At 42.2% G+C, this 69,073-nt stretch overlaps 5 protein-coding genes across 7 annotated transcripts; 2 read left to right on the top strand and 3 right to left on the bottom strand.

Annotated features, from left to right (window-relative positions):
• Window positions 1-389: 389 nt before the first annotated feature.
• On the bottom strand, window positions 390-22,648 carry LOC141784410 (uncharacterized). Its single transcript, XM_074662242.1, has 14 exons — window positions 22,475-22,648; window positions 9,253-9,682; window positions 8,958-9,125; window positions 8,777-8,838; window positions 7,800-7,902; window positions 7,277-7,362; window positions 6,778-6,878; window positions 4,465-4,535; window positions 4,097-4,204; window positions 3,940-4,010; window positions 3,733-3,850; window positions 3,477-3,641; window positions 3,126-3,221; window positions 390-3,049 (listed from the first exon to the last, which is right to left on the bottom strand). Exons 2-14 carry the CDS (start codon window positions 9,520-9,522, stop codon window positions 803-805), a joined length of 3,666 nt encoding a protein of 1,221 aa, XP_074518343.1. The 5' UTR covers window positions 9,523-9,682; window positions 22,475-22,648; the 3' UTR covers window positions 390-802.
• Window positions 22,649-24,669: 2,021 nt separating this feature from the next.
• Window positions 24,670-33,871, bottom strand: LOC141784532 (arfaptin-1-like). Its single transcript, XM_074662370.1, has 8 exons — window positions 33,667-33,871; window positions 30,113-30,207; window positions 29,295-29,394; window positions 28,926-29,044; window positions 28,611-28,832; window positions 27,934-28,091; window positions 27,599-27,773; window positions 24,670-27,511 (listed from the first exon to the last, which is right to left on the bottom strand). Exons 2-8 carry the CDS (start codon window positions 30,185-30,187, stop codon window positions 27,356-27,358), a joined length of 1,005 nt encoding a protein of 334 aa, XP_074518471.1. The 5' UTR covers window positions 30,188-30,207; window positions 33,667-33,871; the 3' UTR covers window positions 24,670-27,355.
• Window positions 33,872-34,757: 886 nt separating this feature from the next.
• Window positions 34,758-51,630, top strand: LOC141784358 (type II inositol 3,4-bisphosphate 4-phosphatase-like). 2 transcript variants are annotated; one of them, XM_074662180.1, is made up of 25 exons: window positions 34,758-34,837; window positions 35,253-35,429; window positions 35,686-35,826; window positions 35,922-36,122; window positions 37,338-37,385; window positions 37,479-37,573; window positions 37,690-37,809; window positions 41,657-41,736; window positions 43,599-43,692; window positions 43,912-43,981; window positions 44,160-44,307; window positions 44,405-44,535; window positions 46,124-46,231; window positions 46,321-46,429; window positions 46,917-47,082; window positions 47,169-47,378; window positions 47,744-47,891; window positions 47,973-48,175; window positions 48,927-49,050; window positions 49,126-49,252; window positions 49,331-49,471; window positions 49,621-49,718; window positions 49,844-49,941; window positions 50,718-50,872; window positions 51,399-51,630. In XM_074662180.1, the coding sequence occupies exons 2-25, from the start codon at window positions 35,300-35,302 to the stop codon at window positions 51,517-51,519; spliced, it is 3,066 nt and encodes a 1,021-aa protein (XP_074518281.1). In that variant the 5' UTR covers window positions 34,758-34,837; window positions 35,253-35,299; the 3' UTR covers window positions 51,520-51,630. The 2 variants fall into 2 exon arrangements, with proteins under 2 accessions (XP_074518281.1, XP_074518280.1); XM_074662179.1 differs by lacking the exon at window positions 51,399-51,630 and adding an exon at window positions 51,057-51,348.
• Window positions 51,631-52,679: 1,049 nt separating this feature from the next.
• rnf150b (ring finger protein 150b) lies at window positions 52,680-62,818 on the top strand. Its single transcript, XM_074699277.1, has 6 exons — window positions 52,680-53,660; window positions 56,554-56,804; window positions 56,895-57,049; window positions 57,456-57,552; window positions 57,717-57,978; window positions 58,315-62,818. The coding sequence occupies exons 1-6, from the start codon at window positions 53,204-53,206 to the stop codon at window positions 58,431-58,433; spliced, it is 1,341 nt and encodes a 446-aa protein (XP_074555378.1). The 5' UTR covers window positions 52,680-53,203; the 3' UTR covers window positions 58,434-62,818.
• A 199-nt stretch (window positions 62,819-63,017) lies between these two features.
• On the bottom strand, window positions 63,018-68,067 carry LOC141811280 (protein phosphatase methylesterase 1-like). Of its 2 annotated transcripts, none has more exons than XM_074699279.1 (14): window positions 67,917-68,067; window positions 67,391-67,580; window positions 67,240-67,297; window positions 66,814-66,865; window positions 66,512-66,666; window positions 66,347-66,437; window positions 65,985-66,050; window positions 65,756-65,879; window positions 65,542-65,659; window positions 65,414-65,458; window positions 64,338-64,402; window positions 64,081-64,148; window positions 63,969-63,994; window positions 63,018-63,889 (listed from the first exon to the last, which is right to left on the bottom strand). In XM_074699279.1, exons 1-14 carry the CDS (start codon window positions 67,943-67,945, stop codon window positions 63,876-63,878), a joined length of 1,101 nt encoding a protein of 366 aa, XP_074555380.1. In that variant the 5' UTR covers window positions 67,946-68,067; the 3' UTR covers window positions 63,018-63,875. The 2 variants fall into 2 exon arrangements, with proteins under 2 accessions (XP_074555380.1, XP_074555379.1); XM_074699278.1 differs by having other exon boundaries at window positions 65,747-65,879.
• Window positions 68,068-69,073: the final 1,006 nt, after the last annotated feature.

Below are 69,073 nucleotides of genomic sequence, written 5' to 3' on the forward strand. Positions count from 1 at the left end.
TTCAATTCAACTTTTTGTCCTGTTAACTTGGTGAGCAAAATTGAAGGAATCAAAGTTTCTTAACCTCCAACAACCAATTCAGTTAGTTTACCCTCTTATTGGGTTAACTAACATGACGGCCACAAGGTGGCACCAGAGGACAAACTGAACATTCTGATGGCGTCAAAAACTAGAACAAAAATTACTAAAACTATTTGAAACAATCAAAAGGAATGTGTAAATGCATAAAATTTTATTTTCATGAATAAATAAAGACCAGGCTGTTGAAGGAATACCACTTTAATTAGTATATAGTTTTTATATATCAAATATTAATACATACATACTTACATACATACATAAATATGGATACATAAACATACAAATATTTGAATATGAACAAACTTGGCACTGCAGACATTTCCCAGCAAGTCAAACATCAATGGTTTAAATCAGAGACACTCAAAAGTCTCTTCGTCTAAATTAATTTTTCATTAATTCATGATTCTTTGTGATTTATTAAGCAATCTAATATTTCAAAAATACAATAATTATAATATCAAAAATTAATTTAATTAGACCAGATGTACAGAGATTCTTAAGTTGGGTTAGTGAAATTAAAGGTGCAAAATCAGAAAGTAATTAAGACATAGATTAAAGTGTTTTATTGAAGGAAATATAAAAAGCACCTCGCTGGGATTTTTAGACACTAAGAGTTGTGCTCTGGAATGTTTCCTTTTATTCCTTCACTGGAAAATGTTTGTACTTCATGTCAGGGTTTACTCTCTTATGACCCCTCTGTCCTTCTGGGAGACATTTCCTGTTATCTCCAGGTTGGCCTTGTGGATTTGCTAGAGTCCTTAGAATAACTGGATTTGTCAGAAAACGTCCCACTGTCATTGCGCCTGTGTCCTCTGGGGGGACCTAGTGAGTCATGAGGGGATGAGCGAGGCATCCTGATGCTCTGAGACCTTGTCAGTGTGGATGAGGAGGACTTGGGGAGATCCGAGGGTCTGGGGGAGGTGGTGGAGATTCTTAATGAGCCTGTTCGGGTAAAAGGGGAAGAGGTGCCTGGTAGGGTGACCGTGGAGAAGGAGGGGGTCTTTGGGGAGGATTTGGGGGAGGCGTCTGTTCCAGGGTAGGGTGGGTGAGGAGGAGCTTGCGGCACGAGGGTGGTGTGAGTCCGTCTGAAGGAAGAAGAAGCGGTGTTTCGAGCAAAACTCGGAAGCGTTGACGATGAAGAGGCGCTGGATTTGTGCATGGGAGTAGCAGGGGCACTGACGCTTCCTCCTGCTCCTCCCCCACCTCCTTGTGCAAGTGCCCTAAGTGTGGAGCGACACATCTTCTCTTCAGGTTGGGGTTTGGGTTTTACGGGGGTCTTGCGGATGGAAGGCTTCCTCTGTAAGTCCTGGTTCTGCTTATTGTCCTTTGAGTCCTTGGGGTCTGTTGTCTTGTGGATGCTGGAGCGTTGGGATGACGGAGCAGTCGATGGCCTCGATGTGCTGTTGGAGACCTTCAGACTGGCGGGTGTTGCTGAGCCTTGCTGGGCTCCAGAGGGCTTCTCAGGATGCTTGCCCAGAGATGGGACCCCTCGGTTTGTTCTTGAGATAGGAACTACCCGCCTCATGCCCTGGTTCTCTGAGTTGTTCAGGGTTCGGACTGGCTTTTGCTTACTGGAGACAAAGCTGGTGTTGTGGGTTGCTGGTTTTATCCCAGCCGATCGAGTTTTGGAGGTAGGGGGGTTCTTGGAGGATGGTTTGGACAAAGGTTCCTGTTCTGTCTTTGCTTTTGATGAAGAGTCTTCTTTTTTATTAGCTGCATGAGTCCTCTTGTTGTCTGTTGGACTCCTAGGTTCTTCTTTCTGATTGGCTGGTTCCTTGGCGTCCTCAGAGGCATCTACGGTGAGATCAGGCAATTCATCTGCTGATGGGGACTCGGCTGGGCGCCATCTTGGGGAGGTGTCTTGTAGTGACGGATTGTCACAACGGGAAACCGGCACCGGCTGGCTGCTGATGGGCTCAGGCACTTGCTTCTCATTGGCCAGTTGAGGTTTTGAAGGCATGCCATTGGCTGAGGCGGAGGAAGCTTGTTGACTTCCTCCCTGATAGTCGCTCCTACGCTGATCCCTCTCAGATTCTGTGTGTGAGGCTGTGTTTGAGAGTTCGCTGGCTGCCTCACACACACTCGTCACACACCAAACAATCACCTTCTCCTCTTTCTGGTCCTCTTCCTCTCTCTGCAATGGGTTTGTTTCAGGGATTGGCACATCAGACTTTTCTGCCATCTGAGAGTTCCTCTGCATATTTTGGACTACAGACTTGTCCTCTACCTCTTCCTCCAAATCTGTTACGACCAGATCATCCTGCTGATGACTGCTGCAAGGCCTTTTGTCGTGATTGGTCACTTTGTTGAAAACTTTTAGTTCAGGCACCAGTGTGCATTTCTTAACAACCACAGACATGTTTGAGTCAAGCTTTCTTTCAGGGTCCTGATCATCTTTCCTGGTTTTGTGGTTAGTTTGTTGATCTGGAGGACTACCTTGCCTGCTCAAACTCAAGATGAGTCCATCTTTGTTGTTGTGGTCAGATCGCTGGGTTGCATCAGAGGTAGGTTCGACTTTCTCTTTCGTGGTTGTGTTGGTGTTGAATCCAGATGGCGTAGCATCATAGCTGAGGTAAGAGTTGGTTGCATGGTTTGTACTCAAAACGATCTGAGGAGGTGAGGAGGGGCTTTGCACTTGGGGCTGCTGGTGTAGGGGGAAGCTGGCCGTCCTGAGCCTCGGGGAAAGTCCAGGACTTCTTGTTTCAGGCGAGTTTGATAGAAAAGCTTTCTGCTCATTCTGCTCATGGGTTCCCATCTTCAAGAGCGCGCTCAGTTCCCGCTCTGCAGCAACAGACGGTGAGGTGGATGGAGAGTTTCGCGTGCGGCGTAAGCTTCCAGAGCGACCCAGAGTGTTGGGCGAGCGCGGGCGGGTCAGGAGCTCCACCAGCAGCCCAGCCTCGCTGTGTCTTGACATGGCGGCTGACATATCGGCTTCACTGCTGCAGCGTAACCCAAACGCTCCACCAACCTGAAACAGAACCGTACAGTTAGTGACGCAATTTGTTTGTGTCATGATGTTAGGATGTCAGGATGTGTCAACTTACCTCCTCACCACCAGCCCACGAGTGCCTCTTCTGCTCCTCCAACTCCTGGATGCGCCGGCGACGTGCCGCCTCTTTAGCCTCCCTCTCCTTGTTCTCCTTTAAGGAAGAAGGACACGGCTTTTTATAGCAGAGGTTTAAAAACTGGACGCACATTGGTTTCTAATCTTGATCGCCAAATCAAAAATGCAACCTTACTTTGGATCAACCTAGAATGAGCCGTAGAGACCCATATCTAAAAGCCAGAAGAGTTCTTGCAGAGATTCCTTGGGTGTAGAAGTCTGCCTCAAGTGGGCATTTGAGGAACTACAGGGTTTGGTTGTACTGCGACTGTGTAGACCGTTATTTCTTTACCTTGACGGCGTCAGAGAACCTGGAGCAGAAAGTGTTGAAGATGCTGAAGCAGTCGTCCAGTTTGAACGTCTCTCTGTCCTCACAGAAGAAATCGATCAGCTCACATCCTTCCCTCTTCAGCTTCTGCCGACTGTAGCGCAGCGAGCACAGAGACGACGTGGCCGACTGAAAACAAAAACAGACACACTCGAAATAAGTCTGGTACTGTTTGGCAATCTGCAAGTTTGGCTAGTGAGGATCTGAGCAATTTGTTTACCTGCAAGAAGTCGTCGAGTTGCTGCAGAAGCTCCGTGTCTCTCTGGACATTTTCTTCCACCGACTGCGTACGAGACGTCAGCCACTGCAGGTCAGAGTCCAGAGTTTCCAAAGAGATCCTACAAAGGAAGTTGAAGTCAGTCACCAACAGATACTTGGTAAGAGCAGCGTTTTTTTAGGGACCTAAGGTGAGGATATGCTGTCTGACCTGGCGGCAGGCTGGACGTGAGTTAGCTTTACGGGAAACTCCAACAGCCTGTCGTCCTTCTTCTGAGCTTCCTGTAAGAAAGAGACAAATTTATTTCCATATTAGCTTAAAACTTGACATCAGGTTGATATCACAATCAGCAGTTTGAGACGCTAACCAGAGCGACAAAGTGCAGCAGGTTCATGCCCGGTTTGTTGGCCTTCGTGTCGGCCAGAGACAGGAGGGACGACAGCTTGAAGCCCACGGCGTTCCCCGCGTAACCTCCCTGCGAGACACAAACACGACACAAACACATTTATCGAGGTATAGTCAGGCCGTCTAGGAAGTTTGTGAAGATGGGAGTTATGTTTGAAATTATACATCAGGAAGTGAAACATTGAGACCTCAGAGCGCTAGTGGGCAATAAAAAGGGAATTTAAGGAGGAAACTGCACGATGAGGGGTAACCAGAACAGTCTGTGGTCTCCTCTTCCCCCTCTCTTTGTTTATCCACTAATTATTCATGAATTCAGTGTTTTCCACTCACAGCGTTGAGGATGTTTCCGGCTTGCAGCACCAGGTGGAGAACAGCGTGTAGCTCCTCACAACACATTAACTCTGGAGGAGGAGGAGGAAGTCTTTATTTGCACCAGCGCACAAACAAACAGACAAATACAGCGCGATGGAAAAAAGATTAAAGGAGAAAATGAAGCTGGAGAAAAGAAAGGGATGAGGAAAGGGTTTAACATCCTGGAGATCCCTGAAGGCAACAGAGTGTGAGGGTTGTTAGCGGGAGCGTTCACATGTGCTGGGTTTGTTAGCAAATTCACACACACGCAGCTAAAAATAGACCGAGTGTTAGACTGTAGGGTGTGTGTGAGGGGAGGGGACGGTTTGACGGAGTGTGTTCTGCAGGTTGTTTGATGCTGAAGTCTTAATTTACACATATGGTGGAAAAAGGCTCCAGAGGACGAGCTGGAGCTGTTAATTATTTATCTCAGCGTTAGACATGTTGTATGGAGCAGTGAGAGTGCCAAATTACAAAAATAAATCTCTAAAAGAAAAAATAAATAAATGAATTTAGAAAATAAATTATATAAGATTCTAAAAAAGAATAAATAAATTATTAAAAAAATATCAGAATCTATAAATGAATTAAAAAATGAAGGAAAATGGATTAATAAATAAATTATATAAGACTCTATAAATAAAAAAAAAAAATCAGAATATATAAATGAATTAAAAAATGAAGGAAAAATGAATAAATAAATAAATTATATGAGATTCTATAAAATAATAAATAAATTAATAAAAAAAAATATTTCAGAATCTATAAATAAATAAAAAAAATGAAGGAAAAATTAATTAATAAATAAATTATATATTATCATTTACTTATTTATCTATTATTAATCACTTTTCTATTTATTTTTTTATTATTTTTCTTTATATTTCTTTTTCTATCAGCCTTTCCTTTGTGGATTCTTATATAATTTATTTATTTATTCATTTTTTATTTATTCTTTCATAGATTCTTATATAATTTATTCATTTATTTATTTATTCTTTTATAGATTTATTTTTGTGATTTGGCACTCTCACTACTCCATAATGTTTGGTTATCCAGCATCAATACGATGAACTTCAAACATCAGGCTCCGGTTATCTTTGTTTTTGTGGGGGCAGGAAGCTAAAATTTGGTTGCTAACTTCAATTCATAAAGCTAGCATGATGGCGCACCAGAATGGACAAGCAGTTACGCTAGGCTAGCCCTCAAACCCTGGTTGAAATCCAACCTGTGGCCAGTTCCCACATCACTTCCTTCTCTGCTCTATCCACTGTCTGAATAAAGGTGTCAAAACCCGGGGAAAAATAACACTAAAAAAATGGGAAGCCACCGAAGGAATGCTAGGTTAGCCTCATGCTTAAATCCTGGGCCTCATGTTTGGGTGCCATGGTTGAATTTTGACCCTTGGACCTTTACTCCAAGTCATCCTTTGCTTCTTCTCCCTGTTTCTTACACTTTGTATCGTCCTTTCTCAAAAAAGGCATTAAAACTAATCCTACAAAATGAGCAAGCTAGCTAAGGGGCTAACCATTTTTGCTTCATTAGCTATCAAGCCAACTGTCTGCTTTGTTAGCTGCTGAAAGGTGAGCTAGCAAAGTCAGGAGGGGCTGTACCTAATTTCTAAGGGTGGGAGAAAAAATTGTATCATAGTATCGTGATTTTTATTTTGTTCTTTTGACTCCAGATAAAGTCTGTAGACATCATCGTTAAACTTTTTCACTTGGTCTGGCGTTAAAAAAGAAAGCTAAAAATCACAAAAATTGAAAATATCAAGGAATTGCAATTGAAAACCAAATCTGCACCCCAAAAATCATAAAAGAATCAAATCGGAAGAAGAGCATTCTGTCCTACTAATCCTTTTTTTTTTAGCCACGATCATCATGACTAGCAACAAAGCTAACAAGGATGACTCTTTTTTCAGCTAGCAGCTAGCTAGCATGTCAGTTTGTTCCAACCATCACAACCTTCGCTAGCAATCAAACCAGTGGTCCAACACAGGAGATCACTCCCTGTGGCATTACTAACATAGCTAGCTAGCTGGCTAACTGACAATGCTAATGTACTGCTTGTTGACGTTTTTTAAATGTCTATGAATCCGGCTCATTGGCACAGAGGAAAAACTTTTCCTACACGTCAGAATTTAAAGAAACAGTAGTGTTGGGTTTCTTGTTTTGGTTGGTGATGACTGAAACAACACAGTGAATTGTTGATGCGAATAAAACAAGCTAACAGTCAGAGCCGAGCCAGCTGCTCCACACAGCGGGGCGTGCCGTTATCAGCTGATGATGCTACCTTTGGTGGCAGAGCGCAGGATCTTAATGTCTCCTTTCATGGCCTCACACGCTCCAGGAAACTCCTCTTTCAACAGCATGGACTCGATTCGCACCACGTAACTGCACAGAGAGAAAAAATGCTAATCATCAAAGTCTTTCTTTAGCTAGTCATCCTCTCCGCAGTGATATTTTCATCAAATGACAATGAAAACTTCTGATCAATCTCTCTGGAAATTCAACTGAACCAAAGTGCTCTCTGGGTGTTAGTCAGTGATTTTCCAACAGCTTTGTGTCCCATCAGTGTTTTTTCTCTCTGCACCATCTGCTGCTGACACCAACTCTCCAAGATGAGCTCCATTAGCTCTGGAAGAAAAACCTCCGCTCTGTTTCAAAGTCTTTGGATTTGGACTTTCTCTCACAAAGTGGCTGTTTGTGTTCAGAGTATCCAGATAAAAACAGCTATCTGCAAAATTATGATTGAAACTGGGGGCGTAGCTCAAAGATCGGTGTTCCCTCACCTGGGCAGCTGAATGAGCAGGTACACGAAGGAATCAGCCAATGAGAGCTTAGAGATGTCACCTTGGTACAGTTTCAGCTTCTCCACCTTTAAGAGAGAAAAACAGACGATGATTTCACTTTTCATGTTTACTGGAGTGTGTGTTTGTCTGTATATCAAACAGGGGACTTCAGCTCTGTTACTCGTCAACCAGCAGGGGGCAGTGTTCAGCTCCCATTTTGGTCAAGCTTTAAATCAAACTACGAGTATGACTTGCGTTTATTTACTTTTTTGCAGTGAACAGGAACTTAGCATTAGTGAACGCTGAGAACATGCTCAGCAGTGCCCCCTACAGGCTGCAGTGGGAACATCGACAAACTTAAATTAAATTCAAACATATTCTCAGGCTTTTTATGCCTTCATTAGAGAAGACAAGGATGAGTGGGGGGGATGAAGCTACAGGTTGGGTCAACCAAAACTACTTTTTGCGCCCCCTGTGGTCGACCTGTGAAACTGTTAGAAGGATACCCAGGCACACGTCTCACCTCGTCCGTCTCTGGCAGCAGCTTGAGCAGCTCTCTCAAAGGCTCCGCCCCAAAAGCTCCACTCCTGCCGTTGTGAATGTCGTCCACTATCGTCTGGTTGGACCTGAAACAGGGGATTTAACATTAAATTATTTTACATCACATTATTTCACGAGTTCATTTACGTACATTTGAATTTCAGCCCAGTTTAGCTAGCTCAGAGGATATTTGTAGCTGGTGTTTTATGACACACTGCAGCTCGCAGGTTGTGTTTCTGTTTCACACATGGCTGTCACTGTGTCTCCCCCACGCCTGTATGTCTCTCAGTGTTTGGAAAGCACTCAGTCTGAACATATTGATGCATCAACACCAACACATACAGGACATTTCATGTCTATGTGGTTGATTTGGGAACAGTGATGGTATCAGTGGGCCTCTTTGTGCTCCTTAAGATTTCTCTTCCAGTTCCTTGATGGAATTTTCCCTTTCCGTCTCTTTGTTTGTTGACTTTCTCTTTTAAGTTGTTTTGTTTTAACTAATTTATTACTTATTATAGATATTTTTCTTATTTTTCTTTTTTTTTTGGCCTGATTTTGTCAATCTACGGAGGTTATGTGTCTTCACTTTCCATCGTGGTTTCAGTTTGATGTTAATACCACTATTATCAGTATTACATCACAAGTGTTGAGGCTAACGCTAAATTACTTTATACTGTATATTACATTAGAACCAGGTTTACACAATGAGCCAGCATCCCCAGGTTTACCCATAATACCCCAGGATGAGGGCGAGGAGACATCACGCTATAACCTCTGGACACAGAGGAGATGGATTCATTCCTTCAACAGCAGACATGTGCAATGAGCTAACTTTGGTTAGCTTAGCACAAACCAAAGTTAGCTTATTAGGAAAATACACCATTTAAAGCTAAATTATTATTTTTTTTTCTTATTGGTTTAATCTGACAACATGAGGAGCCTCCAGGCGCAGAGATTTACCTCTTGAACTGTTTGAGGAAAATCCCGATGTTCATGCCCCGCTTTGGGTCCAGAACTGTGACCTGGTAGAGAGACCAGGGGGGTAAAAAGGTTAAAGCTCGGGTGGAAACTGTCCACAAACACACACCTTTAGCAAACAGAGGCACACGCCAACCTGCATGCCACACAAACACACACACACCTCCTCCTTCGCCTCCCTGAACGAGCTCCTGGTCTTCCCGCCCCTTGTGGGCGTGGCCTTGGAGTTTGATTGACAGTCCTGACCAAACAGCTCCTCAATGGTCTTGACGTCGATCTGGTACTGCTGCTGGACTCCACCTTGAGTCCACAGGTTGGGCCGTCCCTTTACCTGTGACACACACACACACACACACACACACACACACACACACACACACACACACACACACACACAGGTATTAAAGGTATGTAGTTTAATGAACCAAACGTGCATCTGGATTTCGACCTGGCTCTACCTGGTCCTCAGGTATCGTCTTCCAAAAGAAACTCCTCACTCTCTTCTTCTTCCTCAACCCTCCTGCAGGGTTCCCCAGCCCTGGCAGCAGGGGTGGCATTGGAGGAGGAGGAGGAAGAAGAGGAGGAGGAGGAGGAGGTGGAGGAGGGGGTCTGATCAGGTTGATATCAGAATGGGGAGGAGACGTCGGCTCAGCTACGGCCACGCCCTCCTCCTGCAGGGAGAAAGCCTCCTTCTCATTGGCCGGGGAGACACTGCCCATCACGTGCATCCCTGCAGCTGATTGGACGGGTGCAGAGAGGGGAGGCGGGGGTCCGGTGGTGGGAGGGCTGGTCACTGAGGTGAGGGATGACCATGGTCACAGGACGGGTGATGATGGGTCATCACTTCAGGGACATTGGAGGAGGTTGAAGGTCAAAGGTTGGAGGATGCTGTAGAGAAGTTAAAGAAGAGCTTCAGAAACTTGTCTGGCTGCTCCTTTAGAGCTCACTGATTGTCACATAAACACAAATAAAAGCTGATTTATTGTTTTTAAACTCAGAACAACAACAAAACTCTTTAATGTTTAGTGATTTCCAGACGATTGTTCCAGTCCCTCTGTTCTGAGTCGAGTAGCAAGTCATTTAGTCCAGTCTTTAAACGGCGGATAAAGTTGGATGTTGCTCCTTCTTTTTTGTCCATCTTAAGGTCAAATATCTTGCATTGTTGGAACTCCATCATGCATGATGAGGAGTGATTCATTTTTCTATTATTTTCAAGATCTACCAGGGAAGCTTCAAAGATCGACCAGTAGATCGCGATCCATGGGTTGGCGACCTCTGATGTAGAGGTTTGAGAATCTGCCCATGCTCAGTCTGAACATCCAGTATTGGTACTTTAGATCCATGTTTAGATAAAGGAAAGCAGAACACCCCTTCTTTAAAGTCATATACACTATCACTTCCAGGGAAAATGATGTATAAAAGCAATCAGGGCTGAAACTCCATCCAGAGAGATTTTAAAGGTGAATGTAATTTTTAGGGAGTGTGTTGTTGACCTTTTCTGAAGCAGCCTGTCAGAGTTAATGAAACGTTAATGAAACGTTCATGAAGTCCTGTTAATATTTACTCCCCTGTCAGCTGTTCCTGCGTTCTGCTCATAAGTCTTCTTTTCTTTTCTGCGTTTGTTTTCCAGGAACGAGCAAACAGCCTCGTACCTGGAGTTTCATGGAGCTCATTCACACCTGGAGGTGAAAACACCTGCTCTCCGTCTTCTCTGTGACGGGATAACACGCAGTGTGAATAAAGGAGTGTGATCCTTTTAATGATTGGGGCTAAAGCTGTGTTTCTGTGTTTCTGCTTCTTAATCCTCTGAAGGGGGAACAGGAAGTCCATATATGGCTCACGACGCTTAGCGACTGAATTCCTGCACTTCTTAATAATTTAACACACGATGCAAAGAGAATCCCTCGTGTGGAGTTCAGGATTCATGTTGACAAAGATACACGCTTCCTGCTGATGAATTAGTAATGTGTGTGTGTGTGTGTGTGTGTGTGTGTGTGTGTGTGTGTCTGTGTGTGTGTGAGGCTGTTATATAACTTAATCTCATGTCTCTGTGTGACTGCCCGATTTCTTCCGTCAAACTTCCAGCCTAATCATGCTAACAATGTGTGTGTGTGTGTGTGTGTGTGTGTGTGTGTGTGTGTGTGTGTGTGTTGATCCTTTCATTACTTGGGAAAAGCCACATTCATAACTCCATCTAAAATTTCAAAAACCTTTTTTATCAATGCTCTTCTTTGAATTTTCCCTCTACAAAAATTAGCTTTACAGGTTTCCTTTGTCAAAAACATTTCATGTTGTAAATTTATGTGTGAATAATCTCTGGATGTAAATAAATAAAAATAAGTAGAAATCCCTTGTCATGTGACGTTGATGTACTGTTTTGTTATGTGTTATTGACTGAAGTAGGCCACCTACTGTCTCGAAGTGGTTATAGCAATAATTTGAGTTGTTTGGAACCTTTTCTCTCCCTGTCTGAAAACATTCGCCTGTTGATATTTTGACATTTAGAGTTTGCTGTGTTGTTCACAGGGACTAACTGTGATATGTTTCTGCGATGAAAATCAAAATTCTGGTTTAAGAGATATTTTAATGTATGCTAACCGCTAGCATATGAATGTAATTTACCGTCTACGTTAGCATCAAGCTAGCATTATTTTTGTGGTTTTTATGGTTTTTAGTCCATTAGGAGATGTCTAACATGTTGAATGTATTGAATAGAAATCTCCTGTCACAGAGTGTTCAGTTCTTCAGTCAAACTTCAAACTGAAAATCCTGAATCAGAGTTTTCTTGGAAAACTGTTAGCATCGGCTAAGCTAAGATAGCTGTGTCAGACTAGTCAATGCAAGGTCCGGCAGCCTGCTGAGTGTAAAGAAAACACGTTCACTGCTTTATATTTCCTTCTCTTGATCCAATGAGGAATCCATAGAAGCTGATTTCGATAAGTAAACAAACCAGAAGAAAACAGAGCTGTTTAAGTGTAAAACATAAATGAAATTAGTCTTTTTTTCAGCCAAAATTAAAGGAACATGTTTGTGTTTGAGAAAAACTTTGAACACATTTCAAAGATTTGATGTTTGTGCTAAAAAGACAGAAAACATCAAATCAACAGAATTTACAGAGAGGTTTGGATTGTTTTCTGGATTGAAAGAGGAAGAGTGTGTGTGTGTGTGTGTGTGTGTGTGTGTGTGTGTGTGTTTGTGGATGTCGGGGCTGCCATACACTGCCGTGGCAACCGCTCAGAGTGCTGCTGGTCACTGTGGCAACAAACGGGGTTACAAACAATGACGGTTTGTTTACTTGGCAGACAACACAATCGGGGTCACTGCGTGTCTTTGTGTGTCATTGTGTGTGTGTGTGTGTGTGTGTGTCTTTGTGTGTGTATCTTTGTGTGAGTGGGTCAGTCTATAAATATTATATTTCCTCGTATAACTCATCTCCTGGTGTTTCTCTCCTCCACTTTCTCTCCGTCCCCCTCGCTTACGGCGTCTGTTCATCGCTAAAGGCTCAACAATGACTCACTCCATCGCACGCTTTGATCATCAAAGAACGGTGACATCAGCCAATCACGCGACTCGGAATGTAAAAATAGAATGCCGACCCGGTTCACACGGAGTTTTCTGATTGGTTAATGAGGTCACAGTTTGAGTTGGTGACTGAGGGTATTTTCACTCCTCCTACAACGGTTATCACAACTTCATTTACGGTTAACACTTTTCACCACGACTGGTGCACCACGACGAACCGATAGTGACGTCAAATCTGAGTTGACTACGTCCAGTTAGGATTTGAAAAATAACACAAGACCTGACAAGACTAAGTAGCGAATAATCGTTACGAAAAGTTCAGTTTTCAGATTGTTGATGAAAGGAAAAGCCACTTTGGATTTGGAGCTTGGAGTTGCTGAACGTCTTATGAGCAGGACTTGGACTTCAGGGGGCGTTTCAGACGATTGATCTCTTCAATTAGATTACAGATTAGCTAACTCTGACCGGAACCCCAGTTTTTCCAAAAGTCTTCTTTGAGTGTGAGGAAGCCGGTTTATTTTGAAAGTCTTCATTTGAACACTCCAGTGTCGGTTACTTTCAGGTGAAACTGCTGATTGGTCTCGTTGGTCTATTGAGTCTCCCCGTCACCTCCAGATGTCCCCACTTCCCTCTCTAAACTCCCCCTCTTGGTGGCGCAACAATGGCTAACAATGGGCTTGATACCAAATGCATGCTGGGAACTCTGCAGTGACTCTCTTGACAGAAACCACTGCATCATTTTGTTATTTGGCTCTTCTCAGCCGACCCAGTTAGGAGGTTTCCATACAGCTATCTCCTGCCTCTGCTCCACATTCCCACAGCGCCGGCCCTGACCTCGATACGGAGTCCAGAGCGACGTTGGAGATGAAGGGACGACTGGTGGCAGAGGAGGCGGTAGATGGAGTGAATGAATAACTGACAGTGACAGGGCATGAAGAACCTCTGATCCACCATGAAAACTCCCTCCTCTCCACGCTTTGTCCTCCTCTAATGATTCTCTGACAAACTGTCCGCCCGCAGGCCGCTTCACACGTCAGCGTTCAGACGTTAGCGCGGAGACGCTGTCATCTGAGGGGCTCCCTCATGGAGGAACAATCAGAGAACAGAGTGTTGGTAGATAATAAACACGGAGCTGCTTCAACAGGACGCTCGTGGTTAGAACGAAGTGCCAGGTCAAATATTACCTCGCCGGTTACACTTTAAGACTCAGATCTTCACTTTGGTAGAAAAGCTGTCAATAGAAAAACCTTTAAAAGTGTCTGTTAGAAGCTGTTTTTCACTGTTTTTACTGTGAATTAAGTCGGAATGGATTGCATAAACGCTGGAGAAAAAATTCAAGATATTTCACCTGAAGTGCCGTCAACACTTAGACGCTGTTTACTGGACACCAATTTGCAAATCATCCCTTCGAAATTTTTGACCTGTTACATCTGTAATGGCTTTTATTTTGAAGGCAGGGTTTGCCCTGTACCTGTAGAAAACCAGGTATAAACTTGAAGCTTTGTTGGGTACATTTAAGCAATGTTCATTGAAAAGAAGAACCACTGTATGGCCTGGCTAGTGGTTAGGGTGTGCGCCCAAACAAGTAAGCTCTCAAGTGGGGGGTCCATGTTGGAATCCAGTCCCAAAGGTTCCAAACCAGAATGTAAACAGGGTACCAGATTTCATGTCTTAGGGGGTTTTGTCTGATTTTTATGATACACCCAGGCTGCCCCCAAAAAGTCAATCTCTTTCGATAGATCAGGACAGAAGGTTCAACGACCTCAGCCCAGCTCTACAGGTGGACTCCTTACCACCGCACTTTAAGTTGACCTTGGAAACCAGCTCAAGTTCCCGGTCAACTTCATAACCACTTCTCTCCACCCAGATATGGTGCCAACATCAAAGTCCACCAAGCAAATGGTTCCTGTAGAACTGACTGACCCATGGGAAGATCAAATTGATGAGGCCATCGAGCGTAAGAGGGCCACATACGCAGAGTTCATCACAGGGTGCCGGAGCAACAGATGGAAAGCCCGGTGTGAGCCAGTCGAGATCGGGTGCTGAGGCACTACTTAAAACCAAGAACTCCTTGGAGTGAAAGTACTGCAATCTATGAGAGCCATCAAGAACATTGTAGAGGCTGCAGAGGTGGATCTGTAGGGGGGACACCTGGAACGACACACCAAGCCAGGGACTGACCCCAAACACCCTATGACCACGTGTCCTTTACTGATAATATGGCTTAGTGTCACTGAAAGGCGTATTCAGCATTTTATTGTCATGCTGAATAGCTAAGACTTTTTTTTTCTTGTAGTCACACTAGCCCAGGGGTGGCCAACCAGTCAGAGACCAAGGGCCACAAAAATTACCGTGATACTACAAAGAGCCACATCAAAAACGCACTTCCTCTCACACATTAACGAAATGGCATAAAATTTTAAAGCGATATTTACTGCGTTCGTAAGTGAGTTTCAATTCGTACTTGGAGCCGTGTCAAAGACAATTTTTTTTTTTTTACTGCAGACGACATACAGTTCCATCTATTTAGATAGCTATGATCACATTAGCGATGTAGAGAAAAGAAACTGAAACTTAAGTATCAATCTCATCACCCAAGTATTGATCAATACTGATCACAACATTGGCATCAATATATAAATATTTTAGATTGATTGGCACACCACTACTCATAACAATATAATATCTTTTTTTAAAATGCATGGATCAAAGAGCCGCATGTGGCTCGCGAGCTGCAGGTTGGCCACCCCTGCACTAGCTGCTAGCCTGACAGCTGGCGGTTGACGCTAGTTTTGTACTTTTCAATACTTACGGTGTGCATTTCTTGTTTTCTGATTTGTTTATTATTCATATTATTTGGATGAACACTATAACTTTTGACAGCCCAAATGTCAAAAAAGTGAAGCCAGGAAAACTTCTGTTCTTGAAACATTTGTTGTTTTTGAAACTCTAAAATACCCGACTCAGAACCAGGACTTAAAAAAGGAAATGTTACCTAACCAAAGTCTAAGTACTCGGTCAAGATCAGATACAAACTTGACCCAGATTTTAGCTAAAACATTAAACCAAAGAATCCCAAAACAAACACACACTTATTTAATTGAACGTTTACCTGATGATCTGGAGTCGATCGTTGACATAAGAGACCAACGCTCCTGCCAGTGTACAGCCACACACACTCACACACACTCACACACACTCACACAAAAGTCACTGCAAACCTGTTTGAGAAATAATAGACGGACAAATATTGACACTACAAATTCATATGACCTCTCCTCCGTCTCAGACACACACACACACACACACACACACACACACTCACACACACACACACAGATGCCCGGGGACAGGAGAGGACACACAACCCTTCACTGAACACACAACATGACCTCACTCTTACAGGACCCACACGTAACGACTCTGTGCCACTCTGGAAACACTGATAGGGCTTCTGCAGAAAGGGTTTCTGGGATCCCCGACCCGCTGCAGAAACCAGCAGCACCGCCATCGACCCACTGCTGACGGCCCCGCCACTCACGGTAATGCTTTTTCCAAACGCCAGCAGATGATGTTTCTGCAGTGACTGGACGGAAAGAAATCTGTCGATGGCGTTTTAATGTGAAACCGGAGAGAGTTTCTGATCCGAGTAAACAGAAAAGCGCTGGTTTGCTGATTTAAAGAGGACGGGTGAGACTCTCAGACCTGCCCGTCTAATCCTGGTGGTTGACACTGAGGTTGAGCTCAGATAGTTTCCAGGCTGACACTGAAGTCTCTCAAAGGTTTGGAGAGTCTGAGAGTCAAGCACAGACCGAGGATGGATACTTACTGACTGAACTGTTTGAACTCCTGGAGTCCAGAATCTTCTTTGGACGCGAACGCTCGTCAAGCATCAGAAGTCCTTTACACACAGCACACGACCCCTAAAGTCTGTTTCTGAGCAGATACAGGGCTTCAAAATGACTGAATTTAATTTATACCAGGAATTGTTGAAACTATTCATTTTTCGAGCAATTAGGGCCTGTCTCCACTAACCTCAGTTCACAGAAAGAAATGTGGTGTAGCTCCAAAGGTAAAATTATTTACAACTGTGAGCGCCGCTACAAAAACACACCTGATGTTGATGAAATTTTTGCACTTGCGACACTGAGTTTTCTGCAGAAAAAGACACGCTGAAAGTCAAGTTATGTCATTTTTGTGGCACAATTTCCATATCCAGTTTTTAAGTTAGTGGAAACAGGCCCTTAGCGGTTAAAATAAAATGCTGCCAGTCTAACAAGAAGGGCATTGCTAATGATGCCTTACAAAAGTTGAAAATGAAAAAAAGAAAAAAAATGGCAAAGATTTGACCAATTTGAAGCCCCAAATTCGTTCCAGTGGAAACAGGCCCTAAGTGGTGAAAAAATAAATGCATATTTTTGCCAGCCTACCAAGAAGGGTATTGCTGCTTTACAAAAGTTTTGACAACTCTTTATCTTAGCCTTAAAATATAATACCAATCAAGAATTAACAACAAGACAGCCAATTTGAGGTCCCAAATTCTTCCCCAAAAAATGTTAGTGGACACAGGCCCTAAGTCTTTCACCTTGCAACAGTTGCAACAACATTTCAACTTAGCCTTTATTTATATAAATCTAATTTTAAAACCAGTGAATCTTCAGCCTATTTTAAATCCCAAATTTGTCCCCCCCAAAAAAAGCTGTCAGTGGACACAGGCCCTTACATGTTCAGTCAATGTCAAGTGTACAGCACAGTTTGCTCCTTTGATGACTTGACTTCTTAGTACAAACAGTTGGTGACAATAGGACAAAGTTGTTGATGCTGTTTGTGTAGAATTAGTTTCTATCTAAATTGTGGGATTTAAAATTGAAAACCCAGAGAGTCACAGTGAAGTTTAGTAAAGTAACTGCCATCAGCATCTCCACTGTTCCTGTATCTCTGAAAGCTAAAGCAGAGAAACCGCTCCAGACAGCAGCGTGTGAGTCCCAGCAGGCTGTACGTTTATTTATTCTCTGCCTCTCTGCTGTGATTTCTGTCGTGGTGCGGGCGTGCTGCTTGTTGCTCAGCAGTCTGACAGATTAGCTCCCACACTTTCTGCAGCACTGACAGATTTCCTAACGCCTCAGTTTGAGGATTACAGGCTGAGAGAAAACAGTCGAGCTGAAAGTGAGGGGCTCAGACTGGAGGAGGGGGCTGAGACTGGTGCTCCAGTCAGGAAACCCTGAGGAAGGGAAGGGAACCCTTTAAAGATAAACGGACCAAACAGACCTAAACTGTCAAATCAGGAACTTTACAATCTTAAAATATTCACAATTCATCCTCAGACTGAGCAAAACCTGCAACCGTCTCCAGATCTACCAAACACTCTGTGTCCAAACCACTCAAAGTGTCTTTGTATCTGCAGTGAAACCACCAACAGGTTAACCAGGAAACCATCCAAACTGGTCCTGAGGCGGTCCGGAGAACTATCAGAGTCGTAGGTGTTGGATAAAACAGACTGAGCACAAACACTCAGCCTCCATGGAAACCCAAATAAAACTCCCCGAGGAGGAGAAGGCCTCCGTCTTATTTACCCGACCAACACCAGTAAACACATGTGACTGTACCAGAGCAGGACCCCCCACACTGAAGTGCTTTTTAAACAACATTAGCATGAAAACAACATCACTGCTGGCTGAGTTTTCAGCTCCACTGTGCCAAAATAAGTGTTAACAGTAGAGAAATCCCCGTTTAATCTCTTTCACTGCTCACTGAGCGACTGACGCCTCCTTTCTCCTACAGGGGAAGCAACAGGGAGATTAAGTTTACTGCTGTGTTTTACAGTCTGGGAGGGTCAACAGGACAGAAAGGAGCGGGCTGAGCACCGCTGGTCTGAGGGGTTACCATGGACGAGGAGAGACGAGAGGGAACCAAACGTCTCCCAGGATCTAAAAATGTCAGCAGGCAGGAGCTCTGAGCGGGTCAGGGGTCGGGATCAACAGGTCGCACTGCTGGAAAACACTGCTGTGGTCCTGGCTGTGACTCCACAGATGAAGTACCTGAAGTGCCTTTCGCAAAATGACACGTCATTAAAAAATCTCCAACATGTAGATCAACGACTGTTAGCAGGGAAAAACAAGCACAAGATTTCAGAACCTGAGCTGTGTTATCAGGGCGTCTTATCAAAACATACTGCTCTTGAATATCGTCAAATATCTGACACGAGCGGAAAGAGAAACTGTAGGAGGCGGGGCAGGACAAGCCCTGAGTGTATAAAGAGAGGAAAACTGTCTGAGGAGAGGTTTGACAAAACAAGAAAAGGAGTTCCCAAAAGATCCAGAGTTTAGTTGCGTTGGTATAGTCCAATTTTTATAGGCGTTGGGGAAAAATGGCATTAGGATTTCCTTTGTATTCAGCAATGTGCATTTTCCGCGCAGATGTGTAGCTCTGTCTAGAACCATCTATCATTGCCAACCTGACTCCAACCTGTACATTAGTCGAACTCAGCCTCCTATAGCAGCGATAGCAACAAGATATGGAAGGATCAAGTTACCTCTGATGCAGAAGTACTAAAAACTGCAGTTCCTTAAGTGTCCACTTGAGGCTGACTCGGGAAGTACCCTAAACCACTCTTACACCATTTTAACAAGTCTATTTTTAGAGCCCAAATCAACATGTTTACAATAGTAATGCACCAATCCAGCTTTTCTGGTCACAATACCGATACCTATACCTGGGCTCTGGGTATCGACCGATACGGATCCTGATCTAATACCAGAGTTAAATTGTAACAGCACGACCCTTCTCGAGTCGGCGTTAACACTTAAGGGGGAAAACTTTAAGGAAACGGATAAATTCTGCCAACAAAGCGTATTTTAGTTGCCACAGGTAATAAATGTTAAACAAATGAAACCAATGAACTCTCAAGAGACTGTGTCCAAATCAAAAAAAGTTTATCTTTTAATCAAACCGAACAAAAGCCTCTACTGCGCACCCGGCGCGCAATGGCAATCAAACACAAATATTCACTCAAACAAAGCCCCAAACAGTCTTTTCCCACTCCAAATAAAGAAAAATTCCCCTTTAACAAAAAATACCACGCTTGTCCTTTTCCAAGTCCTTTTAAATCGTCTTTCACGCAGTTTTTTGGTCCACTTTCCAAAAGGAAACAGCAGTAAATCCTCCAAGTAATCCACACAGGAAAAAAAACCCAAACCCCCCAAAAACGTGATCGATCAACCAAAAACACTGGTATTTCAGGAAAAGTGCAAAAATGAAACAATCTCACCAAACTTTGAACAAACTTAAATCCATAGAAACGTCTTTCCGTTCATAGCGCACTCTTGGTCCCAGGAAGCGATAATCCGAGGGGATCCGTAGGGATGTATCGGCACACTCCAGTAACAACCCTAGGGGACGTTTATTATAAGTTTTCAACTTTGCACGGACAGCTTATTATTTTTTATGGTTTTGCAGGCCCTTTCTACAGGCACGCCTGTTTCATCACCTTTTTCCTCGAGATCTCCTCTCCGCCCCTTCCCTTACGCCACGTCCTCCTTTTATAATTTTGTCCTTTATTTTCTTTTCTTTTCAACCATAAACCACTCATAAAACGTTGCAACAGTTACACCATCCTATCTTACATTTTTTCTAACAGGGATTTATTTTCATCGTACTGAAAACCTTTTATTAATTTCACTAATCGTCCTTTCATTCAATATAATACTTCCCACATTTTAATCAAACTTTCGTTTTTGTTGACACTGTCACACAAAATAATAACCAGCATGCCCTACTGTGGGATAAGACTGGTGATGTTTTGAGTAAAAGACAAAAATGAGTACATATGGAATTACTGAAGTTCATATTTATCTAAAGTTTACGTATTTAAATGTTTAACAGCAGTTTGATTCAAAAAATGCTACAGAATTTACAGAAATGGCTTTTTGACGATAAAATTTTATACCTTGTTGACTCAATCATAGTTTAGCCTTAGGGCGCTTTCACATCCTTAGTTTAAAACTTTGTTCACTGTATGTGGTGGAGGTTTTATTTTTATAATCAGTATTTTAGGTGATATTGAGTTTACACAGTTAGCATCTCAATATGGCCTCAACGAACCGCTTTAAAACTCTGAATCAGAAACAGATGGGTGACATCACTAGGCGTGCGTCTGAATGTTATTCAGTCCATGGGTTGGTTCTACCAGTTGTAACCTGCTGGTTGTATCTAATCTGGTGTCAAACTGAGGACTACCTTCAATCAAACCAGCTTTTAAATAAGTTTATTTACGTTAAAGAACACACCTGATTTTCTCTAACAGTCTTTATCAACCAGTGTGCGTCACTATGAATCCAACAAGCTTTGTGCACATAAGCAGAAGCTTGCTTCTTTGAGCGCTATCAAGCTAACAAAATAATAGATTTAATAGACACATTGCTAACTGTGACACAAGCAAACGATCGTTTACATGATCACCAAAAGGAGAAAACTGAGTCTGAGTCCAAACACAAAGCAGCTTGTTGGATTCTACGTCAGCCGAATTAAACACAACGCCGAGACTGAAGAGAGGTCAAAGTTCAGCCTGCACAGTTTAAGCTCGTGTCCCAGTTAGCAGCACCAGATTAAATTAGCCGATTTTTAAATGGAGTCTGGTGTGATCGTGGCTGCTTGTGAACGCAATAAGAAAGAACAAAACTTTAAAGTAAGAGAGGACACTCTGTACAAAACAAAGAGGAAGGTTTAATCCCCAGCAGCTGACCTGCCCTTCGCAAGTGCCCCTGAGCAATGCACCCCCCCTAGTATGAAGAGATTAATATTACTAAAGCAGTAAATCTCATTAAAACCTCATTAATTCAAAGGTTTCCGTTTCTTATTGTGACATCAAGGATCAAAGTTGTGGTCGTACTGTTTTTACTTTCTCAATGATCAGACTTTGTCTTCTTTCACCTGCATGTAGGTGAGTTTAAGTTGTATGTTGACACACGTAATCCAAGTTCCAACACCCCCAGGGCAGAAAAATAGTCATTTAGGAAAACATCCTTTCTCTCAGCAGACATGTTGAGCCAAAGTCTATGTGAACTTCATCTTAAACACAAAAACACTCACAAACGTTCAAGTTATATCAAATCAACTGGACACAACACACTCTTGATGGTACAAAACTATAAAAAAAATCGAATAATTAAGATTTGTGATGTTGTATATCAGTGGGGTTACATTTTTTAAGCTGAAACCTTTCACAACAAACAATTCATCACCACAAATACGCTAAAAGTTCACACCTTACGCTGATGATATCCCTATTTCATGACCATATCTCTCTATGGGTACAGTATTGGTCTAAAAAGGGTAAAAACACAGTAAAATCTTAATAATATCAAAATGATTAAACACTAACAGTGTTAAGATTCAGAATTTAGTTAGAAAGGAGTAATATAAGCACATATAAGGACTGCTTTTTAACACTAAACTCAATAAATTTGAGGTTCTGCGATTAAAAATTGACATTAAAAAAACAACAACATTGGCATTATTCAGTCTCTAGTCCAAATTATCGAATAATTTATAAATACAATTTTCAATTTTATCAAAAATACTGCACAAAAAGTTTATCTGAATTTTATTTACTGAGTCTATAAAGCATTACAAAGTTAAAAAGAGTCAATAACAGGCACTATTAACTCACAACCTGAACATTATATGGCTCCTAAAACAAAGAGTGACTGGGTAAATATTTAGATTATATTCATCATCATTGTGCCAATAGATAAAGTTAATGTGGAAAAGAATAGCCGGATATAAAAGGGAGGAACTTTCTGGAACAGCCGTTGTAAATGAATAAGAAATATAATCTTTAGACCAAAATCTACACCTACATCTAGGATTTCACACTTTAAACTCGGGTAAACATAAAGTAGACGAAGCCGAAATAATGTAAATATTAATTAACTTAGATTAAACTCTTCACAATGTGTTTAAAATCAGTTTTGTAGGCTTCTGAATTGAATTTGTGAAAATTTGAACGTGGTTTGGTTTGCCAGGTGTGTAGACGCGTTTAACGGTTTGAAAACTAGCAGAGCAGATCTGAGCCTCACGGTACCGAACCAGCACTGACTGTGAGATCAACAGGGTACAACAACACGGGTACATTGGTTGTGAATTTCCGCTAAAACTTACCGGGTTTGACGACTCCAAACGGCGCGGACGCTCCTGAGCAGAACCTCAGTCTGAAAACGTCCAATTTTCACCGAACCAGCTCCAACGCAGAATCCCGCTTTTTGGCTCCGGTCGGCACATCCACACCAGCAGCGCGCGCTGAGAAGCTCGAGCCGCTCTGACTCACCGGCGCGTGCGAGTATGTGCGGGTAGGAGAGAGGGAGAGAGAGAGGTGGATACCCCCGGCGGTGTGCGCATGCGTGATCACTCAATCAGGTGGATTTAGTCTATGGGTAGAAGGGAAAGCGCTTTCTGTTCCTCCGTATCACCCTCCTGCTAGGATGTGAGCCTGGATACACACTTATACACACACTTATTTGACTAGGTGTGTGTTTGACTTGAGAGGCAAATTACTCTCTCTTTCTGTGTGTGTGTGTGTGTGTGTGTGTGTGTGTGTGTGTGTGTGTGTGTGTGTGTGTGCGGCCTAGATAAGCTCTACCAGCCCCTCCCTTGGCAAAAAAAAAGAAGAAAAACGTCAGGCTTTCCTCCACACACACACACACACACACACACACACACACACACACACACACACACACACACACACACACAGTTTTCATTTTATCCTACTTTAAAAAAAGCCAACATTCCCAACAAGCTAATAATTATCAACACGCTACAGTGAGCTATAACACTCACTAAACACAAGGTGGCATTACCTTATGACATCACATGACATAAAGTATCATTCTGTGACACCACGACACACCATTTCACATTACGTTGACATTTTATGTGAAGCGTTGTTATGTCACATTATGCTATGCTAGGTTACGTATAGGTAGCTTACATTATTTTACTTTGGGTTGCATAACATTAAGTTATGTTGTGTTGAGTTGGGATGCTAACTTTGTGTTTTAGTGCAATTCAATGGGATTCCAGCAATTCCAAATGACTGGATGCAATTCAATGCGACGTGACTGGATGTGATGCGTTGCATTACACGGTGGCTTGTAGGTGTCAGATGACATGCAAAAGCGGCAACACAAATGCAAACGAGACGACAAGGTTGCAGACGCCAAAGTACAGCCACAACAGAAGTAAAAGAGGTCAGTTATCCAAACAGATACAGAAAAGTTGAGATAGTAAATCATTGTTTCCTCTATTAGAATAGAATAGAACTTTGTCATTGTAAATAGTACATTGTAACAAAGCTGAAGTCACAGCAGCAATCAATAAAGCAAAAACAATGACACCTAAGAACCAGCACGTCATCCTCACCTCCTTCTCCTCACCTTCTGGGGAAACATCCGGCCTAGCACCAGTTAGCACTGACATTCTAAAGGCTGCTAACAGCTGATTTTACATGTAAACAATGCAGCCATGGTTACATGTAGGATCTCCAGACAAACACAGGAGAAAAAGTGGTAAAAATATCACTGAAGACAAAACCAGTTTGGTGTCCATGACCGACAAATGAGCCGTACAAAGTAACGATCCACTCCAAATACAAAGATTACGAAAAAAATTACAAGAAACGGACAAAGAAGAGAGAGCTGCTGTAAAAGGCAGCCATAGCCAACAGGGCGGCGCCCAGCAACTAACCTCAGCTTTGATAGATATAGCTGTCATGCTAACGGTATGGCATGACTGATTCATAAAGCTTAATGTAAGACGACACATTAGCAAGAGAAATATAAGTTATAATGAAGAATAGCTGTATTTATCCCAGCTGAGTTAAAAAAGAAAATCATTTACTTATGCCAATACGATGCGTGACTTTTATTTTGTCGCAGAGCCGAGGGGTGCGCCCCATGTTGTGTTGACGCGAACAGCCCTCTACAAAGCACGTTGTGTTTTCTCTCTAGTTGACGTCTTTGTTGTGAGAAACTGTGAAAATGAGCCGGATCACACAGACACACTCAGAGACACACTCAGAGACACAAACAGCAGATCAGGTTTGTGTGTGGGGGTTGCCTGGTGAATAATTGCCTCTCTTCAAAGCAATCAGAGCAACAGAACCACAAACAGACCAGAGTCCTGTTCTGAAAACCCTGTTTAAAGGACAGAGTCTGAGGAGAGGAACCTGGAGACAGAAGAATATTTACCCCAAACAAAACAAAATGTATTCACAACTTTAAATAACAAACAAAAAACAGCTCAGGCTGATGTGAAAAAAAGTCTTTTTTATTTATTTATTTATTTAAACAGTCACATTTAGCGCTCCATAGTTTTATTTGGCATCACAAACATTTTCAACAAGATTAAAATATTTTGGTATTTATTTACAGTTTGGTCCCTTTTCGCCACTGAAGACTCAAACAGAAAACAACAAACTTTTAGTCAGCTGATTACTGAAAATGTTTGATTGTATTTCTTCACTGCTGTGTTTCAGTCGGTTTCATTTTCCAGGATTGATATTTACGTTTTTTAAAGACAAACAGAAAAGTCATCATCAGTCAATGTAAATGTGATTTCATAATGTAAAGGTTTCAGGAAGTTATTGCACCAAAAGCATCCAGAAGTACATTTACACAAACAACAGAAAAATCAAACATTTTTACAGAACAGTTTGAGTCGAGTATTTCCCAAAATTTACCAGATTTAAACCAAAATCTTTTTGACTCGAACTGAACAAAAGTTCAACTTAAAAGATTCACAAAATCTTTGCTGTTGCAACAAATAGCGAGATATCATCAAGGTGTGCTTTTTTAAATATTTGGTCAGACAAATGTTTGACAGGATAAAAGGAGAAATGCAGAAAACAAGGTCATAAATCTATTCAGCTTTCAGAACAGTAATAAAGAAGTTTGGTAGGAAACCATTCAGCAAAGTGTAGGTAGTGTTTACAAAGATCGTTTAAGAGGCGAAGTTGAATAACAGCTTGAAATTGATCATAAAAAAGACTTTTGTAAGCTGACATTACAGTATTTTATTTTACATAACATAACATAACAAAACGTTAAAGGGGGTTTCATAAGGTTTAGATACTTCACATTATGTTTCATTACGTTTTGCCACATTAAGTTACATAAAGTCCCATCACGTTACCTAACACAGTTACCAAACTTAACATTACCATGTTCAATTATATTATGTCTCATTATGTTTCATTACAAAACGTAACGTTACACAACATTCCAGTACGGTGAGTTGTGTTCCGTTACGTTCCATTGTGTTTGTGTTACATTAAATTATGATACGTAACATTATGTCACAATACGTTATAATATGTTACAATACACTACATTACATTACAGAACATTGAGTTGCATGACGTATCGTTGAGTTTTGTTACTTTCTGTCATGATATGTTACGCCTAGTTGTGCTGCATAACGTTGTATTATGTTACATAATGTTACGTTTTGTTACAATTGATACATTACGTTACGCTTTTATTATGTTTTGTTACATTATGTCGCATTTTGTTAAATTGCATTATGTTTTGTCATGTTTTGTTATAATTTGGTACTTTTGAGTTGTTTTGTTAAGTTTTTTTATGTTCTGTTACATTACTTTAAGTTTTGTCTTTTTTTGTTAGTTTCATTACGTTTTGTGACGCTTTGTTACGTTTTGTTATGTTTGTTATGTTTTGTTACGTTTTGTTACATCATGGGAAGTTTTTGTATGTTTTTTCACGTTTTATGACGTTTTGTTTCGTTAAGTTTAACTTTGTAACCTTTTGTTTTTGTTTTATGTCTTTTTATGCTTTGTTAAGTGTTGTTAAGGTTTGTCATGTTTTGCCACATTTTTTTTGTTTTGTTATGTTGTAGTACATCAAGTTGAGTTGTATTGTGTGTGAAGCCTCTGAAACATGGAAACAGAAGAATATTTACCACAATTCAAACTAAATTTGTTTAAAGCCATGATTAATGAGTATACAGTGGAGAATTATTTAAAGAACTTGTCTTTACAGATTGGCTTTTACCTCTGTTTAGGAATCTCAATATTCTGGCTGCTGAAGTGAGAAAGTGGGTCCATTGAGCCAGAATCAGGGCACACGCAGAAGGCATCGTTTACATTAGTCATTAAAACAATGATAAATAAAGTCATTAACTTTATTCCTGCTTATTGCTCCCAAAAACTTTATAAAATCAGATTTTCTTCCCTTTGGTTTCATCAAGTGCAGATGTTAGGCAGTATTTTAATTCCCTTTACCTTTCACTTTAAATATTTGTAGGAAATTCTTTAAAAGAACTGTTTTTGGTTGATTTCTTTGGTTTTTCTAATAAGTTTTTCTTTTCACCAGGTGAAAACAATCTGTGGTGTTGGACTCAGGTGACGTCGGTCTTTTGGTTGTTACCATCTCACAGGGATACCTTCAGCTGAGTTCAGTAAAAACTAGACCACGGATCCACCGAACCCTCAGTCTTTGGGCTGTGAAGCTGTTTTTGAGCAGCGGTGTTGAGGCACTTTGTCGCTATGAGTTTCTGACTGCAGAGGATTTTTAAAGTTCAAAGAAAGGCTTAGTGCCTCACAAAGGATTAGATGGATTTACTCCCCAACGCAGTGAGACAGAGGCAGGAAAACCAGGACCGTGTCTCTGTTAAACAGGTCACAAGTGCTGTAAGGCTTTAATGTATGAGTAATAAAGAAAAAGAGTTCATTCCTCAGAGCTCTTTGTCCTAAAGTGGAAACTGAGGAGCTCAGAACAATGAACTTTACAGACTTACTCTGCACTTTTTCCTGCTGGAGGAATCTGGAAATAACCCTCTTCGAATGATTTCTAATCAGTTTTCCATTTATGAGGCAAACTCTAAGGTTTCTCTGATCTTCTTGGAAGCTAGAAACGCCTCCAAAGTTGCATAAATAACCTTTCTTATCTTAACCTATCTTATTTTCCCATCACAGCGTCCATTTCTCCCCAGAATCCTCAGATCTGACCAGTTTGAGCTGTTGTGTCAACTCTCCTCCAGCCACGAGGGGGCGCTGGCACTGCTGTTGCTGAGGTGTTTTTCTGCGTCCTGGATGTTTTGCTCCAGGAAGCTGTGACAGGACAAACTGTGAGCGGCAACGGCGCTGTGGAGCAGCAGCAGCTGGTTGTGGAGGACTTTCACCTGCGGAGGGAAACGACAGGTTTACTGATGGATCAAGGACTATGTGTTCCCACGTCTACTGAAGACCGGGTAGTCTCCGGCTCTCACCTTGTTCTCCTCCAGCAGCTTCACTTTGACGCTCAGGTCGTCTCGGATTTTCTGGAATCGTTCCTTCTGGCCTTGAAACTCCTGCTGGGCCGCCTCCAGTTTGGGCAGCGTGTTGGTGTCTCGTGGTCCCATGTTCAGCTCCTCAAGGTCGACTCGGTACGCATCATACTCGATCCTGGAGAGTAGGAAGTTCACTCCATCATCAAAAACCCTGGTTGTTTCTACTCCTACGTTTATGTCCTACATTTCCCAGAGTGCCCTGCAGCATTGTAACCCAAGCTGTATTCAGGACACCATGGACTGAATGATCAAAAGCATCATTGATGTCCACCCACCTGGCTGCCTCGTACTTCTTGGCGTTGATCATCGTGTCCTCGATGGTTTTGTTGACCAGGGTGTTCATGTCCGATGTGAAGGAGTTGATTGCCGCCGTTAGAGTCTCGCCGCTCTTGGACAGAAACCTCTGAGCCTCTGCGTTCAGACCGTACTCCACCTGAAAGAGGAGGGGAGGAGCACACCTTGGCTGTCAACGATGACCCAATCCAAGCTAGCTGCATGGATTCCTGAACAGCTTACCAAATTTTACGTTGTTGAGTTGACTGGGGCAACAATCATATGGGTTTTTAGGTTAGGCTACTCCATGTAGTTTATTAATTTATAGCCATTTAATGATGCTAATTAACACAGTTTTCTATCTGTTTATTACGTATCCAGGTCATCTTTTGCCGACGAATGCAGAGGCGGAAAAACACCAAACTTGGCGAGCACTCCAGAAGAACCTGTGCCATTGCTAAGCCCCATGGTTTTGGAGATAACCTGTAATGATCAGATGATGTTTACACATCTGCTGTTGCTGGTTCCTGTTCTGAGGTTCAGTGTCACACCAAACCGGGCCTCGTACAGACCTGTGTTACCAAAGAAGTCTAAGGTGGAGTGGCTGCCCTAAACTAACAAATAAGCACTCCGCAGGGAGAGCTGTAGAGCCACCGTCAAAATTACTCTAAAGACTTACGTGAAGAACTGGCGACTTGACTTTAAGCTCACTGAAGGCGTCTCCCAGTGTCTTCTGGGTAACCGTGATCTGAGCGAGCTGATTGGCCAGCGTCTGAGCCACCTTGGTGATGTTTTCAAAGCGTTGTCGGTCGTCCTTGAGCAGCTCCAGGCGACGCTCCAGGTCCAGGTCCACCGTCCGAGACCCACGGCCAAGCTTCTCTGACAGCGCCTGCCTGGTGCACTGCAAGAACAGGTCATTGATACCGATCAAAACGTTGTTTATTGGTTTATCTATCAGTTTTTCTCACCAATCCATCAAAACGTCCCGTCTCACCTTGTACGTGGTGATGCTCCACTTTCGGACTCTCTCCAGCTTCTCGGTGGCCGGGTTCTTGTTGTTGCCGTGGATGACGACGGGTTCACCTCCTGGTTTCTGAGGTGTCACTGGAGCATCTGAGGGTGGGGTCAAAGGTCAGATCAGGAAGACACTCAGGAAGCCAGTGATGGAGATTTAAATCCACTCTGGTTAGAGGATCTGACAGCAGCTGACTCACTTTTGGCGCCAGCCTCAAGTGGACGCTCAGAGAACTGCAGTTCTTTGAGCGTCATTTTTCAACACCAGAAGCTGCTGCTTGGTGTCAATAAACTCAAAACTACACAGAGACAAAGTGGATAAGAGTGATCAAAGGGATCACTAGCTTACCCTCAGTTTGGTCTGTCTCCATCGACACCTCTGCGGCGACCTCCGGTGGAGAACAGGCGCCGTTTGTGTCCTCTGTGTGGTTGCAGTTGCTGTTTTCTTCCTGTCAAAGTAAAAAAGCAGAAAACATATCAGCCAAAAGGTTTTAAGTTGATGATTGAGATGTTCTTGTTGCTAAGCGCTGCTTAAGTGGCTGCTCATTACAGCAGTGCTCTCTTTTCCGACAGTTCCTGAACGCAGCGTGAGCTTCTGTTCCAGGAACATCCTCAGGACTCGACGGTAGGGGGGTCAGGGGTCGAGAATCAAAGCATCGTGACAACACCCGGAGGGATCACCGTGGGAACTGGAGCTTACGGGGGCCAATCAGAACCCAGATCAAAAGGTTGTGAGGCTGCCACGAAGATGATGGTTCCGTGTTGTGATTGGTGGCAGGAAGAGAGGTCGGAGGTCAACGGAACACTCAAGATAGGAAACGGTCACCTGACGCAGATGAAAGGTAACGACTCTTTCCGTCAGTCTTCCTCTGTGTTTTTATTTCAAGGTAGGGATGTTCAAGGAAAACACACACACACACACACACACACACACACACCTGCAGAGGGCTCAACAGGTCAGAGGAATTCAGCTCAAAGTCGTCGTGTCACATTGAAGAGACAGGGAGGCATGTGGTGACGTAAAACCTCCTCACACACACACTGTGTAACACACACTCCTCCACACACACACACACACACACACACACACACACACACACACACACACTGTTGCTCTTTGTAAAGGTTGAAGAAGCTGGTGCAGAGAGTGTTTTCATGTTTTCTCACCACTGGAGGAGTCGACTCGTCCACGCCGTTGGTCTCTGGACAAACGGCGTCTTTCTGCTCCACCTCCTCCATCATGGTGCTCCTTTAAAAGTTCTCTGTGGAAAACAACAGAGCACAGATGATTTCTGTGTAAAAAACAGTTTAATTATCACATAAAATATCACCTTTTTTGTTTTTTTTATGAGTAAAAAAGTCTCACTTCAACCAATAAATGAAGCAGAAACAAAAGAAAAGTGCTCCAGAAAAAGTTTGTTAAAAAGTTAAGTCGGTTTAAAGTGTTAAACTAAAACTTTCTTTGCTTTGGTGCATTTTCAGTCAATTTAAAGCAACATTTTGACTCAAGTCTGCCTCTAAAAACTGAAAACATCAGAGCTGAGGTTTTTTCTCTCAGCCGTAATGACTGTGTAGTTCAACAGCTCCATCTAGTGGAAGAATGAAAGCATGAAAATTTTATTGCAGTTATAATCTGTAGTTCAGAACCTAAATTATGTGCAATCAGTTTACAAAAAAGAATGTATACATGCTTACACTAGATATTTTCTCACACCCATAAAAAACAAAAGTTGTTGTCGGTCCTGTACGATCCATAAAACAACCCAAAATATCAGTGAAAAGAAAAAAAATCACAATCTTCTTCTTAATAATTTAACATTTCAGTTATTGTGATCCTTTATTTTACCTTTCAGTTTTTCTAATTAATTAATTTATTCATCTATTTTTTTCTTTCAATTTTTTCCTCCTTTTTTAATTTTTTTTTTTTTTATGAATTTATTTCTTTCAATTTTATTTTCCTTTTTTAAATTATTTTATTAATAAAGTTTTTTCTTTTTTTAATTGATTATTTTTTTCTTTCATTTTTTTAAATGAGTTAATCTATTTATTTATTTCAATTTTATTTTCCTTTTTTAAATGAATTTATTCATAAATTTTGTTCTTTTTTTTATAATTATTTTTTTCTTTCTTTTTTTTTCAAACTCATCAGTTTTTTTACTGAGTCTATTCCATAATTTTACTCCCAAAATGAAACACGTCTGTATTTACGTTAGTTCTTATATGACCAATTTCAAAAACATCAAAACCCCTTAAATGTTTTTTTCTACTTTTAAAAAACACTTTTTATTTATTGATTAAAAAAAAAAATTCTGAATACAAGAGGGAAGATTTTTATTCTTCGCTCAAAATAGTATTACATATTATTTTATGTGTACAAATCTAAGAATCTTCAAGTACAAGACAGTTTCATGATACAAAGCTTCATTATTCTGAAAACTCTTTTCTGGAGTTTAATCATAGTGGTGAACGAGGGATTCAAGTTGACGTGTTTCAAATGTGGCTTTAACAGATCTCTGAGGCATTCTGCCATCCTGTTTATTCTTACATGACTCACATTATTTGTAACAGGATATGAGCTTATTTAGTTTTATGATACCGGTAAAATGCTCAGGATGGATTTTTATCACACTTTGGGCTCATAATGGCACAAATGTTCAATAATCTGCTGCAGCTTTACGATGTCTGACAGGAAAAGGTGGAGGAGTAAAAGTTTTCTTACAGTAAGTTCAAAGATCAAACTCTTCAACTCATCTTTACGACGGGAAAACACTAGAAGGATTAACTTTGACCCAGAAACACCAACCTGTGTTATCTTATGGCACTGTGTTAAAGTAAGAACTGAGATTTCTGCACATCAAAGCAGGTGTTTGGTTCTTCATTTCATCAGTTTCAACACAAGTGAAACTTCTGTGAATAAATGAAAAGCACTTCTGCTTTTTTACTTCCACATGTGAAGGTAGAGCAGAAGGTATTCAAATAGTTGTTGAACTTGTGTAACTAGGTACAATTATGGTGGAAGCATTGCACGTAACTCCAACCCCCCACAGAGGTATGCGTTTCTACATCAGGCACAGATTTCTACAAGTTTTTTGCAGTTTCATGTGAGATTCTTTTTTGGTTGCATTTAAAACAACTCAAGGTCACAGAGGAGTTGAATGTTCCAATTCTTGAAAATTCATATTCAAAATATTTTACGTTACGGACGTAGAAGATTTAACAACAGCAGCCATAACCATTAAATTCTTTACAGTTTACAAATGTAGTATGGGAGGTCAAGCCTTCGGTTATCAGTCATTTCTCCTTCAGCACCATCTACAAGTCGGGTCCAGGAGGCGCCTCTGTATTTTTAAGATTAGGTTTTAAAAAGTCAATACAGACCTGATTGTGGTACCTTAAGTCTACAGAAGTAGTATGGGAGGTAGAGCCCTTTCTCCTTTTTAAAAGCAGAGTTTGAACAGGATCAATGCAGGGCTTCATATGAGGCCTAAAGTCTCTGAACGTAGTATGGGGGCTTGACCTTTCTGCTCTTTCTCCTTTGGAATCATCAGGAGGTCGACAGCCTCTGTTATTCTACTTCTACTCTGTTTCAGTAGGCTTAAATGCCAAAAAAGTAGAACTCTTTCTCCTATGGAATAATCATCTATTCAGGGTCTGGGAGGCAGATAATCTCTCTGCCTTAAAGAATAAAGCTGAACCGAATCAACACAGGTCTGAAGATGTCAAATAAAGACTTTAAAGTAGTATGGGAGGTCGAGCTCTGTCCCATTTGGAATCGTCTACCAGTCGGGGAGGTGGACACCCTTCGTATCTTTAAAAGAGTAAAGTAAAAAGAGTCAAAACCAGCCTTCCTCTAGTATCTAAGGTCTGTAAAAGTATTATGGGAGGTAGAATCTTTAGTCCTAGTTTTATTTCTTTACATCTACAACTGAATATTAAATTTCAGACCTCAACATGAAGCAGAAACTTTAACAGCAAAGTTAACCAATCAGTTATCAGGCGTCTCTACTTTGGAAACATGTACCAGCCATAACTGGGAGGTAGATCCTGTTTTATTTTTAGGAATAGTCTCAAAACAGTCAGTTCAGGTCTGCCTCAGGTACTGAAGTCCCTGAAAGGAGTATGGGTCAAGCCTTCAGTTTTCAGGACTGTTTTCTAGATATCATCCTGAAGTCAAACTTTTCTTTTGGAAACCTGTTTTAGTTTGGAGCAGCTTAGGCTTAGACCAGGTCTTAGTCAAGATGCTTTGGGCTTGGACTGCTGTATTCCTAAGTTTATGATTAAGATGAAGACTGACTGCAAATGAAACCACTATTAACAACAATAACACTGAATCTGACATTGATACAGCTGAAATATGTACTGTTACCTGTTTTTATTCATTAGACACTGGGTTAATTGAAATAAAATAGTACGACAATGTGTTTTAAACGCAATGTTAAGCAAAAGAACATTAAAGTTAGTGATAAAGTTAAGTTTTAAAGAAACTTACTGAAGACATTATGTTCCCATATGACTCAGGTTAAACTCTGCTTCAGCTTTAACTCCTCAGTCTCATAACAAAATGTTTAAACTATGTTTACAGTCTCTAAAACTTACGGATTTTCATGCTAAATGTTAAATAATCGGGGTTTTATTTCCTCCTGGTGACTTAAATGAAGTTACTCAACAAACAGCAGCGCCAAAAGGTGAAAGAGTAAACGTCTCTTTTTTTTTTTTTTTACCTTCACGGCGTTAAAACACACACTTCTCCTTTTCCCGCCTCTGCGACGCGTCAACTCTTCTTCTTCAGTCTGTATTCTTCACTCAACCTCTCATTTTTCAGAGTTACAGGTAAAAACTAAACTTTGTTAGAAGTAAAGCAGCCGAAGTGAGGAAAAGTCGAAGGTACCCGGAAGAGTTTGGTAGCCGTTTGTTTTCAGGAGGAGACGCTCGGTCGTTCTTACCTGGACGCACCGGAGGGGCGGTGAAATGTGTCCATCAGACTGGACGAGGTCAGGTACGGGACAGGTACAGACCACAGTGTTAAAGTAACAGTATTTCTGAAAATTTAAAGTATTTTGATGTCTGAATTTAAGAAGATTTAAAGCAATACAAGAACATGAGGAGGGAACGAATGAAAAACAAGCCTGTGGCATCTATCAAACATATTCTTACAGTTAAAAACAGCTCAAGTCTGTTTTAACACAATAGAAAGTCAAAGTTAGAAAAAAAAAGATTAATTCAAGAAAAAAAAAAAAGTACTTTAGAGTAAATAAAAAAACATTTTATTGTTCACAGGAAAATTCAATTCATACTGTTGCCAAGATAAATTCTGGGAGTCATCGTTCATCCCTTATTTAGATAGATTTAAATAATACAGCTTTGTTAAAGTACTGCATTGCTGATTGAGTCTTAGAAAATGTTATTAAAACATGAAAAAAACTCAGCTTGAAAATTGTTAACCACAAAAAAAACAAAACATGTCTACTGTCTTCAATGTACCTCAGTGGACTTTTTATTTCATTATGAATTCATGGTGTTAGATTTGTTATTTGGCCGTTACTTGAGTATAATGTTGTTGATAGATATTATTATTATTATTATTATTTTTTTTTTTTTTATTATATTTATATATTTATTATTATTATTTTATTTATTATTATTGTTATTATTATTATTATTATTATTATTATTATTATTATATCAAAGACGCTGGTAGATGGTTGAGGTTTCTATTCTGTGGTTTTATTACACCCTCTCGCGAGATCTTGTGGTTTCTCGAAGGAACCATTTCCTTCATCCGCAGCTCTCGCGATAATTGAGTAGTCCAAAGGTTTCCCCCCCTGCTCTGGCTAGCAGCCAATACAGCTGTTGGAGAGTTGAATTTGTGGACATTAACGCACTTTGCCGCAGGTAAGGGAAGCAGTAAAGCTCAAATTTATATGTGCTAAAGTTAGTTACGTATAAATTAATTAGTGTGACGTCGTTTCGTGTAGTTAACGGTTAATGTTTGAGACGTTTCCAAGTTTAGCGGTCGGACGGGCTGGCATCTGTCACATTCAGGGAACGTGATGTGACGTCACTGTGGTTTGATATCTTTAAATCGCGAATTAGCAACACAAAGCGGCGTTTATCGGTTATATTTATGAATTTTTATCTTTATTTAATCATTAAAACAGTTAATTTTGGTGTAGAGGACACTTTTTAAATTTGTCACCTGTTGTAAACGATGATAGATTCATAAGAAGCCACCTATGTTAATAAACATAGCTTGTTAGCATGTTAGACGTGAAGTCTTTTTGTTTTCTGATAACTAACGTGTCCGAAGACCAGACCCTGGTGATGAAAGGCAGCTGAGGTGATCTGAGGTGGAGGATGAAGATGAGGAAGATAAAGCTGAGGGTGAACCAGAAGCAGCTGCAGTTTTTGTCCAAAGATGAAACATCTGGAAACTTCCAGAAAGAAGGAATGCTGGGAGTCGGACGGGAGGTCAAAAGTCGGACAGGTGTGTGCCTCCTCTCTGTTGTTGTATTGTTTAAAACTTTAGTGTAAAGTCTTTTTCCCACTCTTCTCTTCTCATCTTGTTCCCTCCATCCTCTTCTGTTTCACTCTGTGGTTCCCCAGCATCTATTTCTGCGCCCTGACTCACTCTGACTTTACTTCCTGGAACATGTTTCGAGCACCGCGTCTCAGTGTTTTTACTGCGAGTGATGAATTTAGTGTAACTCCTTTTGTTCTGATCCGACTCCTCTGTGTGTCAGATTTAAAGCAGCGGTTCTGCCGGCTCAGAGGAAACATGCTCTTCATCCTTAAGGAGCAGGGCGGTAAGCTTGAGGAGGTGCTGCTGTTGGAGAGATGTGACGTGATGAAGCTCCCTGGTCAGGACACACAGCTCGCTGTCAGTAAGTGCTGCAAACATCACCTCCTTACACTGACTGTGACTTTATCACATCACCCTAATGCCTGTGGTTGTGTGTGTCCATGTGTGTGTGTGCAGCCTTTGAGAGCGGGGATCCTCCTGTTTTCCTCCAGTGCAGCAGTCCCTTGGAGTGCGTCTCCTGGCTTTTCGTCCTGAAAAATGCAAACACTGATTCCCTGAGGAGACGCATCACACACCTGCACACGCTCATTCACAAACACTCGCAGCCCCAGCACTCACATGTGACTCCACAGAGCCTCGGGGACACTGGAGCTGCAAGTGAGTAAACTGTGACTCCTCTGTGTGAATTACAATTAACAGTAAAACTAAGACTTAACAGATACAGAGAACTGGGCACCCAATACCATGTATTTCACAAGTAATCAGGCGTCTGTTTGGTCTCATAGTGCTGGTCTAAGCCCAAGTAAAGCTTCTGTTTAAGTAACTATTAACAGTGAAACTGAGACTCACCAAAAACAGATGGAAAAAACATGTGGAGTTGTTGTTTTGGTAAACTCAACACTGTTTTGGTGCAAGTTAATCACCTAAAAAACAGTTTTTATGGGCTAATTTGACAAAATGAGCCTGCAGTGAAGCTTCATTTTCAGTGAAACTGAGACTCACCAGAAACTTCACTGAAACAACATAAAGTTCTGATTCAGGCATACCTAACAACCTTTAAGAGCCAGTTAAGCAGTTTCCATTTTGGGTCTTTTGTGCCAAAGTAAACCAGACTTTAGCCTCTGTTTAATTTAATATCTACAGTAAAACTGAGACTCAACAGGCGCAGATAGAGGAGGCATCATTCTGTTATTGTGGCTCAACCAAATAGAGATAATTGCAGGTTGATTACAGAAAAGTCTAGTCTCTTCACGAGTGTAACCTCTGTGTAACCTTCCTTTACAGTAAAACTGAGACTCCCAAGAAATAAAGATACAGAACATTACACTGCATTAATTTCAGCAGCCTTCAAACTCACTAATTGGAAATAATCCACAATGGAATAAATTATTTTTTTCAATCATCTGAATTGAGCCAGAGTGAATCATCCGTGCTACCCAATTCTAACTGTGAAACTGAGACTCTCCAGTTACAAATGGACAAGAAACCATGCAGTTCTTATTTTGGAAAACGTACCACCTTTTAAGTGCACGTAAATCACAAGAACATAAGTTTGTTTTTGGAGCTGATTTTGCCAAAAGAAGTCAGAAGCTTATTTTAACAGTGAAACTGAGACTGACCAGAAATGGAAAAATGGACTTTGTGGTGTTATTCTGGACCTAATTTGTTACAAGAAAAATAGGTTTCAGTTTTGGATTCATCCTTCTCAAGTAAGCTAGAGTGAAGCTTTCGTGTAACTTACTGTTTACAGTGAAACTGAGACCTACCTAAAACGTCTGAATGAGTGTTGTTACAGGTGTGAGTTTGGCCTCCATATGAAGGATGTGTTGTGTTGAACTTTGTGTTGAAGTAATGTTGGTCTGTGGCCACCAGGTGGAGCCAAACCTGCTGCCAAGGTGTCACCGCTGCACCTGACGCTCTGTGAGTCAAACACACACGTGACTCTGCAACATACTGATCTTCTAAACACACACACACACACACACTCAGAAATGTCCCATGCTCTCTCTTCAGGTGTGTGTGCCAAGACAGCAAGAGTCCAGGTTCAGGTGTGTGTGATTGACACACACACACACACAGTCAGGAGGCACTGCTGCTGCAGGACAGAGGTACACACACACATTATAACACACATTTTGGGACAACGTGATAGTCTGTGTCTAAAAGTGAGTGTGTGTGTGTGTGTGTGTGTGTGTGTGTGTGTGTGTGTGTGTGTGTGTTTCAGGAGACAGATCAGGGTGTGTTTCTAACCTCCATGTGTTTCCTTGGTGACTATCCTCTCTACCATCACAGCCGGATTAAAGTCACCGTCTACCACGAGGAGGAGCTGCTGACACACACCGCAGTGAGTGTGTGTGTGTGTGTGTGTGTGTGTGTGCGCGCCTGAAAAATAGTGAATATAAGAGGATTAGTGCAAAGGATGCGTACATGTGTAATACGAGGTTTGGTCGCTCTTCAACATCCCCACACACACACACACACACATTGCACTTAATCTCCACACACACACACACACACACACACACACACACACACACACACACACACACTGAAACAGACACAGAGAGGAGGTGAAAGGAGCCAAAGTGAGATTTTTTAGCTAAATAGAAATTTCCGTTTGTTCCCCTTTGCCAAACTCCACCCGGCGCTTCACTAAGCTGCATATTTCCCATGATGCCGATGGTTTTTAATCCTGCCGGACATGATGAAAGAGGAGGAGGAGGAGGAGGAGGAGGAGGAAGGTGATGGAGGGAGCAGAGAGACGCTCGTTCAGCCTTTTTGACTGATTTCAGCAGCAGACGAGCAGAGAGGAGATGACTGAAGTCGACAGATTTACAGACGATTTTTATGAGTTTTACGGATTATTTCCTCGTTTTTCTTCTTCTCCTTCGTTTTCGTTCGTGAATCCATCATGAGAGGAGAGGAGCAGATATTTCAGCTGACGGAGCGACAGGGTCATGCCAACGTCCAAAAATTAATTTGTGCTCTAACTTGTGTTTAAAGGAGTGCGTGGTGGTGCATTCAGGTACAGCTGGAAATCTAGAAAGCATGTCATTAAATTTTTTTTTTTTGTTTGTTAATCCTGGACTAACGTTTCCTGACCTTTGAGTGAGTTACCACTTTTTCGGTCTCTTTTTATACCACTTTTTGAATATTTTTTAATGTATCGCTTTGTCTTTGTTATTTACAGGTGTATTAATTTACGTTAGCAAAATCACTTTATGTTGAAAAGTTTAACAAAAATTTTTAAAAAGTTAGTTTTTTTAAGAGGTTAAACTTTCTGAGAAATTTTAAAAATCTAAATCTAAATATATTTTTTTAAGTTTAACACATTCAATTAATTATTAATTTTAGAAAATATATTTTTTGTTTTTTTTTTTGTTTTTTTTAAATTAAATTATTTTAAACAGTTTTTATTTTAAGCTTTTTGTTTTGTGTATTTTTTTTGTATTTTTTTTAAAACTGCAAGGATGTAGATCAATTTTTTTTAAAAGTCAGGGTAAATTTTTAAAATATAAATCCAAATATTTTTTTTAAAGTTTAACGCATTCATTTAATTATTATTTTTTTGTAATATTTTTTTACGTTTTTTTTTTTTAGCTTTTTGTTTTGTGTATTTTTTTTTTTTTTTTTTGATAACTGCAAGGATGCAGAGAGCGATGATGGCATGTACCGAATGTTTCCATCCACTCGCAGAGGGCAGCTCCTCTGCTGGACAGGTAGGGTACTGCACACAGATATGTGAATATTTCCCGGTGTGATTATGATGTTCTTCTGTGTTTTGACGTATGTGTGTGTAGTTTTGATGGAGTTTTGTGTGTAATCTTGAAAGCTGGTTGTTATCCCAAGAACTCAGTGAGACAGATTAGCTCAGTGTGTGTGTGTGTGTGTGTGTGTGTGTGTGTGTGTGTGTGTGTGTGTGTTTCCTAAAAGCCTTCAGCTGCACATAAGGAAATGTGGTAACTGAATGTGTGTTAAAGTGAACGTCTCAATATCCTGTTTGTTTATATCCTGTTGTCTTTCTCTCACTGCAGCTGATGTCATGTGTAGCCACAGCTTGCGAGCTAACTTTGGTTTTTGTGAGTCTAGTTTGAAAAATAAGCCGTCGCTTTGGACTGAAAATCTCTTAACTTTGGTTCCTCAGGTACCAAACACTGAAAAGTTCCCAGAGCTGCTTAAAAACTCTCATACGTGTAATTCCACCTCAGAGTCATGCTGTGTGAGTGTGAGCCTGAAGCTGTGATTTGAGTGCTTCTCACTCTTTTCGCTCGTCAAGGTAATCCTCTGAGCTTCTGATTATGGTCCCAGCAGCAGAGTGATTTTAATGCCCCCGCTGTGGGACTTTTCATGACCCAACGGTGATGAGTTTTAGACGTGAGAGCGGTTTATTAATTAATATTTCAGGACATCAGGAGCTTAAAACAGGGTGAGAGCTTTTTATGTAACACCCAGTTGGCCTATGATCTGGCGCTGTTTGGGGTACATTTTGAGGGATTTATGAAGTGACTTGGTAAAAGATGATGATGGAGAAATAAAGTCAGTTCTGGGTAAAACCAGCTGCCAGGTAATTATCAGCTTCAGACCTGAAGGGTCAGTTTTATCTTATCTTCCTCATAAATGGCTTATCTTGTTTTTTTTTTTCTAAGTTATGTCATTCAGTTATCTTGTTTAATAGTTTTCTTTTGTCTAGTTAGTTTTGTCTGGATAATACTTTCTGTTTTTGAATCTATTATATATCTATCTTGTTTCTGGTTTCACGAAAATGAATCCTGACAGTACTCTTGTTCAGTACCTTTATTTTCTTGATAGCCATGCCACCTAAATTAGGTTAACTTTAGCCTACCAGCTATCTTGTTCCCGCACTTCTTCTTACCAGCTATCTTGTTACTAAATCCTTTAACCAGCTATCTTTGTTCCTACTATCTTGTTCAAACTGTCCTTCCAGCTATCTTGATCCAGCTATCTTGTTACTTATTTGTCTTTCCAGCTTTCTTGTTTCAGCTATCTTGATCCCATTTTGTATTAAATGCTATCTTATTCCAGCTATCTTGTTATTAATTACTAGTACAAGCTATCTTGTTCCATCTATCTTGTTCAAACTGCGTCATTCCACCTATCTTGTTCAAACTGCATCATTCCACCTATCTTGTTCAAACTGCGTCCTTCCAGCTATCTTGATCCAGCATTCTTGTTCAAACTACATCCTTCCAGCTATCTTGTTCAAACTGCGTCCTTCCAGCTATCTTGTTCCAACTATCTTGTTCAAACTACATCCTTCCAGCTATCTTGCTCAAACTGCGTCCTTCCATCTATCTTGATCCAGCATTCTTGTTCAAACTGCGTCCTTCCTGCTATCTTGTTCCAACTATCTTGTTCAAACTACATCCCTTCAGCTATCTTGTTCAAACAACATCCATACCGCTATCTTGTTCAAACTACGTCCTTCCAGCTATCATGACTCAGCTATCTTGTCCAAACTGCGTCCTTCCAGCTATCTTGTTTAAACTATGTCCTTTTAGCTATCTTGTTACTTATTCCTCTTACCAGCTTTCTTGTCCCAGCTATTCATACAAGCTATCTTGTACCTACTTTGTCTTTCCAGCTATCTTGCTCCAGCTTTCTTGTTTCAACTTCATGTTAGCTAGCTCAATACAATGTATCCCCCCAACAATCTTGTTCATAAATAGTTCTTTTCTGGTAACAACAGAGAAACTAGTTTAGTCTATCCTGTCTTTTTCTTGTTTTCACAGAATGTATCTTGTTTGTTATTTCTCTCTCGATAGTTATCTCATATTATGTATGTTGTTTACCCAGTTTTGGTAGTTACCTCAACTCTAGTTAGCTTTATCTGGATATTCTTGGATTTTTCATTTAGGTCATGTATCTTGTTGGCTTACTTGTTTTTGTAAAGTTCTTGAATATTGCAAAGAATGCTAAACTCTGTCTTTTTTGCTTTCTTGTTGTAGTGAAATGTACCCACCATATACAGTATCTTGTTTTAAGTACCAAACTTTGTAAACAGTTAGCTTGTCAACCTAACATTTTCCTAACAGCAAACCAAAACATTTGGGGCTCCCTCTGCTGACTGACTGTAGTCATTACACCCACATGCTTCACATCAACATCTGGGACAAGCTTTAAATCAAGCCACATGTCATTGAATGATTTTAATCCTGTTTTCTGTGTTCCAGAGGAGCTTTCTGGGTTTCACCTCCTTCTCCATCAGAGATCTGCTCAAATCCAAAGAGCCTCACATCTCCCTCAACCTCAGGTAAACTCAGAAACTACACCTCTAAACTCAACGTTACTGTCAGAACAACAACTCCAACTCGTCACTTCCTCCTCAGCTTTAACATGATGTGAATTAAATCCTAAACCTTGCATAGATATTGAGTCTATCATCTGATTTGCTGTTGAGTGGATGAGGAAGTGAGAGGTGGAGGTGTGACTCCACCTCCGGTAAGAGGAGAAAAAGTTGCTCTCTTCCTGTTTTGATGTGACTACACTTCAGAGAGACGACCTAGAAGGACTCAGAGAGACAGGGTTTGAAAAAGCAGAGCTCCAGGTGTGCGCTGTGTGCAGTAGGTGTGTCTGCACTGGCATGTTGCCTCCAGGTGAGTCACTCCATCCAGTCATACCTGGCTCAGGCTGCTGGGTCCCAGAGCTACATGCTGCTTCTTGTCCGCTTTAGGAAGATATTTATGTTGCTCGCACGTTTTGGAAAGGAACTAAGATTCTCTTTATCCTGCCAGTCATGCCACGCATCTTGTTAATCGTCAACTTTTGATCTTTATTTCAACTTGTCTCTAAGGTATGCTGTGTCTTTCTAAGAATCTTGTATCTTGTTTGCAATCAATGATAAGCATCTTGTTCACGCTAAGCTCTTGTTATCTCAGTGAATTCATCGCCAGACTTATCTTGTTTCTTGTCGACTTTGTCTTGATTTCCAACTCTTATCTAAACTAGTGGTTATTTTCTTTTAAAGGTATCTCGTTCTTTGATTATTCTCTTCATTGCCAGATTGTATCTTGTTTATTCCTTGCTTTAGTTAAAATGTATCATGTGCGTAATCTTGCTTGTAGTTAGCTTTGTGCAGAGAGTTCATATTGCGTCTTGCTAACTTTGTCTTGCTAGGTAAAATGCATCCTGCCAGTTATCTTGTTAGTTTTTGGTAATGATTTTGCCTTGATGATTTTTGTGGTATCTTGTTTTTGGTGACGTGGTCTGTTTTTCTTATTGGTAACCTTAATCATAGGGAACTTGGTTTATGTAGGTGGTCTTGTAAGGTATCTTGTTTTCACTTTTTTGCCCCCATTGTCTCTGCCGTAAGTTATCTTGTTTCTGTCGGCCTTGCGCGTTGTGCTTGTGGTTGTTTTTGTTTTTGCAGATGATCTTGTTTCCAGTCAGAACTGTCCTGTCAGTTATCTTGTTTTCAGTTATCTTATACATATCTAACTTTGACTTACTCGCTATCTTGTTTCCTGTTAGGGCTATGATGTTAATTTGATAATAATTAGTCTTCTGAATATGCTGGAAATCTTGTTTTCAGCTAGATTTAGTTTGAAACACATCTTGTTTTTAGTTTTAGTTCTATAGTCATCTTGTTTTAGGTTAGCTTTACTTTTTCGGTCATCTTGTTTTTTTTAGCTAGCTTTGCCTTGCTAGTCATTTAGTGGCGAGTGACCATTTTCTTTTGAGATAGCATTTTTTAAGTTACCCTGTTTTAGTTTTCTCTATCTTGCGAGTAAACTTGTTTTCAGTTAGCCTTAGTTTGAGAGCCATCTTGTTTTTAGTTAGCTTTAGTTTGAAAGTAAGCTATTTTTTGGTTAGCTTTGCCTTGCTAGTCATTGAGAGTGAGAGGCCATTTTGTTTTGAGATAGCTTTTTTTAAGTTTTATTTTTTTTTATCCTGCTTTAGTTAGTTTATCTTGCTAATAATCTTGCCTTCAGTTAGCCTTGTACGTAATCTTGTCTCAAGATACCTCTGCTTTTTTCAGTCACTATGTGTTAGGCCAGTTTTCTGTTGTTTGTTTAAAGTCATGCTATGTATCTTGTTTAAAGCTAGCGTTGTCTTTGTTATCTTGTTAGCAGTTAGCGTTGATTATGAGTGTTTACTGTTGTGTTTTCTGATCAGGACGATGGACGGAGTGAACGAGATGGGGGAGGTGAAGGTCTCCTGTCTGCAGATGGAAGGAGAGAATGGAGATGAGACTCCTCCTGAACATAAGGTAGAGGAGGAGGAGGAGGAGGAGGAGGAGAAGGAGAGGAGACCTGCCTCTGTGTAGCTCCTGTCACCTCCTCTCTGTCTGACTGTGGAGTGGGGCAGACGTGCTTTGATGCTTTGTGGTTTCTGCTCTCACAGTTTCATGTGGGCTGTTGTCTGTGAGTAATTTCCTTTGACACCAATCTTTCTTTTTGTTCCACTTCACCTTTTCTCCGTCCTCCAGTGTTCGGAGCTGTGCGACAGCCTCCACAGCTCCATCCACGACAGAGACAACAGCCCCACCATGAGAGCTGGTGAGACATGAGCATAGATGGTTTCATAGGCTCAGAGTGATGTGTCAGTGTTTCTGTAACACTCCTCTGACCTGACCTGTGTGTGTGTGTGTGTGTGTGTGTGTGTGTGTGTGTGTGTGTGTGTGTGTGTGTGTGTGTGTGTGTGTGTGTGTGTGTTTGTGTGTGTGTGTGTGTGCAGTGCTGTGTGCTCAGGTGTGTAAGGTGTACAGGTTTCAGACGGAGGATCAGAGATGGCTGCTGGTCCGGGAACAGATGTCTGAGACGCCGCTCTCTTTCTCTTTACCCAAACAGCTACTGAGCGCGCTCATACAAGAGCACACATGCAGGTTTTTCTTTCTCTTGGTGTTCTTTCTTGACCTAAAAAACATATTTTTCTTTTATTTGTTGCAGTCTGCTAAAAAAAATCCACCTGATTGTTTCCAGGGTCCAGGAAGTGAAGGAGCTGGGTGACCTCTCACCTCACTGGGACGGGCTCCGCCATGATGTAACAAACCACTGTAACTATCTGATTGGCTGTTATCAGGAAACTCTTACTGAGCTCAACAAACTCTCAGGTAAGAAGCCAATTAAAGGGCCAAACCAGAAAACTTTAAGCCTCATTCACACAGCGTCAGAAAGATCGAGATCATTTGAAAGTTTCTGAATTTTGGGGAACCAAAACAGAAGCAAAGAATTCCAGAACTTTGGGGATTAAAACAAAGGAAGAGAGTTCCAGAACTTAAAGGCAATAAAGCTGAGGTAGAGCATTCCAGAATCTGGAACATTGAAGCTGAGGTAGAGCATTCTAGAATCTGGAACATTGAAGCTGAGGTAGAGCATTCCAGAATCTGGAACATTGAAGCTGAGGTAGAGCATTCCAGAATCTGGAACATTTAAGCTGAGGTAGAGCATTCCAGAATCTGGAACATTGAAGCTGAGGTAGAGCATTCCAGAATCTGGAAAGTTGAAGCTGAGGTAGAGCATTCCAGAATCTGGAAAGTTGAAGCTGAGGTAGAGCATTCCAGAATCTGGAACATTGAAGCTGAGGTAGAGCATTCCAGAATCTGGAACATTAGAGCAGAGGTAGAGCATTGTAGATTTTTGGGGGAATATAGCAGAGGTAAAGCAGTCTGAACATTTTGGGGAAATAAAGGCAAGGTAGAGTGTTCTGGACTTTTTTGGAAATACAGGTAGAGTGTTCTAACATTATTTAGCCAATAAAGCAGAGGTTGACGGTTGAGTAATTTTGGCATTTAAGTGGAGGTAGAGAATTCCCCAATTTTTAGGGAGAGAAAGCAGAGGTAGAGTATTGGGGAATTTATAGGCTACAGACCAGAGGTAGACCATTCTGGAATTTTTAATATTGAAGCTGAGGAAGAGATCTATGGCATTAGTAGGCAACTGAGCAGAGGTAGTGTTCAATATCTCTTTGGCAGAAGTAGAGCATTTGGAAACTGTTTTAGGCAATAAACTAGAGGAAGTGTTCCAGAATTTTTTTAATATTGAAGCAGAGGTAGAGTAGTCTGGAATTTTAAAACATTGAAGCAGAGGTAGAGCGGTCTGGAATTTTAAAACATTGAAGCAGAGGTAGAGCATTCTGGAATTTTTGAACACTGAAGCAGAGGTAGAGCATTCTGGAATTTTTGAACACTGAAGCAGAGGTAGAGCATTCTGGAATTTTGGAACACTGAAGCAGAGGTGGAGCATTCTAGAATTTTTAGGCAATAAAGCAGAGGTAGAGCGTTCTGGTAAATCAAAGCAGGGACAAAGCGACAGAAAAACTGTAATTTTTTTAAATGTTATGATTTAATGACTTGTGTTTGTCATTTTGCAGGGAATGGAAAATATCGATGTCACTGATTCATTTTTTAATCATGTTAAAGCACACTTAGCTCTAAGGTAACAGATTCTGCAGGAAGCATCTCAATGCTCTCATATTCCTGATCTTGTTGATTTAAAGCAGCCTGGACTCCAGGAGCTTAAACAATGATTGTTTTTCTTTAATCTTGTCCTATGGGACTCTATTGGCCTCATGGTTTAGGCACGCATCCCTCACACAGACACCACTTCAACTCTCGGCCTCAACCTTTTGCTGCCCCTCTGTGTCCTCCGCTGTCCGGTCTAACAGCGCCCCAAATAAACGTTTCCCCTTTTTTTTAACAGCTTCGTCCTGTTTCAAGTCGAGCAGCAGTAAATCAGAGAAACACCTTCAGTTCGTTCCAACAAACCTGCACTCACAGAGGATGGAGGTCACCGGCCCAGACAGCACAGGTAAAACCTGTTTGTTCTTTATTTGTATTCTTCAATCCTCACACTTACTTTCACTTTCACCTCGTCATGTCACCTCTTTTCCCCCTCAGGTGTTTGGTATGAAGTGATCACCGTCGGTGCTCCTGCTGATCACCATCAGTCCTTCAAACACGGCGGTCTGAAGAAGCTGCTCAGCAAACACACACCCAGAGCAGACAGGTGTGTGTGTGTGTGTGTGTCTCTTCATTCATGCTCTCGTCCTCTCCATCCGTCACTCAATATTGTTGCTGTGGATTAATCTGTGTAATCTCTGTCTGTCAGGATTAGTGCAGCTGTGCCTAGATCAGCACACAAATACATTTTGCAGAGTTTTTATTTGAGGATCCTCTCTCTGTGAAATCAGAGCTACACGATGAATAAATTAGAACAAGATGCTCCAATCCTGTGTTTTCAGGGATGAGTCGTGCTATAAAAGATGCTCCGTGCTACGTGGAGAGCCGTGTTGTTCTACTTGTGTTGCTTTCATTTCTCATTTCATTTCCTTTATCATTAAGACTGGTTAAATGAAAGTAAACCGTGAGAAAACTGGTTGTAATTTTGTGACTGTGCTCTGAAGTAACAGAGCGAAGCCTCAGTGTGACTTATGTTTCACAGTGAAGCTGAGACTCAGCAGAAACTGATGAATTGTGCTTCCTTCCTCCCTCAGCTCCGTCTCTTACTCTGAAGACGAGAGCTCCAGAGCCAGGGAGCTGCTGGCCGGCGTGGCCCAGCTGCAGCCTCTGGTCTTCGGGCTGGCTGAGGAGCTGCTCGCCGTGTCTCTGGAGCAGAACGCCGCCCGGCTGCAGGAGGCTCTGGACGGGTTAGCTCAGCAGGTGAGAGGAAAGAAAAACACATCTTACTCTAACGACACACACAAAAACCTTCAGACCCCCGTCATCCTCCTCTCCTCTTCTCACAGACGGAGGTGTTTGTTCACGCTCTGAAGGACGAGCTGGTGAAGAGCGCCCTGTTAGCCATACACAGCCAGTGTGCGGCCAACTACAACAGCAGCCACGTCCACAGCAACGGGCTGCTCTGTGACAACAGGTCAGACAGTCAGGACGGAGAGACGTCGCCAAGACAACGGGACGTCAGCGGACAGGACGCAGAGTATGACGAGGAAGAATGGGCAAGCTGCACTTCCTGAATTTGAGAAGGATAGTTTTTGGTCTCAGAAGTGACTGTGCTTGGGTTAGAGAGTGTAGCTGGAGCCATGTCAGCTACTGCTAATGCTATCTTGGTTAGCTAGGTGTAGCTGTAGCTCATTGTTAGAATGACATCAATACGAATGCTAATTTACTTAGCTGAAAGAATACTTTAAACCACATCAACCAAAACTTCAGATAAAGACTTTGATAGGTTGCCCCCTGCTGGTTGTCAGAAACATGTCATCTTTTCTGTTATGCTCAATACTTGCCTTTACATTCATGTGTGTGTTTTGTGTGTGTGTGTGTGTGTGTGTGTGTGTGTGTGTGTGTGTGTGTGTGTGTGTAGGACATGGCGTGGGCAAATGTCGCCAAAAGCCTCAACTGCATCATCGCCATGTCCGACCGGTTGCTGGGGCGCGAGGACCGCCCACAGGATCTGACACCATCAGACCAGCAAGAGGCCGCAGCGGGGGACACAAATTCTCAGAACACCGGTGTGACGCTGTTTTATGCTCACCTTATTTGCTGAGTAGCTGAGTTGAATCAAACTGAGCGTGTCCGTGTCTCTCGTCCAGGTTCGTCCTCCCTCTCTGCTGCGTCCTCCTGGCAGGAACAGCTGCTCCCCCTGGTGGTCACTCTACGAGATTGCGTGCGGGAGGCAGTTTGCAAGGCTCGTACTGCGATGATGTTTGTGATTCTGCAGAGCGCGGTGGCCTCCACCGTTCATCAGGGGCCCCCGCAGATCGTCCAGAGACGCCATGCTGTCTTCAGCCAAGTGGTGGGTCACTGACGGCTCTCACTAGCCACGATTACATGAGGAGTTTTTCGTCTTTCCGAATAGAATCTTTCTGAATGACTTTTCCGAAAACAATAGTATACATGGAAAGGAATATTCCAACCTCTGGTCTACATGCACCGCTATAATCAAACAGAATAGTCAATGGGGCATGCGCAGAAAAACGTAAACATCACGAGATTTATCAAAGCTGGAGGATGACGTTTTGTTTATCACGGTGTTGCAATACTCCATATTGCGAGTTTGTCGTCCGTCCAGTCTTGAAATTATGTTCATTTCTTTCAAAGTTTGGATCAAAAACAAACTTACGGCTTTACGTTTGAGTGGATACATGATAACTCAATTGGTTTGGGGAAAGGAATATTCCACCCCTGTGAAACCGATTAAATGTCCGTTCAGACTGGCACTTTTCTTTGGGAATGAGGTGTAAACAAAGGTTAAATTCTTTCCGTTTCAGCAAATAAAACTGAATGCAAGCAGAACATTTGGGTCCATGTATATGTGGCTACCGTTTCTTTAACACCAGGGACACTTGGTGACATCACAAGGTTCCCTGCCTTCGTGATGTCACAAGGCATGGAACTCTCTGAGGGGGCTTGTTGTCATGACGACAGGTTGTTTCTTGGAATGCTTTGAAATCACACAGCTGGGTCTTGATTACCGTCAGAATTAATGTCTTTTCTCCTCATTTATTAGCTTTTGTCTGTTTTTTTTTCCCCTCTTGTTGTCCCAGCTCTCAGCCGTGGTGTGTGGCTTCACGTTGAAGCTCTACGGCAGCCTGGAGGACCCAGAGTTCCTGCAGCAGCTGCTCTCAGTGGGAGTCCTGGTTCAGTTTGAAGGCCTGCTCAGCACCTACGGTACACACACCCGTACACACTCATTAAGCTGCTCTACACTCTGCATATTAACATACAGGTGTGTTTGTTCGTCAGGTGATGAGGTGGGGATGCTGGAGGACATGGAGGTGGGCGTGGCTGACCTGAGCGGTGTTGCGTTCACAATCACCGAGGCTAAGACGGAGCACCCAGAGGATCTGCTGCCAACCCTCTGTGGAACCTGGTAACCAACACTCACAAAGATGGCTGTAAAAATTTTGCACACACTTCTCTAAACGTGTGTGTGTGTGTGTTTAATCAGGGGTAGTTTTGTGGTTGAGGTCCCGCTGCCATCAGAAACTTTCACGTCGCTGCCACAGGAAGCTAAAAAGGGACGTTTGATACGAGTTCTTCCGCTTCTCTTCAACATCGGGATCAACCAGCAGCAGAGTCTGGCTGAAAGGTATTAATACACACACACACACACACACACACACACACAAAAGCCTCATCCTTTGTGTCTGAGAATGTGCTGTTACACTTGCCACTTTTTAGTTTTCAATGTTGGAGTTTTTGGTCAAACATTAAGAAAAGAGTCTCTTTGTTTTGAAGGTTTGGTGACAGCTCCCTGCAGGAGAGAGTGAACCAGCAAAGCTGTGAGAGACTCAAAGTTTACTGTCAAACACTGAGAGAGACGCTACCTCATATGGGTGAGTGTCCTGGAGCTGGAGGTCGTGACCTCTCAAACCGTCTTAAAACAGTGAAACAGTTAATTTTTGTCTAATCGTTCAGTAAATGTCTCTTTGTCTCCGGGTGTATCTATACCCCTCTTCAGCTGGTATCCAGTCACTTCCAGACCTGTTGTCGTCTCTGAGTCGGTGTGTAGAAACCAGGAAGAGGAAGAATGTGGAGGTTCTGTGGATCGCTGCAACAGTGAGTATAGAATAGAACAGGATAGAATAGAAAGTATAAAATGCAAAACATTCAAGAATCTATAGATAGAATAATACAATGAGTGTCAACTAGACAAAAAGTCCATCAGAGACGACAGCTTGTCCAACATTCTCAGGGAACATTGGACCTAGCACCTGTTAGCATCAACAGGCTACAGGCTGCTAACAGCTGAAATCTCACTGCAGACTTTACCTGAGTTCACACACTGGAGTTACTAACTCAAGTAGAGATGTACCAAACCAATCTTGGTAGCAGGTCTCAGTCTGACATGGACTCCAAATAATAAATTGGGATTCTACTGGAGAGGAGTTGGACTTTGAGAGGCTAATTCTTAGATCTCTACGTGTTATGAACATTAAATTACTGTAGCAGGCTGTAGGTGTGCCTGTTTCTGCTCTGAAGTTTGACATTCAACATGGGACTGTATGGAAACTGACTCACTTTTGGGACCAGCCTCCAGTGGCCATTTTTGGAACTGTAGTTTTTGGAGCTGAGTGAAAAAAACATGAGAGGGAACATGAAGAAAAAGAGATTTTAGGTGTCTCTTGGATAGCTCATAATTTGTAGGTTAAGTCAAAGTTGAAGAGATCACTGATTTTTAGGAGGTGGGGACCAAAATCAGAGCAAAAACAGCCCATACTGGCTTTTCGATCATAAAGTCAGGGACAACGTTCACTGAGTTGTGTTTTCATTAAGGAACATGTGGATGTGATGATAAGTTCAGAGGTAACAGGTGAATGTTTGTTTGGGTTCAGGTGTGTCGACAGGTGAACGGCGTGCGCATGACCAGCTGTAAGAGTGCGAAGGACCGCACGGCGATGTCGGTGACTCTGGAGCAGTGTGTGTTACTGAGAGACAGACACACACTGAGCCAGCAGAGCTTCAGCTCTGCTCTGGACTGCATGAGGAGGTGAAGTTTAGATCACAAACAAAACCAACTCTCCATTTGTTTTATTTTCTTTCCTTTTTGTCTTCCATCGTTTTCTTTTTCTCTGTTTTCTGTTAAAAAACTTTCCTTCCTGTTTCCTTTTCTGTTCTTTTTACCTTATTCCGTTCTTCATCCACACACCGTACACACCCTCCCTCCCCTCCAGGTCTCGTCTGTCCTGGGGGCAGATGTTGGGCTGTTACACCCAGCCTAGCACCCCTGCCTGTGGGTTAGACTCTGGGGCTTCCCCCCCTGGTCTGCAGGGCTCCTGGTCTCCCACCTGTTGGGCTCCCAAAGCTCCCAGACGTCACCTGTACCCGGTGGCCTTCCTGCTGGTTTCGTCTCACCTGCTGGTCCTGTGGCTCATCCTCAGTCTGGTTTTTCTGCTGGCCAAGTACCAGTAGAGCTGCTGGAGTGGAGAATACCTGGGGATGTTTTCATGATGAGACCTTTTTGTGTTCATGTCTTCTGAATCCCTGTGTGTGTTTTTATGTGTGTGTGAGCACAGGGATGGCTGCAGGATGGAGAACGTGCAGAAGAACATCGGCAGCAGAAAGTTTGCCTTCAGCGGCGTTCAGCTCCTCACCTTTCCCAAACTGTACAGACCTCCAGACGGCAGCTTTGGATGACTGGTTTATACACCTGTACAGATGTTTGTGTCCTAAATCTTTGTAAAGTGGATGTACATTTTATTTTTATGTTGATCTGCTGAACACGTTCCTGCAGAAATAAATGGAGATGTCAGCTGTTTTGGTTTCAAAGTTTCAAATTGTGAAGTAAACATGTTGGAATAACGAGATGAGAACAACACCAGATTTGCACAATTAGTGACATCACAGATTGGTAAAAAAAAAAATTAAAGAGCCATATACATGTTTTTTTGGTCTCTTCCCAAACTTCTTGGGATGAGTTTGTAGCATGGCAACAGAAGAGGAGGCTTCAATAGTGGTTAGACAGTGACAGAAAAGTCTTTTCGCTTCTCTATCAGTGTTATCAGTGGTATAAGACTATCAGAATGACGATAATAAGACATTTTTTAATGTTCATTATTACAAGATGCAAGGTTTTTATTCAACAGTCCAGACACATCGGAAATCTTGTGTGAGTCAAGATGTACAAAAGATTTAAAAAGAGCATATAAACAAAACATATATTAGCTTAATTGACTTAAATTCAAAAGTTAGTTTAAAAAAATGTAAATGGAGGGTTGTGAAATTTTGGTGAAAGACATGTTTGTCCACCGAGCCGCCAGGTGGCGCCAATCGGGAGTACTGCGCACTCAGCTTTGTCAATTCACATACATACAAAGCGGAAACAGGATGTTTCCTTCAGAATAAACTGGTTACATGTAATTTTTTTTTTGCTTCATTTTGTGTAATGGTCTATTTAGAGCAGATAATGGCAGGATGTTAAAAGTTGCTCGTTTAAAGTATCAAAATGAAAAAAAGAAACTTGTAAATTATTGTCAAAATGACTGGAGAAAGGAGGGGACCACCAGTTGAGACTTGTGTGTTAAAAAAATAAACTTACAAAATAGAGGGGATAAAATATCCTGTTAATGTACTAAAATGAGGCTGAATCTCGATTGATTTGGCTGTTGTCCTATAACATACCCGGACATAGTAGATTTACAGTATAATGCTTTACATGAGATCAACAAAAATGAAAAAGCTTCAGCGAATTAACCCCAAAAAAGAAATGATTTAATAAATATAATCACTTATTTCCTTATACATCTATAGCACGTCTATTCCTTATATAATGTTTTTGCTAACTGCCGTAAAGCGCCAAAGAATGGTGTTTTATTTTGGTGAGTACCCGGATGTAGACTTTCTCACTGACGCTACCTTGACGCTGTTTCTTTCAGGCCCAGTCAAAACAATGCAGATTAGCTGGCCTGCTGTAAATATTTAACAAATTATTACTCTTTAACTTCACATTTCTGTTATTTCACGGCTTAGTGTTCCCGCTGGATGATATTTAGCCCCGTTTCCTCCTCTCTTCGCCGTGTATGAAGCTGGACCCGCGCTGAGGTCCCTCTCCGGGCTGTTTTTGTTTGGCTCTCGGTGACGGTTGGCAATGCAGACGGCTAACGGGCGTCTGTTGCTCGGTAGGCTGGGAGCAGCGACGGGGAGCGGTTAAAAAGAGGAACAACGGATAAAATAAAAAGGAGGACGAGTGAGCGTTGATAAGTAACGGAAAGGCGGATTACACAGCCTCTTGCTTGGCTCTCCGGTAGCATGGTGGAGTAGCCGCCTGCCTCCTCCGCCCCTCCAACCGCCGGACGGCTCGCTCTCACCGGGGAGGCTCAGCATGGCCCCGGGCTCTCTGGTGGCGGCCTGCCGCAGCCTGGCCCTCTCTACGTGGCTGCTCTCCTTCTGCTTCGTTCACCTGCTGTGCCTGGACTTCACGGTGGCCGAGCGGGAGGAGTGGTACACCGCCTTCGTTAACATCACCTACATGGACCCGGCCACCTCGGAGCCCCGCACGGAGAAGACGGAATGCGGCCGCTATGGGGAGCACTCACCGAAAAAGGACGCGAAAGGGGTGCTGGTTCTCCCTGCTGCACCGCACGACCGCCAGGCCTGCGACCCGAACAGCCGGTTCCTGGTGCCCGCTCAGGCCGGGGCCTGGATCGCGCTGATAGCCCGGGGAAACTGCACCTACAAGGAGAAGATCCGCCACGCTGCTCTCCACAACGCGTCCGCTGTGGTCATCTTTAATGTGGGGTCAGCTAACGTTAACGACACCATCACCATGCCCCATGCAGGTACAGTCTAACAGTCATTCATCCTTTAATGTTTAACTGTGGTTAAGGTGCTTTAACTACCTGGAGCTGGGTGTTTACAGAGGGCTCTGCTGGAGCTGTCACCACAACCAGTCTGGTTAGTGAAATCACACTGATTTCACTGGTTTCTAATTTAAATAATCATGAATAAGAATAGTTTGCTGATTCAGATAGGGCAGCACTGAGTGTATCCTCTACAAAAATAACACTTTGTCCCACTCTTTGCACCATACACTGAAATAATCATGTATAAAATGTTATAACAAATAATCCCCCAATGCTTCAGCAACTGAGAAAATCTTTGTTTGTGATTGGATCTGTTCAGTAAGATGTGAAGACAGAGGATTTCCTGACAGTGATCTTATCTTGGAGCAGCCCAAAACATACTCCTATTATCCCGAAAGACATGATTTCAGCTTTTAGAGTGTTTAATGTGTGTATATGAACATAGAAGTTCTAAAAAGAGCTGAAATGTCTTTTAATTATTTACTCATTGTTTGAATTTACAGATTTGTCAGTTTCTTTCAGTGTTGTACTGATGGAAAAAGTGTAATATCAAAACAAAATAACCTAACGATGACACGGGAAAAGAATCTTCCGTGCGGTTCCAGGTCGTGCTGAGTCAGCTGGATTGGAAACGTGACGATGTCGATCAGTCTGATCTGGTTATCAGACAAACTGCTGACAGAAGCTGTCTGATACTGAGGGAGCAGATTGGGCTGTTTTTAAAGGTGTCACCGCTTCAACTCCAAAGAGAAGAGTCGACCTGCCGTACAGGCGTCACTCTCCTCCTCTGAACAGTTGTTGTGATCGTCTAACAGCTGTTTCTGTCGGCTGGAAAAGCCCTCAGGGATCCCAGGAGCTCCCTAAACAGCGTGTGTTTTCTCTAAATCTACTTCTACCTGATGTTTTCAATGTCAGGGTTGTTTTCTGGCTGGAGCTGGAAGCTTCGTCTCAGTCTTTGCTCAGATTGACGAACACACACCCAGGTTATTTTCAGCAGTAGGTTGGTTTGGTGTTTGATGTGAGACTAATTTATCTGTATAAGTATTTAATCGCCCAAAAATCAGCCCAAAACTCAAAGATGCCAAGTATTACTTTCATGTAAGATGAGGGAAAGCAGCACACCGCCCCATCATGGAATCTGAAATTGGCAAAAGTTTACGTTCTGTCTGGCAGGTTTCAAAATTTTACTCCAGAAAGGAAGTCCTTTGTTTGTTTTTGTTGGCGCAACACTTTGTAAACTCTTTGGCAACTCGAAGGGTTAAGAAAATGAAGTCCCAAATCTGCAGTTCCCCAAATGGCCACTGGAGGCTGGCTCCAAAAGAGAGTCAGTCCCCCATAGAGCCCCATGCTAACACGCCAAACTTTACAGCAGCAGTGATCGTTTGATAGTGACGTTACAGAGGGACTGATTCTTCTTAATTCTTCTAACGGAAGGTTAATTTCATAAGATCACCTGTTTGAAAGGTGAGAAAACACACAGAACAAGTTTAAACAACCCGTTTAACCAGCGCGTAGTAATTCTGGGGCCAACCAGCGAGGACGACTCTTCAGTCAGGATGTTAAATAATTCAGATTTAGTTTGGTGTAAAGCTGATAAATGCACAATTTGAGTGTCCTCACAGATATAAAGGTTCAGTGTGTGTGTGTGTGTGTGTGTGTGTGTGTGTGTGTGTGTGTGTGTAAGAGATTGTGGGCGAAAGAGCGCCATATTGATCCCACGGGTTTATTTTTAGCCCAAGACTAATCAATTTGTGTTTCTGTGTTCAGAGAGGTTGAATTGAGTTCAGATCAGGCCTCGGGGGAGTTTATCCAACTTTTGGTCCAGCCAACACACACACACACACACACACACACACACACACACACACACAAAGAAAGAGCAGATTAAAAGTCAGTAAAGTTTTAATTTCCTGCAGAAAGTTTGGACTGATATGATTTTAAATCGTCTGGCCACAGTTTATGATGCTTTGTCAGATTAAACTGTCGAGGAAAGAAGTTCTCGGCTAAATATCATAACAAATAAAAAAGAGATGTTGGAAAGTCCTCTGATAATGGTGTAAGGACCTATCGTCTGTCACAGTTTGTAACTTTTGGAGGACTTTACTGATTTTGTATCTGACGATTGAGCTGGAAGGCTCGCTGATAACAAGCCCGTCATCACGGGGAAAGAAACGCCATCGCAGTCTTAACCTTGGCTTTATCTCCCTTCCTCTGGGGCGCTTCAGTGTCTCTGTGCTCGGGGTTATTTGAGGTCCGTCATGCTTCAGTCACAAGGACAACCTCAAATTAACAAACGACTGAAACAGGCGGCTGCTGCACAAACTCACATTTCTTCCCAACATCTGCAGGGCCGACGTGTTCGAACCTGTCCTCTGCACAGAAACACAGAGGCTGAGTGTTAGTCCAGAGCCAGGAAGAGCAGCTGGTTTGGCCTGAAGGGGGAGAGGAGCTCTTCTCTCTGTGAATTATTACCATGTTACCGTTAAGGCAGGTTAAACATTTGGAGATTTTGAGCTTCTTTCTGGCATTTCATTGACAAATCGTTAACTTTATAACAGAGAGTGTTGGATTCTCAGAGTAGACTCCAAATTTAGAAAAGAAAACTCAACCAGTGTGGTGCCGTAGTCGAAGATTAAACGGCCTGGGAGTCCAAAAACAAAGTTCAGAATATGACTGTTAAAGCTCAGATGACCCATTTAACAAAATCATGTTCCCCCTGACCCTTAAACCAGAAAACATGTCCACGGTATGTGGACATGTACCGCCTCCTCCACCCATGGCTGACCAGCGTCTGTTAAACTAGTCTTTGCCCAACCCTTACATCCTTTTCTTGAATCTCCAGAATAATCTCCCATGTTTCCCTCCTCAGGTACAGGTGAGGTAGTCGCCATCATGATCCCGGAGCCCAAAGGCCGTGAAGTCGTGTCGCTGTTGGAGCGTAACGTGACGGTCACCATGACTATCACAATCGGGACGAGGAACCTGCAGAAGTACGTGAGCCGGACGTCGGTGGTGTTCGTGTCCATCTCCTTCATCGTGCTCATGATCATCTCGCTGGCCTGGCTCGTCTTCTACTACATCCAGAGGTTCAGATACGCCAACGCACGGGACCGCAACCAGGTACAGACACCTGAGAAACTCAGTGACTCATCGACGGTCAGACCTGAAACTATAAAAGTTTTTAACTTCTCCATTGTTCCCTCTCCTCAGCGGCGTCTTGGGGACGCAGCAAAGAAGGCAATCAGTAAACTGCAGGTTCGCACCATCAGGAAAGGCGACCAGGAGACGGAGGCCGACTTCGACAACTGCGCCGTCTGCATCGAGGGCTACAAGGCCAATGACGTGGTCCGTATACTGCCCTGCAGGTAAACACACCTGAACAAGATTCCCATTAGGTTTCCAGTCCCCAGGTCAGACTTGATGTAAACATGTTTACTCTGAATCAGTTTAGCCCTGTTTCCACCAAGTGGTCCGGTATGGATCAGTACAGTTTGGTACAGGTTGGATCGGTAAAGCCTGATCCTGTTTGTGTTTCCACAACCAACTGTGCCCTTCTTGTTAGGCTGCCCAACAGAAGGGTACCAAAAAGCGGGACAGTACGGGTTGGTAATTTGACGACCTGTCCTGGTTATAGTGAAAGGAAACACCATAAAATGTGACGAACCAAACTGAACCACTTGGTGGAAACGTGGCTAAAGAGAAAGGAGCCCGCCTGTGAACTTGTTCCTCCAGCAGCACGTTCCTCTGACTCCTCTGTTTTCTTTTTTTCAGACATTTGTTCCATAAGAGCTGCGTGGACCCGTGGCTGCTCGATCATCGCACGTGTCCCATGTGCAAGATGAACATCCTCAAAGCTCTGGGCATCGCTGTGAGTCTGAGCAGTTTTATCACGCTTTGAAACACGCATTAAACCAGCAGCCAGGGCTCAGGCTGAGGATGTGTTCAGACAAACACAGCTCGGGAGATTTATGCAGATTCATGAAGGTTGATGAGCACTCTTCTCACTCTGTCGTCCTTCTCTTTTGACCCCAGCTGAACGCAGACTGTCTGGACGACCTGCCGCTGGACTACGACCTGGCTCTGGGTGGTGTTGGCGGGGTGGGAGGTGTCGGAGTTGGCGCCCTGGCACTGGAAGTCGTAGTCTCTGGGGCGTCCAGCGACGGCACGCTTAGTGAGGGTGGCTCTTCGGTGGTCCTTGACCCTGGAGTGAGACGGGTGGGACTCCCGCAGGACTACCAGGACCCGGATACTCTGAGAGACAGCCCAGTGACAGCCACCACTGATACACACACAGGTAACACACTCCAGACAACCTGAGTGATGGTCGACATGGTTTGATGTTGGGGTACTGACCCCCAGTGGTGGCTCTGCAATACTACATAAGATTTTCTCTGATCAGAAGGAAGATTTTCCTCCTGTCTCTTCTGGTTATTTTCTTTTTTCAAGTGAATATGAGTTTAAGACTCTTCTCTCACTTGACTTGTGATTTGGTTTTACGTCAAATTACAAAATCAAGGTTCTAAGAAGTCTGAACTGACCTGAGCCAGTCGGGGTCTGTTTCTGTGTCTGTTTTTTAAATGAAGTCATGGTTACGATGAGTCCTTGACCAGCATCGTCCTTTCCCTTCCAGGTGAGCTGCAACCAATGGCGAGCAGTGCCTCAGTCGCCTCCTTCGTCATCACAGTGGAAACGGGTCTCTCAGATGAGGAGGGACCGATGGAGCCATCTCAGCTCGGGGAGAAGTCCTGAGAGGAGCCAAAAGGTACTGAACCAGAATCTAAGAGCCAAACTGGACTCAGATTTGTAAAAGAGTACCTGAAGCTCCAGAAGACGACCTGACTGAAGCCAAAACCTAACTGCACTAGACTTGAGCTCAACCCAGGACCTGGCTCTAGCTTCCATTTGTTAGTGGTGGAAGCTAAACCCAGAACGGGCACCAAGGTTTTCCTCTTTGGATCTTTGTGAAACACAAATTTGCCAAACCAAACCGGCTTCTTTCGACCCAAGGTGGACTCTAGTGTAGCTAAACACGGGGTCTAAACTCAGTTTTTTCTCAGTGGGCGGTGATGATATAACACTAGGGTTGGTTTGGATCTGGACCAAGGACACTGGTGGATCTGGATTGGTTTTCGATTACGTTCTGGAAGTCATAACTTGAGTGAAACAGGGTAGATCCCTCAAAAGTCAACTGCCAAAAACAGGATCCAGTCTTTGAAACACAGTGATCTTCCATCATCTGCAACTTTGAGCAGAGTTCTCCAGAACTCCAAACTCCAGTTCGTGTGGATTTATCATATTTTTCTCGTCCACTCTCGTCTCGGGACCTTCTGTGGAATATTCTGTTTCCTGGTTCTCCAGGAAAGAGGCACAAAATGCATCAAAACTGGAATTTAAAGGCTGCTTACGTCCTGGTTTGGTCTGGATGCTTGCAAAGAATGAATCCCTGGTCCGTTTTCCTCGGTTTGATTTGCCAAGGCTCGCTGTGTGACGTCTTCATGGACTTTAGTTTGGAAAAGTGGGACTGTCGATTCAAGCGGACACTCTGGGCTGAAGATTCCCTTTCTCTTGTGTTTTGAAAACAGTTGTTTTGTCGCGGCAGTATTACAGTTTGACGCAGTATTGAAAAGCAACCACATGGTATTGTTTTAATCTGCTTTAGCCAGTTTGTATAATTTAACTTGTATAATTTATCTTTACAATACTTCAGGTGTATTTAGATACTTCATGTCCTCATCCGTAATTTCAATCTCACTTAGGCATGCTGTTCCAACCCAGGGCTGAAATGGTAAAAACTGTTGAATCAAACTACAACAACTGCGAAGATCAGACTGAAATACAAATCCAGCAGCTCAGGCTTTAAATGGTTAAGAAAAAATGAAAAGGGAGAGATGTACCAAGATGGAAACGAGTTTTTAGACTCTTGGGCGACCACATCCAACACAGTGGGAAAAAATTGGAGGTAGAGCAGGAAAAAGCTGGCAGATACCAAACTGCAACCTCGATTTGAAATAAAGTTGGGAAAGCTCCCGTCTTTATTCATGACAGTTTTAGAAATGAACAATTCAAAGAGTTGTGCAAATATTTGCACAATTGAAGGCGTGGTTTAGTTGATTGATGGCCGGGCACCTAGCTTGCGGAAAGTCAGTATTTCAACAATAGCGACAGCCACTGCTGGGCCTCAGAACACCTCTCCAAAAACCAACGGGTGACCTTGCTTAAATGATGTCCATGGTAAGGACATCCATTGGTTTGGATCATTGACAATACCAACAATCATCCGCCATATTGGCCAAAGATGGGCAAAGCTAGCAAATACATGACCTCTACATGCTGAACATACCGGCCCTTTAACCTCTTTTCTGACTCAGACTCTTGTTTGCCAAATTGGTTTTGGTTTGTGACACGGCCTTGTTGGCTACTTCCTGTTTCAGTTACTCTCAGTATTTGATTTACCCTCCAAGATCAGAGTTCAATCCGTAGAATATATGAAGTAACCCGTCTTCTTTCATGGCCGTCAGAAACCCGTGATAGAGCCTGGTTTGAGAGTTTCCCTGTCCGTCCATCTGTCCATCAGCATGTCCTTGTGCTGCCTCTCTAAACGATTGGACTTGAACCCTGACAATCACAGATTTGATGTTTCACTGAACCATCGGGGATCTTTCCTCAGACCCATCGTCTGTGCACCACGACGAGCGTAAGCTGCCATTTCAATGCCACAAACACAAGCTGTGACGGATGAACAAACGTTGGTAGAATCCGAGCTGCAGACATTCAGAGTTTAGCTAAACAACCTCCCTGCTGTCGTTTCAAGCTTGTAAATATGATCTGTAAATTCCACCACGCCACGTGTGCAGGCTGCGGTCGAACTTCCTGAAACTACGAGAAAGATAAAGATTGTCGTCTATTTTGATACCAGAGGAGATGTTTATTTTTGTAACAGAGACACCCAGCAGCAGAGACTGGTTCCCCTCCCGTCACCTCCGCATGGCCTGCTGATCCTCAATGTGATTGAGCGCTGAGCAGGCGGATTTAACCGCTCATCGTTTGTGTATTTGTACATATATACTGGACTCAAAGGACCTTGATGATATGAATCTAATTTATTGTGTTTGTCCGTGAACTTTCTAGATCTGGTTGTTGATGTAGCTGGATGTGGACTGGAACACCAACACTGGATCTAAAGAGGATCTAGAGAGACTGATTATGATGTTTGGCTATTCCTGGACCTCCAAACTCAACAAAAACAAACCCTCAAAAACTTCAAATCTCCAGATCCCGTGTTGGGGTCTCCAGTCCATCGTCCTCTCGGAAAGACCTTAAACGGTTTTCGGTTTCTTCCTTCTCTTTTCTCTCTTTTCTCTTTTCTCTCCTCACAGTTCAGTTTCAGGGCTCTCACTCATTAGCTGAATAAGAAAATCAAACACTAGTTAATTTAAACTCTAGTGAAAAGGCGCAGAGCGTGCTTGTTGTAGTATATGACTGATGACTGATCTGTTTGCCTTCTCTTTAAATATGTTCCAATTAAAATGACTTCCTTTGTGTTGTAAGCTTTATTTGAAAGGAATTCTTGTTACTTTCTCTTTTGCTCTGTTTCTTTCTCTAATTTATTTCATGTGACTGCAATTTTGCTGCCGCACAGTGAACTGAACTCAAACTTTTGAATCTGTTTCGGTTTAATTTCTTGTAAAGACCGAGGCTGCTGTGGCATGGCGGGTCCCCGGAGTATCGTCAGACGGTGTTTCCGCAATTTGGCTGTCAAATCTCAGAAGTGAAGTTTAGCCAAGTTGAGCTGGCTTTATGCTAAAGTATTTAGCCTCAAGTCTTTACACTGATTGTTTTCGGACAAAAGTGAAAGTAGGGATGCCTGACACCGATACCTTGGTTTTGGGTATCAACCAATACCAGTGCGAAAGTAATAACCAGCATACCCTACTGTGGGATATGACTGGTTACGCTTTGAGTAAAAGGCAAAAATGAGTCTGTATGGAACTACTAAAGTTGATATTTATTGAAACTATAAATTGTTTAAATGTTTACCACCAGTTCAGCTTCAGAAAAGCTTCAGAAATCACTATTCAGTGGTAAACTTTTAAAGCTTTGGTGTCAAGTTTGGATCGGCCCTTTCCCAATGATACTGGATCGGACTGACACCAGATACCAGGATTGGGACTAGTGCATCCCTAAGACTCCTTTAGTATATCTTGATAAGTTGCTTTTGTTTGGCTTCCAATATCATAAATCTTATTTGCACAACCGTAACATTTCAGAGTTTACTGAACCACACATACACTGTCTATTCTGGACGTTAGCGAACAATACATCGTTGGCCAAACAACTTCAATAATCCCGCTCTACTAATGTAAAACCTGATCCCTGTACAAACAGTCCTCGCGGGAATCTGGACTGGAATCTCACAGAAGTTCTGGGTCAAGTTCCTAAATTCTTGTTTCTGGCTAATATTTTGCTGGCAACCAAATCTGAGAGGCTTTTCGGTGAACGTGAACTCGGTTATTTCTGTGACCAATCTCAGCTTCATGTTTTTCTCCAGTGATGCGAACGGTTAAAGCAGGAGTTGATTTTTCAAACAATACTGTGGCTCAAACACGGGACCCCCATGTCACTGCCAGTAATGACGTCTTATTGGCTCTTTTTTTCTTGGATGCTGTGTTAAGCTGTCATTGGTTGATGCACTTTAGCTTCTCTTTGTCTGGAAGGTTCTGGAAAAATTCTCCTTTTCTAGATACTTTAGGGAACTTTCCCTTTTTCCGTGACCTTTGCTCCCACCTGAGAGTTTGGAATGGTTTTATTTGTGTTGCCATCGTCTTCCTGCCTGATTTCTTTGTCAGATCAGAGTTTGGTTTCTTTCTAAAGACTTTACTGAAGTTTGGTTATAAAAAGATTTTGGGGTTCAAACTACAACACAAATTGTTTAAAATTGCCATATAATTTGCCATATTTTGTAAGTTGTACTTTCTGATCTCTTCGCTTCAACCAACAGATTAATGTAGTTGTCGACTGCGATAGAAGAGGGTATCGTCGGCAAAGAGAATTTCAGATCCTTCCAGAGAAACAGCAGAAACTAGCATCTGAAGCCATGTAAATTCCTCTGCTACCATGACAGCGAGGTGTGAAGTGGTATCGTGTGTGTTTATACAAACTTAATTGTCTTACAGAGCGTCCGTTTGCGTGGTTGTCGTGTGCACGCAAACATGAAAATACATACACGCGTGTAAATACGAGGCGTGATGCCATGTTGTTTCTGTGTTTCAGTTGTTGCACGTGTTCTGATTCAGGACAGAATTGAAATAAAATTTTATTGCAAGTTTTTGTTTTTATCCCAGCTTTGTGTTTGTGTGTCTTCTTTAAAAACAGGCTGGCCAATCAGAGGGAGGGGGGTTTTGGGAGCGAGGGGCTTAAAGAGACAGAGGCTGAAATACAAGTTTTCTTCAACAGCAGTGAGAGAAAAATATTCATGTACAGATACTACAGGAGCACCAGAGGGACAAAATATAGACTTGAAAAAGCAAAATACTCTCTTGTTAATGCAAACAAACAAAAAAAATTTTTTGTAAGATAATTAACACTACTTATTTTATCATTTTTGACAAATTGCTCAAGATAAACTGAAGACACAATGTACACACAGGGATAAACAACACAGTATATTGACCAGCAATCATATTCAGGTAATCACAAGTGTGCAGTAATACGTACAACAGATTGATCTTTTAATGTCTTGACAAATCATAACAGAAGAAAAGTTAGCCAAAGCACATCTAGATTTTTGCTAACCAAACAACAGCTAGCAAAAACTGTGAAAAGTACAATAAAATCATGAAAATTGAAGTGACTTTTCAGCTCGCAGCCAGAGATTCAAATGTTGATCTGATAACGACTCAATCTGGACCAGAGTCAGCCAGTTTATCTTTGAAGGTTTGAAATAATACTCAATCATTCATGGGCAGTACCAACTATCCTCAACATCTAAATGAACTCATACACAAAAAAACCTATTCCCATTTTCCGGGAGAAAAACAGAACGATTTATTTTCTGGATTTAATCAGCTTTTTGAATCTTTATTTCTCTACTCTGACGTATACTCTGAGCAGAAATGTTAACTGTTCAACAGTTTGTAAAACCCTGAGACTGTTCTGGTCCTCTGAACATGATGGAGGCGCAGAGTCTGGGGTTCATTTTGAATCCTCTGAAAAGATGAAAAAATATATGAGAAAAAGTTTGTTCACAAGATTTAAAACTTTGAAAGTCACTTAAAAATGTCTTACCAGCAGATTCAGTTACAGAGATAGGGCTGAAATGAAAAAGAAGTCATTTCTTGAGTTTTCATTCAGAGTACTTTTTTGATATATTTTTTATCAAGGTAAAAAAATATTTGACCTCTTAGTGTTTCCTCTGGATTCAGCAAACCTGTGTCTCAGCAGGAAAGAGACTACAGCTTCAGCCACCTGTTAAAATATAATCGTCTTACTGCTCAGAGTGACCTCAAACATATGTTTATTTTTTAAAGTTAGGGTGTAAAGACTTCAGTGTTTCTCTTATAATAACCACTAAAATCAATGATGCTTAAAAGTTGTATGAATTAATTATAACAAACTCCATCACTGAAAAAGATCTGATGTGAATATTTGCCTTACTTTGTCTGGTTTGTCTTCTTGCACTGCATGGCCACAGGGGGGCAGCACCTGCATCATGAATTTACCTGGAGGCAAACAGCAAAGCAGGTACTCACACTCTGAACCGTCTTTTTTCACACACAGATCTATATTCCCAGTGCTATTTTGATGGTCACACACTCCTGAGCTGTCATCTCCACCTGTTGACTGACAGGCCCGGCTGTCTCTGGAGAGGAGCAGCCGCCTCAAGGTGTGTGTGTGTGTGTGTGTGTGTGTGTGTGTGTGTGTGTGTGTGTGTGTGTGTGTGTGTGTGTGTGTGTGTGTCACATATCCTCCACCTTTTCTCTCACACCCAGTGTCAAAAAAACAAGAATGTAATCTATCCCCAGAGTGACCCGATTTATCTGCCTGTGGCATCCTCATCCTGGCTCTCCAGAACTACATTACCCATAAACCATGTGACTTCAGCGAATATTTCTCAACATTTTGAAACCCCATGTCCTCAAATTATTTTACTTTTGCCTTAACCTTCAAAACCTTTCAGTTTTAACTTCTAAAACAAAGTTCTTTGAAGTTTTACAATGGCAACCAGAAGTTTTAGTCCCAAAACCCTCAAAGAAGTTAAAGGACCAAGATCCAGGGACTGTTCCCCGACACAGTTTAGGGCAGGGATGTCAAACTCGTGCCATGGAGGGCCAAGAGGCTGCAGGTTTTCTTTCCAACCAAAAACTTCACCAGCTGGTTTCTTTGATTAGTCCTTGCTCTCTGCTTTAAGGTGAGGTAATCAGTAAAATCAGCTGGTAGAGTTTTTGGCTGGAAAGAAAACCTGCAGCCTCTTGGCCCTCCATGGCACGAGTTTGACATCCCTGGTATAGGGTATCTAAATACTTACCTTAAATACCTGAAGAAGCTGTGAAGTTAGATTAAGTGCTATGTTGTTAAAAATGCAATTGCCTGAATGGCCACTAGGGCTAACTCCCAAAGTGAGTCAATCTCCATAAACTCTTGAGTCGATATATCAAACTTTGCAGGAGAAATAAACGCAGAAACAGCCTGGTACAAACTGTTTTAGTCTCTTGCCTGAGTCAGTGCCTCACCTTGCATCTGCCCAATCGTCAGATCCCTGTCCAGCCGATCGATCCCTGGAAACAGAAGCAGCCTCAGGTAAGAAAGCTCAAAGTCACATCATTGTTGTTACTTTGCAGTCCAGATTTGAAACTCTCACCAGCCAGTAGGAGAAGTTTGGGCAAGTTACAAGCTAGGAAGAGGTTGGAAGTCCCTCGAAACCAGCCGTCCCAGTACTTCTCTGATTTTGACAGGTCTATGCGCCACTTGTACACACCCTGGTGAAGACAGATCGACTGGAAAGTCTGTTCTTGTTCTTAGTGTCATGTTCTCAGTTTTTTTCTTCCACCCTGGTGTTTCCCTACCTGGCTGACCTCTGAAGCAGTATTCTCTTTGTCATTGTCGTAACTCTGATCGTAGAACTCTTCGTTGCGCTCAACGACTATATCGGTAGAAGGGCTGGCCGTCTCCAGAGAGTCTGTTTCCTCCACTTCACATCTTTGAGAGGCCAAGGGAAAAGACACAGGACTTAGATTTTAACTGATAGTTTTTACTTCAGATATTGAATTCAGTCATCTCAAAGCCAATCAGCAGCCAGTTTACCTTTTAATCTGACCAACCACGGACACTCTGGCAGATTCCAGGTTCCTGATTTGCCCACTCTTGACGCTGAGTAGAACAAAGAGTGGAAAGGATCAGGTAGTGCTCCAGTTTGTTTAACTTTGGGCCCATGCTAACTCTTTGGATTTGAACACAGGTCAAGCTAATAAGCTAACATTATCACATCTGAAAAGAGAAATAGGTTGATGCCTTTTGGTTTGCCTCCATGGACTGATGTAGCAACCCCTGAACTGCTGAACTCAGGAACGTTGCCTCCTGAACTACACTCAGTGTCCTGGACATGAGTTACCACAATTTCATCACGACTTCAACCTGAGATATGTAACTGGTCTTGAAATGCTAACCTCCACTCAATAGCGTGGTCCATGGACTTGAAGGACTTGGGTCTCCCCTTCAGGAAGTTCTGTATGCTGTGCAGCGCCTCCATTGCACTGCCTAGCAGTAGAGAAAGACTTATAAGTGTTTGTTAAGGACTAAAGTCTCCAGGTAGAGTATGCAGTGCTTCTTACCTTCCACGACGTCTATTGCCACCAGGCCCACAGTTGTTGGGAGCGACATGTTGCTGGCTGTATGCACGGCAATGGCTCCACCAACGCCATGACCAATCAGGACAATGGGGGGAGGGGTCTCACCATAGCAGGCTTGAACAACATTGGCTATGTCGCTACAGGAGATAAACGGTGTCAACAGTGGGTGGTAGAACAATATCTGCACACTTTAAAGTTATTTTTGGAGGTATAATGGCTCTGTTTGAGAAGTCAGCAATCAGTGGAGAGGGACTACCAGCTAAGAGGGTGCTGTGCACTGTTACCTGGACATAGTCTGAGTAGAGAAGTCGTCTGATTGACGGACCATTGTGGCACCTTAACAAAAGAACAAATTCTCTCAACATCAAAATGTTAAGTTCTCAAGCAAAGAAGCAAAAATATGCATTTATAATTTTCTTCTCCCAAACGTCACAACCATAGGTAAGGGTTGGGATTGTAAGGGGACAGGAAAATCCAAAGATTTCCTTCTGGGTCATCTTCCTTTTCCAAGCAATGGTTTGGAATGTACTGCTAACGTACATCAGCCCATCCACTGGTCTCAAGAAGATTTGTGCCTTCACTTCAGAACAACAGCTACCAAACACTTGAACCCCTGAAGTCCTGTCATCTGAAGGCACCCGGAAATGTCATCACCAAAGTTCTCTTGGGATGCAAAGTGGGCTCATGCCAAAACCTTTTCGATGCCTTACCATGACCCCTGAGATCCATGGCAAGCACCCTGCAGGTCACCCTACTGGTGATGGCTGTCTGCAACACATAAAGACACCGTACAAGCTGATGAAACTCAGGATATATTTACTACCAATCAATTCTCTGATCAACCATTCGACAGATACTCACGGTGAAGACGGCCCAAGACAGAGCTGAGTGTCCTCCACCGTGCAGCAGAACCAGCAGGGGTCCCTCGCTTCCTGATTTATAGATCCTGAACACATCCCTGCTGTCAGCTGGTCCCACGCTGACGTCCTCCATCTGGTCAAAATACTCTCGCCATGACACAGGTGAGTAGTCAAGCTTACCGCCAACCTCCCTGTTCAACATGTGGGCACATGGAGACACACTTTCTGCTAATCAGGCTAGCAGGACTGTACCAAAACAAACCAAATGATGGACACACTGAGGGACCATAGCATCAAAATGCTAATTAGCTAGACTAGAAAAAAGCAAAAAGGGCTTTTTTATTATAAATAAATGTAATGGACACAGAAGTGTCTAGAGGAGTCTTTACGAGCTGCAGTTTTTAACCATTCAAAGAGAATTTGTCTTTTTAGCTACTTTTACACAGTTGTTTTTGTTCCAATTAGATGTGATTTGTTAACTTTCACATTAAATAAATGTTTCCAAGAGTTTCGGAGAGGTGACTTACTGCTCTGAATCAAAGCTTTCTTCCCACATGTTGTGTCCGGACACCAATTTTTTTCTCTTCAATCCAGTGTGATGACAAATAAAAATGTTTCTCCGTGCGAAGATTAAAACAGCAGTAAGAGTTCCTCCTCCTTCACGTCCATCAGTGGAATAAAAACACTCACTGCTGATGCTGCTCTGGCACAAATACACTACAGGACAATACCCTGTCAGCTGGTGTTGTCAGGTAGCATCACAGTCACGGTTTCCTATTGGCTGAGACCGGCTGAAGAAGGTTTGGGGTAGCAGGCCCATGGGTGCAAGAGTCCAAACAAAAGACATAAGCAACAATAGATGCTAAAACATCAGAAAATCTTAGCATTAGACTCATTCTTCACTTTTCCAGTTGGATACCCAGCCATCCAAATGGAAAGCACAACAAACAAAAACGAGCAAAACTGTTTTTGCATTTCCTCTAAGAGCTTCTTCATGCCCTCTTGCATTCAAATTTTATTTTCATTTGAGCCTCCTGGAGTTTCACTGCTGCTAAAACCAACTCTTTTAAATTCTGCATCCCGTCTTATTAATTATAAAAAGGGGTAAAACATGGAATAGGATCTAAAAATAGTGATTGTCAGATTGGTTTAGCAAGTTTCTGTTGCAGAGTGATTTTGGATGAAAACATTGCTTTGATGGATGGGTTGGAGAGATGGATTAACATTTTTGGATCTGAACAGACATTTATGGTCACCAAAGGATAAGGTTTTGGTTATTTGTTGAAATAACAGAAATTATACACAACAAATGAAATCGAACAAAAAATGAAAACACAGAACTTGAACATGGAAAAAAAAATTGAACAAGATGGTTTAAGAATATCAGTTAATTCAGTTCTGAGGTAAATTCAGACAGGAAACACTTAAAGATTTGAAATAAAAACAATGTTTCCAGAGAGAAAGCAATGAAAGACCTGGAAAAGGAGGGAAAGTCTCAGCGATGATGATGACGATGATCTCCTCCCTCGTTCCCTCCTTCTTTTATTTATTCATAAATCCATCCTCTGTGAGAGCGCTGAGGAGAGAGCAGCTGAGGCTTTCCTCTCAGACTCAGCTGGCAGACACCATGAAGGCATTTCCACCAAAGAATGCTCGTTTATCAACCACCGCTGGAGTCAAATAA

The sequence above is a fragment of the Halichoeres trimaculatus genome, unplaced genomic scaffold, assembly GCF_033239565.1.
Source record: "Halichoeres trimaculatus isolate MK-OKI-2021-1 unplaced genomic scaffold, fHalTri1.1 fHalTri1_scaffold_22, whole genome shotgun sequence".
Lineage (NCBI taxonomy): Eukaryota > Metazoa > Chordata > Actinopteri > Labriformes > Labridae > Halichoeres > Halichoeres trimaculatus.

Excerpts from the sequence above, each read along its gene's own strand:
- LOC141784532 (XM_074662370.1), bottom strand. The coding sequence starts at position 30,187 with ATGATGGAGGAGGTGGAGCAGAAAGACGCCGTTTGTCCAGAGACCAAC. Across the intron at positions 28,092-28,610 it reads TCAAGTCGCCAGTTCTTCAC|GTGGAGTACGGTCTGAACGC; the intron begins GTAAGTCTTTAG and ends CTCCTCTTTCAG. Across the intron at positions 27,512-27,598 it reads AGCTGCTGGAGGAGAACAAG|GTGAAAGTCCTCCACAACCA; the intron begins GTGAGAGCCGGA and ends TTCCCTCCGCAG.
- LOC141784410 (XM_074662242.1), bottom strand. The coding sequence starts at position 9,522 with ATGCACGTGATGGGCAGTGTCTCCCCGGCCAATGAGAAGGAGGCTTTC. Across the intron at positions 8,839-8,957 it reads TCAGGGAGGCGAAGGAGGAG|GTCACAGTTCTGGACCCAAA; the intron begins GTGTGTGTGTGT and ends TCTCTCTACCAG. Across the intron at positions 3,851-3,939 it reads CACGTCCAGCCTGCCGCCAG|GATCTCTTTGGAAACTCTGG; the intron begins GTCAGACAGCAT and ends CTTCCTTTGTAG.
- rnf150b (XM_074699277.1), top strand. The coding sequence starts at position 53,204 with ATGGCCCCGGGCTCTCTGGTGGCGGCCTGCCGCAGCCTGGCCCTCTCT. Across the intron at positions 53,661-56,553 it reads CATCACCATGCCCCATGCAG|GTACAGGTGAGGTAGTCGCC; the intron begins GTACAGTCTAAC and ends TTCCCTCCTCAG. Across the intron at positions 57,979-58,314 it reads CACCACTGATACACACACAG|GTGAGCTGCAACCAATGGCG; the intron begins GTAACACACTCC and ends TTTCCCTTCCAG.
- LOC141784358 (XM_074662179.1), top strand. The coding sequence starts at position 35,300 with ATGAAGATGAGGAAGATAAAGCTGAGGGTGAACCAGAAGCAGCTGCAG. Across the intron at positions 37,386-37,478 it reads ACCGCTGCACCTGACGCTCT|GTGTGTGTGCCAAGACAGCA; the intron begins GTGAGTCAAACA and ends CTCTCTCTTCAG. Across the intron at positions 47,083-47,168 it reads TGGACGGGTTAGCTCAGCAG|ACGGAGGTGTTTGTTCACGC; the intron begins GTGAGAGGAAAG and ends CTCTTCTCACAG.
- LOC141811280 (XM_074699278.1), bottom strand. The coding sequence starts at position 67,945 with ATGTGGGAAGAAAGCTTTGATTCAGAGCA. Across the intron at positions 66,866-67,239 it reads CATGGATCTCAGGGGTCATG|GTGCCACAATGGTCCGTCAA; the intron begins GTAAGGCATCGA and ends TCTTTTGTTAAG. Across the intron at positions 65,459-65,541 it reads CAAACTTCTCCTACTGGCTG|GGATCGATCGGCTGGACAGG; the intron begins GTGAGAGTTTCA and ends TTCTGTTTCCAG.